This window comes from Bombina bombina, chromosome 4, assembly GCF_027579735.1.
Source record: "Bombina bombina isolate aBomBom1 chromosome 4, aBomBom1.pri, whole genome shotgun sequence".
Classification (NCBI taxonomy): domain Eukaryota; kingdom Metazoa; phylum Chordata; class Amphibia; order Anura; family Bombinatoridae; genus Bombina; species Bombina bombina.
In genome coordinates this window covers 535,419,044-535,491,132 of record NC_069502.1, presented here as the reverse complement: position 1 = coordinate 535,491,132, position 72,089 = coordinate 535,419,044, and the positions used below count along the sequence as shown (strand labels likewise).

At 38.1% G+C, this 72,089-nt stretch overlaps 1 protein-coding gene and 1 long non-coding RNA gene across 2 annotated transcripts; one reads left to right on the top strand and one right to left on the bottom strand.

The window, feature by feature from the left end:
* The first annotated feature begins 24,088 nt into the window (after positions 1-24,088).
* Positions 24,089-27,157, top strand: LOC128655470 (uncharacterized). The gene is made up of 3 exons (XR_008401814.1): positions 24,089-24,104; positions 24,267-24,579; positions 27,115-27,157. It is a non-coding gene; the product is annotated as an uncharacterized LOC128655470 (long non-coding RNA).
* A 6,830-nt stretch (positions 27,158-33,987) lies between these two features.
* On the bottom strand, positions 33,988-62,395 carry LOC128655469 (interleukin-1 receptor-associated kinase 1-binding protein 1 homolog). The gene is made up of 4 exons (XM_053709081.1): positions 62,046-62,395; positions 34,944-35,009; positions 34,537-34,667; positions 33,988-34,431 (listed from the first exon to the last, which is right to left on the bottom strand). The coding sequence occupies exons 1-4, from the start codon at positions 62,328-62,330 to the stop codon at positions 34,164-34,166; spliced, it is 750 nt and encodes a 249-aa protein (XP_053565056.1). The 5' UTR covers positions 62,331-62,395; the 3' UTR covers positions 33,988-34,163.
* Positions 62,396-72,089: the final 9,694 nt, after the last annotated feature.

The following is a 72,089-nucleotide window of genomic DNA, read 5'->3' as shown; positions in this document are numbered from 1 at the left end:
GTAAAGACTCATCTAGCTGTAATTCCGGGAGGTCTTACCAGCCAGCTGCAACCTCTCGACGTTTCTATCAACAAACCATTTAAGGTCTTTATGCGAGAAGAGTGGAACAAATGGATGGCTGCTGGTAATCATGATCTGACACCTACTGGACAAATGAAGAGGCCCTCTATCACTCAAGTTTGTGAATGGGTGAAAACATCATGGCACTCAGTGAAGGAGGAAATTGTTGTACAGTCATTCAAAAAATCTGGCATTAGCAATGCTTTGGATGGAACCGAAGATGATTTCTTAGCTGAAGATGAAGAAAGTGATGTTTGTGATCTCAGCTTCTTAAATTCTGACTCTAGCAATTCAGAGTTTTTGGGGTACACAGACTAGAAGAGTACTTGAAAGCTTAAAGTCTCTCTTCATTTGTTAATGACACTGATGATGGTTCTTTTTTCACTGTTGACTGTTCTGTTATAGTTTTCTGTTATAGTTTATTAAATAGTTTACTACACCATTTGATTCAGAATACTTTTTTTCTTGTTTTCCTCCTCTAAAAACTAGGTGCGTCTTATGGTCAGGTGCGTCTTATGGTGCGAAAAATACGGTATATATTTGTTTTTTGTTAAGTTGCCTAATAATTATGCACAGTAATAGTCACCTGAACACACAGATATCCCCCTAAAATAGCTATAACTAAAAACAAACTAAAAACTACTTCCAAAACTATTCAGCTTTGATATTAATGAGTTTTTTAGGTTCATTGAGAACATGGTTGTTGTTCAATAATAAAATTAATCCTCAAAAATACAACTTGCCTAATAATTCTGCACTCCCTGTATTCCCACACATGATGACTACATCATTATGAAAGAAATTCATTTTTAATGGTAAGTTAGATTTTGAATTTTCTGTCTTGTGATGGAGAGATATTGCACACAATGTTTGCTGGCTTTTTTTTTTAGCATTGTAATGTATATTTCTCCCCTTTACACTGCATATCTAGATAAACAGCTCTAAAAAGGACACAAGACCTGATTTGTTTTTTTATTCAGATAGAGCATACAATTTTAAACAACTTTCCACTTTACTTCTATTATCTAATTTGCTTAGTTCTCTTGGCATCCTCTTGTTGAAAAGTATACCTAGGTAGGCTTAGGAGCTGGAGCTAGCTGATGATTGGTGGCTGCACATACTGTATATGCCGCTTGTCATTGGCTAACTGTGTTCAGCTAGCTCCCAGTAGTGCATTGCTGCTCCATCAATAAAGGATAATAATATTATTTAGAAGTAAATTGGAAGTTGTTTAAAAATGTATGCTCTATCTGAATCATAAAAGAAAAAAATGGGGTTTTGTGTCTCTTTTATTATAAAATTTGACCCTAAACATTTTTTGATGGTCCTTGCAATAGTGACGAGACTTCTTAGTTTATATTGCCAGAGCAGAGAGATTTACACCATCAGGCCCTTCAAGTCCTAATGCTACATCTCTTGTTTCTCAGACCCCAATGATCAAAAGTGCTGTGAGGCGGTGATATTTTCAAAAGGGACCCAATGCGATATCGAGAACGCTGTCGAAATAATAAATAGTGCTAACATTACTGTAAAAAGGTAGACTTGAAGAGGGCGTTTTACTATACATCGCAATGGTGCATATGCTGGCGAAATATTCCAAGCAGCATCGGCACCGACATTGGCAATATAAAGTAAAGGTTCCCTTTTAAATATATCACACCGAGCCTAATAACTATACCTATGTACCCCTAAACTGCTATAACCCACCACCGCAAACTATCCCTACACTACTTAACTCCTAAACCGCCAGTAGCCCACTGCAATAAACTTCCTAACCTGTTAACCCCTAAACTGCCAATAGCCTACCACAAAAAACTTCCAAACCTATTAACCCGCCAATATCCAAACACCCCCTACACTACTTAACCCCTATACCGCCAATAGTCTACCGCAATAACTCCTACACTACTTACCCCCTATACAGCCAATAGCCCACTGCAATAACCCCTACAATACTTAATCCCTATACTGCCACAAACCACCAACGCAAACTACTCCTACACTATTTAACTACCTAACTCCTAACCTCCCACCTCTAAGCTAAAAACCCCTAAGTTACAAAAAAAAAAACACTACAGTTACAAAAAATAACAAAACCTAACATTTCAGAAAGAAACTACTCTACCGAAAATAAAAACCCACTGTTATGCCTATTCTAAAATTAAGGCTCCCTTTAAAATATAAAAATTAACCTAAAATAAAAAACTAAACTAACACTAAAAGTTATTATAACAAGGGCTTTTTGTAAGGCAATGTCCTAAAGTGACATAGCTCTTTGTCAAATAAATACTACAATCCTATTCTACAACAAAAGCACTCCTCCCCAACAAAGCCTAATCCTAAAAAAAGATTGCCCGGAAAAGGGCATTTGGTTGTGCATTGCTCTAGAAGGGAATTTGGTAGGGCAGTGCCCACAGCTCTTTTGCTGCCCAAGAAATAAAGCACTAATCTAACAAAAGATTGCCTTGAAAATGGTATTTGGTTGGGCATTGCCCTTAGAAGGGCATTTGGTAGGACAGTGCCCACAACTCATTTGCTGCCCAAAAAATAAAACCCTAATATAAAAAAATTGCCATGAAAAGGGCATTTGATAGGGCATTGTTCTAAAATGTTTCAGCTCTTTTAAGAAAATAAATCCTAAACTAAAAATAACTTAAAAGGAAAAAACCCTAAGCTTAAAAAATAAAAAAGCCCACTACAAAAAAATCCTAAATGAAAACCCCAAAGTTTGTACTCACCAACTTGACTCTTGAGGTGCTCCTCTTCTTTCTTTATAGTGGCGGTCCTCGGGGGCAGTCCTCTTCTTCCATCTTCTCTGTTCTTTCATCTTCTGTCTTCCATCCGATCCTCTTCCATCTGGTCTATCTTCATGCAGTCCCTGCCGCACACTGAAGCTTGAATTTGATGTTCCTCCTTATATAGGGGTGCCCTTGCATTTCTAATGGCTGATTTTTCAATTCTTATTCCAGTAAACTTTGATTGGGTTACATCGCCAGCAGTGCAATATATTCCAATCTGTGAAATACAGGTTATGAGTAGGGTGTCAGCCATGTTTGTCCTGACACCTTTTCAATGGCAAGACTTTACAGCATTGCTTTCCAAACTGCGTGTCGGGACACACTAGTGTGTCGGCAGCAGTGTGTAGGTGTGTCCCTGCTTCAGCACAATTTTTTTTTAATTTAATTTTTTTTTTTATTGTTTTTTGGTTTCCGACTTTCTGCCTGCCTGCTACGCATATCACATGGTTGACACGTGATTGATACCTAGTGGGTCACAGATCATCTTAACCTATTGACGCAGCTCAGTGGGAACTGAAACTATTCCCATTGGCGGAACATTGGCTCCTGACTGCAGGTGTAGTCTCCTTAATCGGCTCGTGACTGCACGTATAGTCAGTGAGTGGAACAGCAGTGTGTTTGCAGCACAGGCAGTAGTCAGACGGACTCACAGAGCTGAGGGCGGCAGCTTAATTGCTGAGCTGAAGTCAGAAGTCAAAGTGTTTTTTTTTTTTTGCAGCTAGCTCCCAGTAGTGCATTGCTGCTTCTGCTCTTGATAACAAATTGATAGGAGGAAATAGGACACGCTGAAACTGGAAGTAACCAAAATACTGGGTTTATTGGGTTAGTCCATAGGTATACATGTACAGGTCAAAATCAGGAAAAGCCTGACGCGTTTCTCGCATGCGTACATGGATAGGATAGGAAGTGGAAGCTTAAAAGTGCTTGATGATGAAATGTGAGTGTCTTTATCTAATATTCCACCAAATATTCAGAAACTATGTTCATCCCATCAACCTCATACATCCCATTAAAATAGTAAGTAGCTATTGGTATTCTTAAACTTTTTTTTAATTCTTGCACATACATACTGTTATTTGTATATACATTTTGTTATTATATAATATATGTATGTGTCGGTATCTCTTAAAACAAGTTAATTTAACCTCCTGTTTGCTAGTACAACTGAATTACTGTGTTGCAAAATGATGTAGGTCTAAAAAGTGTGTCACCAACATGAAAAGTTTGGAAAGCTCTGCTTTACAGTGTGAGGCAGGTAGTGTAAGTGTAGTTACAGTTAGGTCACACAGGCATTATTTGAAGTGTTGCTACACAGAAATGTGTTTGGTTTCCTTGAGTGCACTGTCTGTGCTGTTTAGGAATATGCCCCCCATCCCCACAGAAAGTACCACCCCCTTTTTTAGAAAATTTTGACAGATCTGTCGATGCTTTGAATAAGAGTCTGGTGATGTAAAACTAGCTGTCATGGAGAGTAATCATGAAAAATATTTGGGAGCTTTTTTAAGCATTATATTATAATAAATGTGTCTTCTTCACATCCCCGCAGAGTTAGATAAAGGGGAGAGTTTTAGATCCTCTGGCCCTAAGACACAGTTTTAGCACATATTGGGAGGAATGTCTTGTACATTGTTTTGTTTTTGGCTACATGACAGCTGTCTCATATCTAAGATATCAAATGTGGGGGGAACCAGAAATAATTCAGCTACTTCAGCAACCAGAATCCTTTTTTTACCTGGACCATTTTAATAGCAGTAAATGTACCTTGTTTCCAAGTAATTAGGCATATTATCTCAGTGAATGTCAACTGCTTTCAACAGGATAGCAGTTACCCAAGGTACTCTTTCTGCATTTTGTTTTTGTAGAATATTTAGGAATGCCAGACTTGGTGGCAGTGAGCAAGTTCCAGTTTTTTTTCTACATATGAATCGTTGGGCACTGATACCGTTGTTATAAGTGGGATGAGTTTCCTATAATATCACTAAATCCAAGACAAGTTTGTAAAAAACAACAACATTTTAATGTGATTGCAGTGATTCTGTTCTTGTGCTGGAGACCTTGCTTCCCCTTATTTAGAATGTTTGCACTTTAAACGTTAATGGATGATTCTTGGTTTTTTTTGGGTTCTACATCAGCTGACTTATCTGCATCACAAATCTAAGGAGTTACAATCAATGATCTGCATACTGAGTGATCATGTCTGTGACAGTTGATTCTCAAGATGAAGTCATTTGGAGTATGCTGAATGCAAAAACATTCTCTACTTCTACAATATATTACGTATAATGTTTGGGATAAGTTTTCCTTTTGGATAGCAAAACATTATTTCTCTACAAGCATTTAAGTATCTTAAATGACTGTTTCCTTTAGTACCTAATCTCTAGTACACTGAAGATTTAACTTTTTGTCAGTCAGAGCGATTTCCAGTATCAGATGAGTTTATGATCCTATAATCATCCTTTTTTTTTCAGGCCATGGCTCATATTCCTATGGGACGTGCTTCTTGTTCTAGATGCACTTATGGCTTCACCCTTTCAACCATTTTGCTAAATTGAATGATGGTATTTAATCCTATTACATCTCAATTGCAAGCACTGTCTATTGGGATATATTTGGTATTCTACAAAGTAGTTCTTCATACGGTTCTTGACTATTTACTGAAGGTTCTTTTGGATTTGTATTCAGTTATTAGTCAAGAAAAGCAATTTGTAAATAACAAACCTTTGTACATGCTGGATCTTGATCAGTGAGATGTTTGCAAATCTGTTTGAAGAAAAAAAAAGATTTCAAATTGAGAAGTCTCACATATTGCTATGTATGAGCCTGAATGTGTAACAGGCACCAGAAGCTTCGGACCTTGCTCTTTATTTCTCACAACCATAGTTTCTTTAAGGGATAAGACACCAAATACATTTATTTCATCTACCTAAATAGAGAGGAAGGGGCTTTAGGGCTTCCAATTTGTCTCAATATAGAATGGCAATCATGTTACAGAGAATTGTCAAATGGTGCGACAACTCAGAGCATAAGGTTTGGGTTAATCTTTATGGAGATATTCTTTGTCAAAGCAATTTCAGTGTATTAGCATGGATCCCACCTAATCAAAGAACTGAAGCAATCAAGGACTACCCTTTACTATCTGAAGTTTTTTTCCCTTTGAAATAAACTTCATAAAAACAGTTCAATGTGTCTCCCCATGCTTTTCACATAGGACACATGATGTACATAACCCTGATATAACCAGCTGACATGGAGAATGTCAACAACATATATGTGTGAATGCACCTTTCAGAGACAAGAGCTGGACAAATAAGTTCTCGCCTCATGGTTTGTACACACACAGATTTCCTATTATACCCACACATGTACTCATAAAAAAAAACTATCACACCCTCTCACCACACAGTTTGAACATTTCTGTGTAATGAACATCCCACCTCAGCATACTATTTATTAGAAAACAAAGATAGTGGATATAGAGAGATCCACGAAAAGGATGCAAGTATAGCACTCTGTGCCGACTGAAATGCAAAGAAATTTCCGGTTTAAATTTTAAAATGAACTTTTATTATGATAAGTTAAAACAAAGTAACGAAAACACACACAAATGGTTTAAAAACAATGTGAGGCTGGTCCGAATACAGAATTAGATGTGGCGATTTGAGATAATTATGTTATCGTGCCTTTATTTGTATAACATCAAAATCACCATACATCTATTGGTGAGTATCAGAGCTTCTACCCTCTATAGTATCAGTAAGTAACCTGGTGGATTCTATGGACTGTTTAGTGTGGGTTTGAATAATTCTCTATTGGTTTCACCATATAACACATTTAATGGTGGCTTATACATGGGAATGAGCAGAAGATCACAATAGGACTGATGGATAGTTTCCAGTTCCAAGTGTCTGTGTTTGAAGTGATGTTTAGTACATCCACATCACAATATTAATCATACTATATTAATATTATTTATAAACTCCTTCAACCACAGGGTAAAAATTCACTTACAACCTTTACTCACAGATGACAGTTGGACCTAGAAGCAAATATAGATCTTCAGACTTCACTAGACCTCTTGCATATTAGCCCATATACAAGAGATGCATTTTAAATTTCTATCTCATTGTTATCTAACACCTTCTAGAATCAAACAGATATACAAACAAATGGAAAGTGTTGGGGGGTATTGAGGAGGGATCTATTCTCCATGAGTGGTGGACCTGCCCCAAACTGCAGTCCTATTGTTCTGAAGTAACAAAGATGACAACCAATACCCTTGGTATCCGGATTCCTGCAACACCAGAAATCCCTTTTGTTTAACTTTCTACCCAAGATTAAGGCTAAAGCTATAAAACAGTTCTAATAACCAGGTGGAAGTTTCCCAAGGGGCCAATGCACGAAACCTGGAAAATACAGGTGGACTCCCTACTAAACTACTGAAATGATACGATTACATAAAGACCAGCATTATACACCCACGACATTAAGCTTGACCCACTACACCTTTCCTCTTTAGAATACCAAAACATCACTTAGGTTATGCAATTAATTTCTCACCATAACCTTTCTGTTGCCCCTTCTCTCTCAAACCCTCCCTCCCCCTCTTTTTTTTCTCCTTTTTATCTCCCCCACCCCTCCAAATGATTCTATTTTTACATGTGATTTATAATCCTTGCATGTTAATCAATAGAATCATTTTATGACACATTACACATTAGGAAACTTTGTTTTCAGTTCTTCATAGTTTATTTTCACTAGATATGGATGTATATGTACTTCCAGCACTTGCTATCTCATAGTGTCACTAGTGTCTTATACTTAGCAGCTTATCGTCCCCCAAAAATCTTGTATATGGTTAAAGAGCTCACTCACTCTAGCCTAATAGATGTATATAAAAAAAAAAAAAAAACTAAACCACCTTGCAAACTTCTTGTGAAGCTCACACATGAACTAGAGTTATAACTGTGCAATGACTGTTTTATATGGCCATTTTGACTCTGCTATAACTAGGCTATTAGGGAGATTTTCTTTTCTCCCCCCTGACAGATTTATTTCTCTCATTGGTAATGGACATTATCATATATATACAGATGTCTTCTACATAGTCTTACCCTTGGTATCTAGCCTTATGAGGACATCATTACTGTTTGATAAAAAAGTTATTAGTTAATATATGTTTTGTTCTGTTAGAGTGCTTATACATTAGGGCACAAGTTTAGACTGGGATAAGCATATTGAATTTTAGTGGCACTGTCAATCTTTGTCTCTCTCGCTTTAAATTTGTTTATTGGTACTGTGCTAATTTTGTTTCCTGTTGTTAATGCTTATTATGTCTTTCACATGTACTGAGGTTTATACATATACAGCTCTTTGGTACCCCTTCTTTGATTTTCTTCTAGATCAATCTTTTAACTCAGATCTCCTCTAAAGCGTAATAGGCATTACAAATGATATTTAATCAACTTAGGTAAAGTTAAGTAAATAATTGCTTGTGTTACACACCTATTTATGCAACCGGCCTACCTGTTGTCTGGGCATAGGGCCCGTGTCTGGACGGCAGGGTTTAAAGATCTCAAGTATGTAGAAATATCATATTCCCTATTTACATTATAATGCCTAATCAATTGCCCTGCTTATTACTTTGGAGTTATGTTTATTTTTCTCTAATTGGATAAGTATTTCAACCTGACAGTAGAAGATTTAATTGCTGAAGACATATATATACATACATAGCTATATCTGTAAGTGAGAAAGGTTTTACCATTTAACTTATAGCTCCCTACGCCTCTTAAGAGGTAAGGTATCCCATTACTAGAGTCTAACAAGTTCCTTAAGAGCTTAAAAGTAATACATTTACATAGGGAGATTGGGAAGTTCATACTTTCTAGTAGTATTTGGCCCAATGTGTAAGCATGATATTTAAACATTTTCTCACTACTCTCTGTATCTGGCTTACTTGGTCTATTGCTTTACGCTTGGATCCTTAATGTTAAATCTTTATATAGCCTGAGCAATCTCACGTGCCGCCTATTATACGACACTGTTCCTGCACTCAGGGAAAAAAGAGAGGGAAGGGTAAGAGAGGAAAAGAGAAGGGAAAAGAAAAAACGAAGAAAAAACAGCAGAAGGGAGGTTTGTCTCCAACCTGGTATGTGTGACTGTGATGTAGCTGATGTGTTAGAGCTTGGTGGCATAGCGGCTAGAATGTATTTATCTGTTTTCCATTATCCCAAGTAGCTTTACCTCAAAGTCTGGGATATTAGTCTAGTGTAGGCTGGACCTGCACATTTGTTGTTTATACCGCCTGTCATGTTTACACATAACCTCCTCCCCCCCACACCCCATAATGTACCTAGTTCAGGAGTGCTAACTATGCGGCTTATCTAGCCTATGCCGCACTTCTATTAATCCTAATACTACCTACAAATAGAGTTAAAGTTTTTGAACCCAAACTTACTGTTTATTACTACACTATATCCTCCTAAATGCAACATACCCACATATTATATTATAATATCTATCTATAATATTTATAACTCTACCTATAACCAATATAAAAAATAAAAAAGAGGTTGGTTTGAGGCCCAAAAGTGGTCTCTCTTATTCTATATTAACCTTCGGTAGTTGTTTTATTTTGCTTATGTTTGAGGTTCTGGAGAGGCCTCTGGAGTTCATTAGAAGGTTCACGTTTAAATTGGCAAATCACACCTGTAATCTAGTGTTGGTCACTAATGCTTGTTCTCCTTCCTAGATTGTTTGTATACACTCAACATTGTAATGTATTTGACATTCTTTGTAATGACTAATTGTGCATACTGTATTTTCTTCTTTCATTGTGATTTGCTTTTTGAAACCTCAATAAAAATATAATTAAAAAAAAAAAAACAGAATTTATGTTTACCTGATAAATTTCTTTCTCCAACGGTGTGTCCGGTCCACGGCGTCATCCTTACTTGTGGGATATTCTCTTCCCCAACAGGAAATGGCAAAGAGCCCAGCAAAGCTGGTCACATGATCCCTCCTAGGCTCCGCCTACCCCAGTCATTCGACCGACGTTAAGGAGGAATATTTGCATAGGAGAAACCATATGGTACCGTGGTGACTGTAGTTAAAGAAAATAAAATATCAGACCTGATTAAAAAAACCAGGGCGGGCCGTGGACCGGACACACCGTTGGAGAAAGAAATTTATCAGGTAAACATAAATTCTGTTTTCTCCAACATAGGTGTGTCCGGTCCACGGCGTCATCCTTACTTGTGGGAACCAATACCAAAGCTTTAGGACACGGATGAAGGGAGGGAGCAAATCAGGTCACCTAAATGGAAGGCACCACGGCTTGCAAAACCTTTCTCCCAAAAATAGCCTCAGAAGAAGCAAAAGTATCAAACTTGTAAAATTTGGTAAAAGTGTGCAGTGAAGACCAAGTCGCTGCCCTACATATCTGATCAACAGAAGCCTCGTTCTTGAAGGCCCATGTGGAAGCCACAGCCCTAGTGGAATGAGCTGTGATTCTTTCGGGAGGCTGCCGTCCGGCAGTCTCGTAAGCCAATCTGATGATGCTTTTAATCCAAAAAGAGAGAGAGGTAGAAGTTGCTTTTTGACCTCTCCTTTTACCTGAATAAACAACAAACAAGGAAGATGTTTGTCTAAAATCCTTTGTAGCATCTAAATAGAATTTTAGAGCGCGAACAACAACCAAATTGTGCAACAAACGTTCCTTCTTTGAAACTGGTTTTGGACACAGAGAAGGTACGATAATCTCCTGGTTAATGTTTTTGTTAGAAACAACTTTTGGAAGAAAACCAGGTTTAGTACGTAAAACCACCTTATCTACATGGAACACCAGATAAGGAGGAGAACACTGCAGAGCAGATAATTCTGAGACTCTTCTAGCAGAAGAAATCGCAACTAAAAACAAAACTTTCCAAGATAATAACTTAATATCAACGGAATGTAAGGGTTCAAACGGAACCCCCTGAAGAACTGAAAGAACTAAATTGAGACTCCAAGGAGGAGTCAAAGGTTTGTAAACAGGCTTGATTCTAACCAGAGCCTGAACAAAGGCTTGAACATCTGGCACAGCTGCCAGCTTTTTGTGAAGTAATACCGACAAGGCAGAAATCTGTCCCTTCAGGGAACTTGCAGATAATCCTTTTTCCAATCCTTCTTGAAGGAAGGATAGAATCCTAGGAATCTTAACCTTGTCCCAAGGGAATCCTTTAGATTCACACCAACAGATATATTTTTTCCAAATTTTATGGTAAATCTTTCTAGTCACAGGCTTTCTGGCCTGAACAAGAGTATCGATAACCGAATCTGAGAATCCTCGCTTCGATAAAATCAAGCGTTCAATCTCCAAGCAGTCAGCTGGAGTGAAACCAGATTCGGATGTTCGAACGGACCCTGAACAAGAAGGTCTCGTCTCAAAGGTAGCTTCCAAGGTGGAGCCGATGACATATTCACCAGATCTGCATACCAAGTCCTGCGTGGCCACGCAGGAGCTATCAAGATCACCGACGCCCTCTCCTGCTTGATCCTGGCTATCAGCCTGGGGATGAGAGGAAATGGCGGGAACACATAAGCTAGTTTGAAGGTCCAAGGTGCTACTAGTGCATCCACTAGAGCCGCCTTGGGATCCCTGGATCTGGCCCCGTAGAATGGAACTTTGAAGTTCTGACGAGAGGCCATCAGATCCATGTCTGGAATGCCCCACAGGTGAGTGACTTGGGCAAAGATTTCCGGATGGAGTTCCCACTCCCCCGGATGCAATGTCTGCCGACTCAGAAAATCCGCTTCCCAATTTTCCACTCCTGGGATGTGGATAGCAGACAGGTGGCAGGAGTGAGACTCCGCCCAAAGAATAATTTTGGTTACTTCTTCCATCGCTAGGGAACTCCTTGTTCCCCCCTGAAGGTTGATGTACGCAACAGTCGTCATGTTGTCTGATTGAAACCGTATGAACCTGGTCCTCGCAAGCTGGGGCCAGGCCTGGAGAGCATTGAATATCGCTCTCAGTTCCAGAATATTTATCGGTAGAAGAGATTCTTCCCGAGACCAAAGACCCTGAGCTTTCAGGGATCCCCAGACCGCGCCCCAGCCTATCAGACTGGCGTCGGTCGTGACAATGACCCACTCTGGTCTGTGGAACATCATCCCTTGAGACAGATTGTCCAGGGACAGCCACCAACGGAGTGAGTCTCTGGTTCTCTGATTTACTTGTATCTTCGGAGACAAGTCTGTATAGTCCCCATTCCACTGACTGAGCATGCACAGTTGTAATGGTCTTAGATGAATGCGCGCAAAAGGAACTATGTCCATCGCCGCCACCATCAACCCGATCACTTCCATGCACTGAGCTATGGAAGGAAGAGGAACGGAATGAAGTATCCGACAAGAGTCCAGAAGCTTTGTTTTTCTGGCCTCTGTTAGAAAGATCCTCATTTCTAAGGAGTCTATAATTGTTCCCAAGAAGGGAACCCTTGTTGACGGGGATAGAGAACTCTTTTCCACGTTCACTTTCCAGCCGTGAGATCTGAGAAAGGCCAGGACAATGTCCGTGTGAGCCTTTGCTTGAGGAAGGGACGACGCTTGAATCAGAATGTCGTCCAGGTAAGGTACTACTGCAATGCCCCTTGGTCTTAGCACCGCTAGAAGGGACCCTAGTACCTTTGTGAAAATCCTTGGAGCAGTGGCTAATCCGAAAGGAAGCGCCACGAACTGGTAATGTTTGTCCAGGAATGCAAACCTTAGGAACCGATGATGTTCCTTGTGGATAGGAATATGTAGATACGCATCCTTTAAATCCACCGTGGTCATGAATTGACCTTCCTGGATGGAAGGAAGGATAGTTCGAATGGTTTCCATCTTGAACGATGGGACCTTGAGAAATTTGTTTAAGATCTTGAGATCTAGGATTGGTCTGAACGTTCCCTCTTTTTTGGGAACTATGAACAGATTGGAGTAGAACCCCATCCCTTGTTCTCTTAATGGAACAGGATGAATCACTCCCATTTTTAACAGGTCTTCTACACAATGTAAGAACGCCTGTCTTTTTATGTGGTCTGAAGACAACTGCGACCTGTGGAACCTCCCCCTTGGGGGAAGTCCCTTGAATTCCAGAAGATAACCCTGGGAGACTATTTCTAGCGCCCAAGGATCCAGAACATCTCTTGCCCAAGCCTGAGCGAAGAGAGAGAGTCTGCCCCCCACCAGATCCGGTCCCGGATCGGGGGCCAATATTTCATGCTGTCTTGGTAGCAGTGGCAGGTTTCTTGGCCTGCTTTCCCTTGTTCCAGCCTTGCATTGGTCTCCAAGCTGGCTTGGCCTGAGAAGTATTACCCTCTTGCTTAGAGGACGTAGCACCTTGGGCTGGTCCGTTTTTACGAAAGGGACGAAAATTAGGTCTATTTTTTGCCTTGAAGGGCCGATCCTGAGGAAGGGCGTGGCCCTTACCCCCAGTGATATCAGAGATAATCTCTTTCAAGTCAGGACCAAACAGCGTTTTCCCCTTGAAAGGAATGTTTAGTAGCTTGTTCTTGGAAGACGCATCAGCCGACCAAGATTTCAACCAAAGCGCTCTGCGCGCCACAATAGCAAACCCAGAGTTCTTAGCCGCTAACTTAGCCAATTGCAAAGAGGCGTCTAGAGTGAAAGAATTAGCCAATTTGAGAGCATTGATTCTGTCCATAATCTCCTCATAAGGAGGAGAGTCACTATCGAGCACCTTAAGCAGTTCATCAAACCAGAAAAATGCGGCAGTAGTGACAGGGACAATGCATGAAATGGGTTGTAGAAGGTAACCCTGCTGAACAAACATCTTTTTAAGCAAACCTTCTAATTTTTTATCCATAGGATCTTTGAAAGCACAACTATCCTCTATGGGAATAGTGGTGCGTTTGTTTAAAGTAGAAACCGCTCCCTCGACCTTGGGGACTGACTGCCATAAGTCCTTTCTGGGGTCGACCATAGGAAACAATTTTTTAAATATGGGGGGAGGGACGAAAGGAATACCGGGCCTTTCCCATTCTTTATTAACAATGTCCGCCACCCGCTTGGGTATAGGAAAAGCTTATGGGAGCCCCGGCACCTCTAGGAACTTGTCCATTTTACATAGTTTCTCTGGGATGACTAAATTTTCACAATCATCCAGAGTGGATAATACCTCCTTAAGCAAAATGCGGAGATGTTCCAATTTAAATTTAAATGTAATCACATCAGATTCAGCCTGCTGAGAAATGTTCCCTAAATCAGTAATTTCTCCCTCAGACAAAACCTCCCTGGCCCCCTCAGATTGGGTTAGGGGCCCTTCAGAGATATTAATATCAGCGTCGTCATGCTCTTCAGTAACTAAAACAGAGCAGCCACGCTTACGCTGACAAGGGTTAATTTTGGCTAAAATGTTTTTGACAGAATTATCCATTACAGCCGTTAATTGTTGCATAGTAAGGAGTATTGGCGCGCTAGATGTACTAGGGGCCTCCTGAGTGGGCAAGACTCGTGTAGACGAAGGAGGGAATGATGCAGTACCATGCTTACTCCCCTCACTTGAGGAATCATCTTGGGCATCATTGTCATTATCACATAAATCACATTTATTTAAATGAATAGGAATTCTGGCTTCCCCACATTCAGAACACAGTCTATCTGGTAGTTCAGACATGTTAAACAGGCATAAACTTGATCAGAAAGTACAAAAAACGTTTTAAAATAAAACCGTTACTGTCACTTTAAATTTTAAACTGAACACACTTTATTACTGCAATTGCGAAAAAACATGAAGGAATTGTTCAAAATTCACCAAATTTTCACCACAGCGTCTTAAAGCCTTGAAAATATTGCACACCAATTTTGGAAGCTTTAACCCTTAAAATAACGGAACCGGAGCCGTTTTAAGCTTTAAACCCCTTTACAGTCCCTGGTATCTGCTTTGCTGAGACCCAACCAAACCCAAAGGGGAATACGATACCAAATGACGCCTTCAGAAGTCTTTTATAAGTATCAGAGCTCCTCTCACATGCGACTGCATGCCATGCCTCTCAAAAACAAGTGCGCAACACCGGCGCGAAAATGAGACTCTGCCTATGCTTTGGGAAAGCCCCTAAAGAAGAAGGTGTCTAAAACAGTGCCTGCCGATATTATTATATCAAAATACCCAGATAAAATGATTCATCAAGGCTAAATATGTGTTAATAATCAATCGATTTAGCCCAGAAAAAGTCTACAGTTTAAATAAGCCCTTGTGAAGCCCTTATTTACAATCGTAATAAACATGGCTTACCGGATCCCATAGGGAAAATGACAGCTTCCAGCATTACATCGTCTTGTTAGAATGTGTCATACCTCAAGCAGCAAGGGACTGCAAACTGTTCCCCCAACTGAAGTTAATTGCTCTCAACAGTCCTGTGTGGAACAGCCATGGATTTTAGTTACGGTTGCTAAAATCATTTTCCTCATACAAACAGAATTCTTCATCTCTTTTCTGTTTCTGAGTAAATAGTACGTACCAGCACTATTTGAAAATAACAAACTCTTGATTGAATAATGAAAAACTACAGTTAAACACTAAAAAACTCTAAGCCATCTCCGTGGAGATGTTGCCTGTACAACGGCAAAGAGAATGACTGGGGTAGGCGGAGCCTAGGAGGGATCATGTGACCAGCTTTGCTGGGCTCTTTGCCATTTCCTGTTGGGGAAGAGAATATCCCACAAGTAAGGATGACGCCGTGGACCGGACACACCTATGTTGGAGAAAAGTATTTAAATTTATTTGTTTTCCACATCACCTCTATATTTCTTTAGACGGTGTTCATTATATTTGATTTCAACCACTAAATACAAAAATTTTAAATATGAGTTTGATAATTCTGTACAACATGCTCACCAAACAGCGTACTGCATAGACTATATTATTATGTGACTTTGCTGCCCACGTGTTATCTTTAACCATTCTGTATCTTACACTATTGTATTATGCTAAGTCTTATAAGGCTCATAGCTTATATAAAATAGTTTATTTAAACAACGATTTTAAACAGCTTTCCAATATGCTTAGATTATCAATTCCGCTTCATTCCCTTGGAATCCTTTGTTAAAGGAGCAGTAATGCACTACTGGGAACTAACTGAACTCATCGGGTGAGCCAATGACAAGAGGCAGACACCAGTCAGCAGCTAGCTCCCAGTAATGTATTGCGTTTTCTCAGCCTACTTGGGTATGTTTTTCAACAAAGTATAGCAAGAGTACAAAGCAAATAGGTAAATTATAGTATAATGAAAAGCGGTTTAAAATGGCATGCAATATCTGAATCATGAAAGATTATTTTTTTATTTTACTGTCCCTTTAAGACATTTTTGGTTTTGAATTCTACCAGTTCAGTGACATAACAAAAGAGTGCCAAATAGGGTCTGAATTTCAAGTGACATGGCATAGCAGTGACAAAAATTTGCATGATGGTCTTAAAAAGGCAGGAAGTAAGGGAGCCAGATAGTCTTAAAGGGGGTGGGTTAAGGGGTCTGGTAGTCTTATAGGTGCATGGGGTAGTCTTAAAGGGGCAGGATGTCAGGTAGTCTTTAAGAGATAGTGGGTCAGAAAGCCTTAAAGGGACACTGAACCCAATTTTTTTTCTTTTTTGATTCAGATAAAGCAGGCAATTTCAAGCAACTTTCTAATTTACTCCTACTATCAAATTTTCTTCATTCTCTTGGTATCTTTATTTGAAAAGCAAGAATGTAAGTTTAGATGCCGGACCATTTTTGGTGAACAACCTGGGTTGTCCTTGCTGATTGGACAGCACCAATAAACAAGTGCTGTCAATGGTTCTGAACTAACAATTGGTTGGCTCCTTAGCTTAGATGCCTTCTTTTTCAAATAAAGATAGCAAGAGAACGAAAAAAAATTGAGAATAGGAGTAAATTAGAAAGTTGCTTAAAATTGCATGCTCTATATGAATCACAAAATAAAAAAAATTGGCTTCAGTGTCCCTTTAAAGAGGAAAGGGATACATTAATCTTAAAAACATAGGGGGTAGGCTGCTTGAAGTCTTATAGTGGTAGGCTGTAAATAGTCTTAAAGGGACAGAGGTTAGAGGGGGTAAGAGTATCAGGGGGTTGATCCGATATAGATCGTAGTTTGCGGCGCAAGCGAGGGAACCCGCATCGCCCGCAGTTTCAGCTCGCAACTCGAGCTATCCCATATACGGCGCCGTCAGATGCTAACGTGCCGTAAGTCTGACAAACCAGCGATGTCCAGAAATCTGCGCAAGTACAAATTTCTGGCGTCGCCAGTGACTTGCGGCACGTTAGAAACTGCCGGCGCCTACAAAACCTGACTAAAGTCTAAATCACCCGCACTGTCTAACACGCCTCCCTAACATAGCCCGACACGTCTAACCCTCTATCCGCTATCCCCCCTCACTAGCCTAACAATAAAATATGTATTAACCCCTAAACCGCCGCTCCCGGAGCCCGCCGCTACCTAATAAAGTTATTAACCCCTAAACCGCCGCCAGCTATATTAAATCTATAACCCCCTAAAGTGAGCCCCTAACACCGCCGCCATCTACCTTACCTACCCCCTAAAGTGAGCCCCTATCCCGCCGCTATCTATTTTAAAATTATTAACCCCTAATCTAATCCCCCTACCCCGCCGCCATCTATATTAAATTATTTAACCCCTAAAATACTGAACTATCCCTACCACTAAACCTAAGTCTAACCCTACAAATAGCCCTGAAAAGTGCTTTTTGCGTGGCATTGCCCCAAAGTAACAGCTCTTTTGCCAGCCCTTAAAAGGGCTTTTGGCGGGGCTTTGTCACAAAGTAAACTGCTCTTTTGCCTACAATCTACATCCCCCTACACCGCGGCCACCTATAATAAATGTATTAACCCCTAATCTAATTCCCCTACACCGCCGCCAGCTATATTAACTATATTAACCCTAATTATATTAGGGTTAATATAGTTATTATATTATATATATTAACTATATTAACCCTAATTATATTAGGGTTAATATAGTTAATATCGTTATTATATTATATATATATTAAGTATAATAACCCTATCTAACCTAACATCCTAACTAAACTCTTATTAACATAAATCTAATATTAATATTATTAATTAAAATATTCCTATTTAAATCTAAATACTTACCTATAAAATAAACCCTAAGATAGCTACAATATAATTAATAATTACATTATAGCTATGTTAGGGTTTATATTTATTTTACAGGTAAATTGTTAATTATTTTAACTAGGTATAATAGCTATTAAATAGTTATTACCTATTTAATAGCTACCTAGTTAAAATAATTACCCAATTACCTGTAAAATATATCCTAACCTAAGTTACAAATACACCTACACTATCAATAAATTAAAGAAACTACAAATATCTATCTAAAAATACAAGTAAATAAACTAAACTAAAGTACAAAAAAAAAACAAACACTAAATTACAAAAAATAAAAAAGATTACAAGATTTTTAAGCTAATTACACCCATTCTAAGCCCCCTAATAAAATAATAAACCCCCAAAATAAAAAAAAATTCCCTACCCTATTCTAAATTAAAAAAAGTTCAAAGCTCTTTTACCTTACCAGCCCTTAAAAGGGCCTTTTGTGGGGGCATGCCCCAAAGAAAACTGCTCTTTTGCCTGCAAAAAAAAACCACAATACCACTCCCCAACATTACAACCCACCACCCACATACCCCTAATCTAACACAAACCCCCCTTAAATAAACCTAACACTACCCCCCTGAAGATCTCCCTACCTTGTATTCACCCCGCCGGGCAGAACTCCTCATCCGATCCGGGCGATGTCTTCCAGCAAGCGGCAGTGAAGTCTTCTTCCATCCGGGCGATGTCTTGAAGCAAGCGGCAGAGAGTCTTCTTCCATCGGCGATGTCTTCAAGCAAATCAGCATCTTCAATCTTCTTTGTTCGCTCCTCCGCCGCGGAGCATCCATCCGGCACGGCGACTTCCCGACGAATGAGGTTCCTTTAAATGACGTCATCCAAGATGGCGTCCGTTGAATTCCGATTGGCTGATAGGATTCTATCAGCCAATCGGAATTAAGGTAGAAAAATCTACCTTAATCTGTCGTCGTGCCGGAAGGATGCTCCGCGGCGGAGGAGCGAACAAAGAAGATTGAAGATGCCGATTTGCTTGAAGACATCGCCGATGGAAGAAGACTCTCTGCCGCTTGCTTCAAGACATCGCCCGGATGGAAGAAGACTTCACTGCCGCTTGCTGGAAGACATCGCCCGGATCGGATGAGGAGTTCTTCCCGGCGGGGTGAATACAAGGTAGGGAGATCTTCAGGAGGGGTAGTGTTAGGTTTATTTAAGGGGGGTTTGGGTTAGATTAGGGGTATGTGGGTGGTGGGTTGTAATGTTGGGGGGGGGGGTGGTATTGTTTTTTTTTTTGCCGGCAAAAGAGCAGTTTTCTTTGGGGCATGCCCCCACAAAAGGCCCTGGTAAGGTAAAAGAGCTTTGAACTTTTTTTTAATTTAGAATAGGGTAGGGAATTTTTTTTATTTTGGGGGTTTATTATTTTATTAGGGGGCTTAGAATAGGTGTAATTAGCTTAAAAATCTTGTAATCTTTTTTTTATTTTTTGTAATTTAGTGTTTGTTTTTTTTTGTAATTTAGTTTAGTTTATTTAACTGTATTTTTAGATAGATATTTGTAGTTTTTTTAATTTATTGATAGTGTAGGTGTATTTGTAACTTAGGTTAGGATTTATTTTACAGGTAATTGGGTAATTATTTTAAGTAGGTAGCTATTAAATAGTTATATACCTAGTTAAAATAATTAACAATTTACCTGTAAAATAAATATAAACCCTAACATAGCTATAATGTAATTATTAATTATATTGTAGCTATCTTAGGGTTTATTTTATAGGTAAGTATTTAGATTTAAATAGGAATATTTTAGTTTATAATATGAATTAGATTTATTTAATAAGAATTTAGTTAGGGGTGTTAGGGTTAGATAGAGTTAATATAGTTAATATAAATACTATAGTAACTATATTAACCCTAATATAATTAGGGTTAATATAGTTAATATATATAATGTAATAACTATATTAACTATAATATACTTAGGGTTAATATAGATAATATAGCTGGCGGCGGGGTAGGTAGATTAAATTAGGGGTTAATAATTTTAATATAGATGGTGGCGGTGTAAGGGGTTCACATTAGGGGATAGATCAGTTAGATGGTGGCGGTTTTAGGGGTTCACATTAGGGGATAGATCAGTTAGATGGTGGCGGTTTTAGGGGCTCACAGTAGGGGGTTAGTTTATGTAGATGGCGGCGGTTTAGGGGTTAAATACTTTATTAGGGATTGCGGCGGGGGATCACGGTTGACAGGGAGATAGACATTGCGCATGCGTTAGATGTTAGGTTTATTTTAGCAGCCAGGTTAGGGAGTTACGGGGCTCCAATAGTCAGCGTAAGGCTTCTTACGGCTGCTTTTTGTGGCGAGATGAAATTGGAGTAAGATTTCTCCATTTTCGCCACGTAAGTCCTTACGCTGTATATTGGATACCAAATTGCGCGGGTTTGGTATACCTGCCTATGGCCCAAAAAACTACGGGCGACGGCAGAAATATACGCGCGTAACTTCTAGGTTACGCCGTAAATGTGATACCAAACCCGCGCAAATATTGGCGTCGCCAGCTTTTGCGGGCGACGATATTTATCGGACCGACCCCCAGGTTTTCTTAATGATCAGGGTAGAATTCAGACAGACTTAACAGGAGCAAATGGTCAAGTAGTCTTAAAGGAAAAGGGGTTAGATGGCCATATTAGTCAAAAAATGATATGCTTTAATTCATTAGAGCATGTAATTTTAAGACTATTGACCCTACACTACTGTGTATTTTACTTCCGCAAAGAGGTTAAGTGCATGGTAGATCAGATTTACAGCTCGCACTGCTGATTAGATCAATGGCGGTTTCCAAGGTGCACTTTTTTGCAGGGGCTAAACACACTGTGGTGTGGGGTTGGTAGTTTTTAGACTATTATGCCACTATATGTAGGTCAGGTCATTTTAAAACGGGGACGTAGTAGAGGTAGACCGTTCTAAAGAGGCAAGGTAGTCTTAAAAGGGCAGGGGGTAGACTGAAAGTGTTAAAGGGAAAGAGGATAGGGGTCAAGTATTTTTATAGGGATACTCTTAAAGGGACAGGGGGTAGATATTCTTAAATGGGTAGACTGTAGATAATCTTAAAGGGGTGGGTTAAAGGCTGGTAGATAGTCTTTAAGGATAAGTTAGTCTTAAAGAGGCATGGGGGTACATTTATCATTAAAAAAAAAAAAAAATCAGGAGGCAGCTGGTAGATAGTCTCAATGGGATGCAGTAAGGTGTCAAGAGGCCTTAAAGGGAAATTAAACCATTTTTTTCTTTTATGATTCAGATAGAACAAACAATTTTAAACAACATTCACACTTCTATTATCAAATTTGCATAATTCTCTTGGTATCATTTGTTGAAGCAGCAGCAATGCACTACTGGGTACTAGCTGAACACATCTTGTCAGCCAATGACAAGAGGCATATGTGTGCACCACCAATCAGCAGCTAGATCCCAGTAGTGCATTGCTGCCACTAAACCTATCAAGGATAACAAGATAATTAAACAAATTAGATACTAGATGTACATTGGAAAGTTGCTTAAAATTGTATGTTCTGTTTGAATCATGCCCCTTTAACAAGCAGGTGGTTATGGTGTCAGTAAGCCTTAACCCCTTCACTACTGGGGATTTCAGAAAAAAACGTGTCCAAAGTACACTCTGATTAAACAGGAATAAAGCTTTTGATTTACTTATAAAAACTATCTATGGGGGCGTGTCCGGGCTTAGGCTGAAGATGGCCGCAAAACTGGGAGCTCTGGCAGATTAAATTACATTCTGCCATGTAATTAATATATTCGGATGCCATCCAGCATAAAATCTTGAATCACCAGAAAGGGAATAGTTTGCTGGCTAAGGCAATACTTTTATTGTGCAACCTCAGACTGGATTGCTGCAGTTTATTCTTGGCGGAATTCCTCAGCACCCCCCCCCCCCCTGGGGAACCGGGTATGTGGAGATATTTGCAAATCTCCTTCTATACTACACAGAGACTAATTTGCTACTTTCAGGACGGCTACTAACTTATAATAATGCCCGATAACTCCTGCTACTATGGAAGAGCTGGGGGCTGTTTTCCAATCCCTCATGGAGGATCTCGAGCGTAAAACATGCTCCAGGCTGGACAGGCTTATATACCTTTGCTGCAACACGGCGAGGAGAAGTGAGGTTCTACTGTCTGTCGGCAACGGAGCCGATGCTACACTGGCTCTGCGGGACAACAATGACATATGCCTGGAGCAGCCTCCCTGTCGGGAGATGGGGTGGCCGCAAGGTAACGAAGACCAGAAAGAAAACCCGGGAGATGTTTATGACCCAGAGGGCTCGTCCACGTTTCACAATTGCACTCTTCATGGCTGCTGCATGGTTGTGCAGGGGAGAGCTGCCGGCTCCCGTGTGTACAATTCTGTCGCATCTGAGCACGACTCTACAGACCTGGTGGCTCCGCTAATAATTGTTGAAATGACAGCCTCTCTGAATTTCCGGGTTCGCAGGAGAACGTACTGGCCAGGGACCTACAAGAACCCATATGGAACGGTCACCTACTATCCACTAGATTTGCCCAGAAGCTTCCGTAGGGTCTTCCTATATCAGTGTGTCGGCATTGGATATACCTTTTATAATGGGACCTTCTCTGTGGTGCATGGTAGATGGCAGATGTGTTCCTGCAGAACCGGCATCGGGTAGATATGACTATACTATAGGGACTTGAAAGGATGTACTATAAGTGCATGAATTTGATGACAGCTTACTGCCCGATGTGCACACTTTATGATTTTCTCCCTGACTTTAGTTTTCGGTACATTTAATATATTTATTCTGTCAGCAGTCTTAAACCTGCTTCCGGACTCCCTGGAGGAAAGAATTCGACGGAGGGGAATGTGACCCCTATTCTGGCGAATGGAGCCGTCTAATGTTGGGGGCGGAGCCAAGTAACGGTTACTTGGTGCTTGGGCGGGAATATTCCAGTCCTCTGTAGCTTATACAAACGCAAGGGAAAATTTTGTACCTTGCGTTTGGATAGGCCTTAGAGAATGGAATTACTATTGGAAGAGGTGAACAGGATGGCGGCAGCACGCGGGACAGCATGGCTCCGGGATTATTTGGCGGCGGCCAATCTCCCGGGAGCCACTTCAGAAGGGACCAGTGACGGCAGGTCGCGGAGGCGGTCTAGGCCTCCGGTTCGCTTGTCACCAGAAATCGGGAACAGCGGTGTCGGTGCCCCCCGGCGGGGGGGAGGGTCCAAAGCTGTGGCGGTTGAACAGAGGAGAAGTCGTGAAAGGCCGGTACGGAGGTCGTTGGAAGGAGTGCAATCTGAGGAGGCGGCTAACCGGACCGGTTCTACGGCAGGTAGGACAATTGAAGGGAGTGGGCTGGGCCTTGATCATATGGGTGAAATGTCGTTGTCAGGGCAGAATTTAGGAACATCAGGAGTATTTGAATTGGTTAGGGATCCTTTAACCATTCGCACTTGTCAGGAGAGGTCTGCGGCAAAGGACTTAAATCCTGTTGCCTCACATGAAATGCGGGAGCTGGTTGAAGGGGATAGTGAAGGCACAATATTAGCTTTGGAGAGGGATAAAGTGGGGGCTGCAAAAAAGGCTGTTTTTAAAGGTTTGGATGTTAATGAAGGGGTTATAGGGAGTATTAAGGAGAGTCAGTCTGTACAGGGAGTTTCTAGGAGGGGGTTAAAAAGTGTGAGGAAGTCAGTAAAAGGTAATAGATCAGGTAAGGTTCAAATTGAAGCGGGCTGTGGGGTGGGGAGAGGTAGTGTGGGGCAATTAAACAGTGAAGGAAAAAGTTATAATGTAAAAGGGGTTTGCATGAGGGGAAAGGGTAAAAGCAATTTGAGGGGGGGAAAGCAATCTGGTAAAGGTAAGGGAAAAAAGGAAAATAGGGGAATTGATGTATTGTGTTTATCTCCTGCAGGTTTAGTTCAGGAAGGAAGGGCCCAGGTGGGCGGTGGGACAGATATTTCTGTTGTTCCGTCAGGGCATGACATGGAGGGAGATGCATTGTGTTTTGATTATACATACAGTGATTTGGATATGGAAGATCCCGGGGAAGGCACCTCAGCGGGACTGGTGGTTCAACGGCAGGTAGGGGACCTGGCCACTTTGGAACAGTTAATAAGGGCTTTATCACCAGGTTTGATGGGGAAACAAGGTGTGGGAGACTCAGTGGCTATGTCTGGGGTAGCGAGTGTTAGGAGTGATAGGGAGGGATGTCATAATAGGCCTTTCACTGTCTCCTCTCCACAGATACGGCCTCACGGTAGGGATACCCGTGAGCGCCACAGTCCTAGGAGGTCTGGTGATGTACGGCGTCGTGGTAGATCCCGGTCGCCTAAAGAGAGAGTGCGGCATCGTCAGGAAAGGCGTTCTCCTACATGGGGAAGGTTGGAAAGAACTGCGGAAAGGAATGGGAGGAGGAGAAGATCTAGGTCATCTTCGCACAGACGGAGGGCGCAGAGGACTCGGGAACATGTAATTAGGCCTCAACCAGCGGTGATTGGAGCAGAACAGGCGAGGGAATCTGGAGCAGCTCAGCCAGCTACGGCGCCCAGGCCCACAGGTGAGGGTGCTACAAGAATTGTGAGTGTGCATGGTAGTGAGCATGTTGGAGGAAATGCGCAGCAGGCTTTGGTGAGCGGTTTAAAGGATTTATTGGCAAAATTTGAGAAGCAACCGGAAGCTCAGGGAGGGAATGTTGCGTTAGCATGGAGTGGGGGTTCGGGAAGTGGGGCTCCTGTACCAGGAGTGGTTTCAGAGACGGGAAGTGTGGTTCTTGCTGCAGTAGGGGTGTCGGGTTCGGGTGACAGCGGTCAAGTAATTGAAGGGACCAAAGGGCAGAAAAAAGACATGATTTCTTCGGGGGACATCGTGAAAGTTCCAGAGAGCGCGATGAGAAGACCATGCTTATGCTCAATCGGTCCACTGGGGATTCATTTGACGCAAGATATAAAAGAAAAAATATGGAAACGGGAATATTTAGAGCTGTTTTCATTATTACCACTTGAACAGATGATGGAGATCAAGGAGGACACAAAGGATAAGGAGAAAAAAGAAGAGGATGAACGCAAGAAACGTTACCGTAAAATACCCAAAACACTTTCAAATTGGTCGAGAGCATTTTGTATTTTAGCGGCTGTAATTGGTGAAAAATTTTCAGATCAGTGTTCAGCTCTTTTTTGCTATTATGACGAGATATCAGGGGCTTACCGCACTTACGGGGGATTGGCGTGGTGGCGGTATGATGAACAATTTCGTCAGCGCCTGGCTGTAAGACCGGAGATGCGTTGGGATGACCGGGATATGGGGATATGGTTAGAGTTGATGACTCCGATGCGTGGGTCCTTTCGTGGTTTCGGGGGAGGAAATGCTGGGGGTAACAGCCCATCCGGGGGAGTCTCTGGAGGAGGTGCGGCAGTGGCCATTAGGAAAGGATTGTGCTTTCAGTACAATGAAGGAGTATGTAAGTTCGGTACCGGATGCAAATACAAGCATGCTTGTTCCGGTTGTGAGGGAACCCACCCTTGGACCAAATGTTTCAAGAAAGGTGGCAGTGGAAAGGCAGGAGAGGTTGCTTTTAAGGGCCAAGACCCCGGTGAAGGTAAGAAGGATGGTTCCTTGGCTAGAGCGTTACGCTAAGGTGAGGGGGAAAGAGAGGGATGCGGAGTTGTTATTAACGGGGTTCAGTTCTGGTTTTTGGATTCCTTTTGAGGAAGGGGTGGCTTGTCAAATTTCGGGGAATTTAAAGTCTGCTAAAGAATTTCCGGAGGTTGTCCGAGGTAAATTGGTCAAGGAAGTTGCATTGGGTAGAATGGCAGGGCCTTTCAGTCACCCGCCATTTAAGAATTTGAGGGTTTCTCCACTGGGGGTGGTCCCCAAAAAAGTGGCTGGTCAGTTTCGTCTGATCCACCATCTGTCTTTCCCGAAAGGTTCGTCGGTAAATGACGGTATTGATCCTGATGAGTCTGCAGTTAGGTATGCATCATTTGATCAGGCGGTTAGATTGGTGTCGGCAGCGGGTGTGGGTGCTTTGTTGGGGAAGGTGGACGTGGAAGCAGCCTTTCGGCTTTTACCTGTACATCCGGTTTGTCATCACTTATTGGGCTGTTATTTTGATGGGGCCTTTTACGTGGACTTGTGTCTGCCAATGGGTTGTTCCATATCATGTGCGTATTTTGAAAAGTTTAGCACTTTTGTGGAATGGGTCGTTAGGCAAGTTTCAGGTTTGAAGTCAGTGGTGCATTACCTTGACGACTTCCTTTTTGTAGGCAAGGCAGGGGTTGAAGATTGTGCGCAACTGATGGAACACTTCTTTAATGTGGCATCTGATTTTGGCATTCCTATAGCTCATGAAAAGACTGAAGGCCCTCAGACAGTTTTGAGTTTTTTGGGCATTGAAATTGATTCTGTAAGTATGGAATGCCGTTTGCCTTTGGACAAGGTGTTTGACTTAAAAAATTGCATTCAGAGCTGTTTTAAAAAGAAAAAACTCATGCTTAAAGAAGTTCAATCCCTAGTAGGCAAGCTAAATTTTGCCTGCAGGATTATTCCGGTTGGGAGAGTTTTCTGTAGGAAGTTGTCTTTAGCGACAGTTGGTGTGAAGAACCCATCCCATTGGATTCGGTTGGGTAAGGAGCTAAAAGAGGATTTAAAAATCTGGTTGGTTTTTCTGGAAAAATTTAATGGCTGCGAGATAATGCAAGGTTTGGCAGTCTCGAATTATGATCTTCATTTGTATACTGATGCAGCTGGCTCCGTGGGGTATGGCGCCTTTTTTCAGGGGCATTGGTCTGCAGGTTTATGGCCGGTGGAGTGGAAACAAGCTGGCCTCAATAAGAATTTGGTCTTTCTTGAATTGTTCCCGTTGGTGGTCGCAGTAAAAGTGTGGAAAGATCTGCTTAGGAACAAAAAGGTGGTTTTCCACACAGATAACTTGGGAGTTGTATTCGCAATTAATAGACTTACATCTAGCTCGTTGCCTGTGGTGCGACTTTTGAGGTTGTTTGTGTTGGACTGTATGCAAATGAATGTTTTATTTCGTGCTGTTCATGTTCCAGGTTACCAGAATGTCATTGCTGATGCTCTTTCTCGCTTTCAGTGGGAAAGGTTCTGGGAAGTGGCTCCAGATGCGGAGAAGGAGGGTGTTGGATGTCCGCCAGAGCTGTGGGATCTGAAATCCTGGATCTAATCCGTTTTGCCAGGGGAGCACTAGCTCAAGGTACCTGGGTGGCATATATATCTGTGTGGAGGCATTGGTTTCAATATGTGTCTGGAAGAAGAATGAGGTCTGCCAATGAGGGGTGGGATAGTGATTTCTTAGCATGGGTGGGTGAATGGGGAAGTTCGGGATGGTCTAAGTCAAAAGTTCAAAAGTCTATTGCAGCTATGAGTTTCCTTTTTAAGTTGTTGAGAATGCAGGATTTGACAAAGTTGTTTGTCATTCGGTTGGCTGTAAGAGGTTTATGTAAAGGTCAGGTGTGTAATGATAGGAGACGTCCGGTGGTATTTGATACCTTAAGACAGATATTAGGTTCTCTAAGAGTTGTATGTTCATCTAAGTTTGAATTTCTTTTATTTCGGGCTGCTTTTGTGTTGGCCTTTTTTGGTGCTTTTCGTATATCAGAATTAGTTGGAGCTAATAGGCATGATTTAGGAGGTTTGTGGGCACGAGATGTATCTATCAAGGATAAGGTGTTGTGGGTGTGGTTGAGGAAATCGAAGACGGATCAAAAAGGGGTGGGGAGGTGGATCCAGATTAATGAGACTAAAGGGAGTTGTTGTCCAGTGTTGGTATTGGAGGCCTTTTTGGAGGTGCGCCCAGTTGGTTTTTTGCCTTTATTTGTGCATCAAGATGGTTCAAGTCTCTCGCGCTTTCAGTTTTTGGCTGTGTTTAGAAAGGTGTTGTCAAGTTTGGGCTATGTGGCTGAGGAGTTTGGTACTCATTCTTTTCGAATTGGGGCGGCGACGGAGGCGGCCAATTTAGGTTTGGGTGAGAGTGTGATTAAGAGAATTGGTGGCTGGAAGTCTGGTTGTTTTAAGTCTTATGTCAGGCCTGATATGAGAGTTTAGGTTTTTATTTTGTCTTGACAGGTCCAGTACATTGTTGGATTGTGGGGCATTCTTACATTTATTGGGCCCGGAAGGCAGCGGCAAGTACAGATCAGGGAACACAGCTGAAGATGAATGAGGAGACAGTGAACTTGAGGTGGTTTGGGACTAGAGGATTGAGGTGGGACCAATTGTTAAAAAAGATTGTTGATTATGCTAGGCTATTTCGGCCTCCAGCGATTCTAATTGTACATGCAGGTGGGAACGATTTAGGTTTTCTATCACAGAAGGATTTGCTGGACAGAATTAAGAGGGATTTGGTTAGGTTGCGGGAGTTGTTCCCTGATATGGTAATAGTATGGTCTGACATTGAACCCAGGTCAGTCTGGAGAGCAGCATGGGATGTGAAGAAGCTGGAGGCCTCTAGAAAAAAGGTGAATAGATCAATTAGTAGTTTTGTTTGTAGGATTGGGGGGTTTGGCATTCGCCATGTTGAATTCGAAGGGGAGACTGGGCGTTGTTTCTTTTTAAAGGATGGTGTGCATTTGAATGAGGTGGGGCTCCACCTCTTTAACTTTAACATCAAAGAAGCAGTGTTAAAGGCCTTAGCCCGTGTGGGGTAGGCACGCAGTGGCGTGCTGTGGCGGGGTGATTTAGATCTGGAGGTTAAGTAAGCTGGTACCTCCCTAAAGAGGCGGGAGAGTTTTGGGGGGATGTACCTGGTTGTAAACCGGGGGAAGGTACATCTCGGTGCTCTTGCACCTTATGTTTTAAAGTTAGAAGTTTATGATTAATATAATTGTTAATTTTATGAGTTATTTAAAATTATTTAAATAAATGCGGGCTGCGGCCTTTACACCCATCCTTGTGTTGTATTGAATTATTTATTTAGATAAGGCATAATGTATAGCCTATATAGGGGTCAGGACTCCCTGGAGGAAAGAATTCGACGGAGGGGAATGTGACCCCTATTCTGGCGAATGGAGCCGTCTAATGTTGGGGGCGGAGCCAAGTAACGGTTACTTGGTGCTTGGGCGGGAATATTCCAGTCCTCTGTAGCTTATACAAACGCAAGGGAAAATTTCCCTCCCTCCCTCCCTGTTTGTTGAATTTGTCGCAGCAGGCTGGGGTTTTGTTGGTATGGCGGGGTGATTTAGATCTGGAGGTTAAGTAAGCTGGTACCTCCCTAAAGAGGCGGGAGAGTTTTGGGGGGATGTACCTGGTTGTAAACCGGGGGAAGGTACATCTCGGTGCTCTTGCACCTTATGTTTTAAAGTTAGAAGTTTATGATTAATATAATTGTTAATTTTATGAATGTTATTTAAAATTATTTAAATAAATGCGGGCTGCGGCCTTTACACCCATCCTTGTGTTGTATTGAATTATTTATTTAGATAAGGCATAATGTATAGCCTATATAGGGGTCACTTAATCCTACATTCTGGTGAACAGTAAGTCCCCATCTGAGACAATTTAAATATGTCCCCCCACTGATATGAGACTTGCTATCTATTATATGGCATTATTGTTTTTCTGAACTGAATCAGGGTACTGTTTCATTTGCCATAGATATATCTCTACTATTGCAATGGTATTAGCTACAGTTGGAGAGCAGAGTTTAGTGACTTACCTCAAAACTTCTCTATTAGGGAGCATTACAGTACACATTCAGATCCCTATTATATATCACAGTAGTCTTTAAAAATGGTTCCCGGTGGTATCACTGGGTCCAAACTTTGCCTACAGGACCTACACTCTTCTCAAGACCTTGAAAGGTCAGGACTTGGGACATATGTTTATAAGCCAGATATTCCTGTATTCAGGAACCTAGCCGATATATATTATGCACTAATTCACATCTTGTTTGGTAACACGTTAGCCCACAATATAACCACTGATTACAAGTTGTGAGTATATTTTACTATAAGTTCTCTATGGTACTGCACAGTTCATATGTTAATATTCTCTCATTATTTGGATAATAGATTTGAGGGGTATTCTGTATTTTTACTATTGTACTTTGACAAATTAAAGGGACATTAAACACTTTGAGATGGTAATATTAAATTGTATATATAAAAGAACTCTGCAATATACTTTCATTATTTATTTTGTCCTCTTTGCTGTAATTCCATTCTGAAATTGTGAGCTTTTCAGTTCCTGTTAGAAATGGAAGTGCAGAACACTGTTAAATCCAGCACAATAATTGGCTGCACACTCTAGTGACCTATTTAGAATGGTCCCTAATTGGCCACAGCAGAGAAGGTAACACAAGTTACAACATGGCAGCTCCCAGTGTTTTATAGACACTAAAGCTTTACACTTATTTTGTCACTTTTTAAACAACTAATGAAACTTTAAAAAATACATCTACATGTTAGTCATGGACTAATCTTTTCTTTGAATGCATCATTCTATCTAGCATGTATTTAGTGTTTAATGTCCCTTTAACATGTTTTCTGAAACCAATGGTGTTTATGTATATTGATGTACCATTGTATTTGCATATATGTAAGGGTTTGTTCCCCCAAAAATCTAGATGAGTATCTTATTGCTGTACTGTGACAGATGTATTTGCTTGTTGAAACCAATGATGCTATATTTTTTGTACAATTGCCTGAATTGTATGTTTTTTAAGTTTGGGTGAGCAAACTAGATGTTCTGTAACTTTTTAGGTACAGTTGTTAATATTATGTTAAGTATATGACTTATGAATGGCCTTTTAGGCCATCCTCCTATACAAAAGATAAAACTAGGTTCTACCTTTTGGATGGGACCCGAAAAGTGGCCCCTATTTATCATTGGCCTTCCATAAGTTGTAAGGCTGTGAAGGGTCCAAGAGTGGCCCTCATCCTTAGCCAGAAGGCATGTTATGTTGTACTGTATGATGTGATTACCATCCAATGTGACTACTGTTGTTGTTTGAATTCATATATTAATGTTTCACATTGCCAAATATTCTTTTATTCTCTGCTTGGTGAACCTTAATAAAAAAAAAAAAACTATCTATATTTTAAAAAGAACACAAACCAAGGTATTGATATAGGCCCATTCTGGTATTTTTGATGCCACTATTTGGCTGCGGGATACAATCATATAACAAAAATCGTTCACTTTTTTGTAAACTTTGAGTTTCTCATTAAAATGATTTGAACACAACTACTGCAGTCATATGGCAAGTGGTTATAGAAGCTTCCCTGGAATCCGCTTTGTTCAAAAATAGCAGACATGCATGGCTTTGCCATTGTATTTTTGCAATTAGCTGCATTCTAATTGCCAAAATGCAATGGCAACACTTTACTTGAAATTCCTTGCATTGAAGGGTTAATCAGTTAGCCTGTAAGGTTAATTTTTGATGTAGAATAGATATTACCCTCCCACCCACTGATCCCTCCCAAACAACTTTCTTCCCTCATCCCCTACTAGTCACCACCATATAAGGTACTGAAAGGGTGTTCTGCCAGTATGCAGTTTATTATTATTTTCCTCACAGTGGTCCCTCCTCAAGTTCCTCAACCCTCCCACCTCTCTGATCCGCCCCCAAACAGCTGTTAAACTCCCCCCTCCAAGTAGTGGTGCCATCTTGGTTACTGGCAGCTGTACACAGTTTATGGTTTTTTTTTTTATTTCACAATATTTTTTTCTGTAATGTAGTGGTGCCCCCTAACCCCACCTTGCCATCATTAATAAGGGTGCCCCCCTTTCTAATTCCCCTTTTACCTAGCTTAAAGGGATATGAAACCCATTTTTTTTCCCTTCATTAAGATATGCATGCAATTTTAAGCAACTTTCTAATGTACTCCTATGATCATTTTTTCTTCACTCTTTTGGTATCTTTATTTGATAAAGTGGAATGTAAGCTTAGGAGCCAGCTCATTTTTGGTTCAGCACCTGGGTAGCACTTGCTGATTGGTGGCTTAATGTAATAGGAGTACATTTGAAAGTTGCATGCTCTATCTGAATCATGAAAAAAAAAAAAAAAGGTTTCATATCCCTTTAAGCTTCTTAGCCCTCCTTCTCCCTTAAAAAAATAATAATAATTCTGTAGCGTAGGGCCCCTCCCACTCTGCGCCGCCGCCACCAGCAGATGATCATTATAGACGTTGACGAACTGGAGCACCAATCATGCTCCGTTATCATATGAAGACAGATGACTGAAGCTCAGGAACAGAAGCTCTTGGCTGTCACTGTACAGCCAAGGCTGCTATAGCTTCCTTAAAGGGATAGTAAACCCAATTTTTTTTCTTTCATGATTCAGATAGAAAGTTGCTTAAAATTGCATGCTCTAATTTACTCCTATTATCAATTTTTATTGGTTCTCTTGGTATCTTTTTTTTTTTTTTTTTTTAAAAAAGCAAAAATGTAAAGCTTAAGACCGGGACCATATTTGTTTCAGCACCCTGGGTAACGCTTGCTGATTGGTGGCTACATTTACCCACCAATCAACAAGAGCTACCCAGGTGCTGAACCAAAAATGGGCTGGCTTCTAAGCCTAACATTCCTGCTTTTCAACTAAAAATACCAAAAGAACGAAGAAAAATTGATAACTGGAGTAAATAAGAAAGTTGCTTAAAATTGCATACTCTATCTGAATCATGAAATAAAAAAATGGGGTTTACTATCCCTTTAAGCTGCAACAATATAGATTATATATACATACACACACACACACACGTCCCATTGGGTCAAAGGGGTCAGTGTCAGGAAATCATTTTAAAAGGACAAGGAGACAAGTAGGCTTAAAGGGACAGTCTACTCCAGAATGTATATTTTTTTAAAAAGATAGATAATTCCTTCATCACCTATTCCCCAGTTTTGCATAACCAACCCTGTTATTACACTTTTTTGATTACCTTGTATCTAAGCCTCTGCAGATTGCCCCCTTATCTCAGTTCTTTTGACAGTCATGCATTTTTTAGACGATCAGTGCCGATTCATAAATAACCCCACGGGAGTGAGCACAATGTTATGTACATGCCACACACAAACTAGTGCCGTCTAGCTGTGAAAAACTGTCAAAATGCACTGAGGTAAGAGGTGGCCTTCAAGGGCTTAAAAATTAGCATATGAGCATATCTTGGTTTAGCTTTCAGCAAAGAATACCAAAAGAACAAAGATAATTTGATGATAAAAGTGAACTGAAAAGTTGCTTGAAATTGCATACCCTATCTGAATCATAAAATTTAAATTTTCACTAGACTGTCCCTTTAATTAATCTGCACACAGACAGAGAGAGTTAAATCTACTCTAAATTACAGAATATCATACTTACTAGACCCATGGTATCTAACAACTATTGTATTGCCTCTTCACTCTCTTAAACGGAGTGTGACAATACTCTGTATATATGTATGCCAGTGTACAGCGTTCTCCACATGGGTAGGGACAGTGTAATACTTTTTACAATATTATAACATTTTGTTATTTATAAATGCTACTTAATCTATCCAAAGCACACATTAATTGCATACTTTAAAAAAACTGATTTAAAAGGGAAAGGAAACCCTAAAATGTTTTTGTGTGCGCAACAATTATAGAAAACTATAAATTGTAGCCAGGTGGTCAGTAAAATCAGCCGGGTGGTGCACCCACTTAATAGGGCCTGGGGAAAAGACTAGAGTACCTATAGTCAAACCTTATAAAACAATGCAGCACAGGAATGAGAAAATGTGTATGTATGCATGCGTGTTTGTATGTATGTATGTATGTATGTATGTATGTATGTATGTATATATATATATATATATATATATATGTGTATATGTGTATGTATGTATAACTACACTGCCAACACATTTTAAAAAACAAACCTTCAAGTTACTTCCAATGATCCATAGGCCTTCTATAAAAGGGATATTGTATTTAAAAAGGTATGAAAATATGTTTCCATGTATAAAAGGACTTTAAGGAAAAAGAAGCAGTATGCAATAAACTAGTTTGTTTAATAGAAAATGATGGATGAACATTATATATAAATATATACATATATGACAATTGGCTTACTATCTTAAGGAGTTGCAAATCTACAATAAAAAAAAAATGTTCCCCTGAATAAAAATAAAATAAAATTATTGGGTATGAAATATGTACATGTATACTCTATATTCCTTGGCACTTTTTTTTGTTCTTTTCTTTTCCCATGATCTCAAAAGTTGCAAATACTTTTGAAGTAGCATAAATGGTGCCACTTTTAATTCTCTGTTGAATTGATGTTGATAAAGCAGAATAGGAATCTCCTTGGTCTTGCAATTCTCTCAGTTCTTCTTCTCTTATCACTAATGCCCTTCCAAGGGACTGTCCAACTAAACGACAAACCTCCAGGGCTTTACGACGAGCATTACTTACTGCAGCAAGACAAACTTCACGCCTGGGGAAACAAAATAAAATATATATATTACTGGGAAATACAACAGCTAGAAAGTTTTGTCTGATTTAAAAAAAAAATAATATATATATATATATATATATATACCTTAATTTTTCCATACTCTCTGGAGTGTGATAGAACTTTGGAGAACAGATGCTTACTGAACTTTCCAATTTTTCAACCAGCAAATTACAAATGTTCTGGAGTTTTTGAAAATCACTGAATATAACACAGACCTAAAAGGAAAACAATATTGTAAAGGTGTATTTACCAACTACTTAGGAGTACCCTGTCAATTATTGTAGATGAGAATTACAATTTAGGTTTCAGGACATTATCTTCAAAAACACAAAATTGCTAAACCTAAATACTTCAGAAGTGTCCCAGGAACCTGCTCTCTTAAATTATTATCATCTGGTAAAGTATTTTGATTTAAACTAGACACACATTAGCTTGCTAAACAGCTTATATCAGTTTTTACAGGTTTTAGAGTATTAAAACAGCTTACATACCTCGGCTTCCATTTGGTATGCATTTGAGATCTTTTGGAATTCTTTAGATACAGTTATATTTTCTTCCTAGAGAAAATAATTATGTTGCACATTAACATTCACATTTTCAGGACATCATATTAACATTGGTCTCTGCACTTTAAAGCCTTGTTTTCAGTTTATTTATATTTTGAGACATGAAAAAAAAACACAACATATTATGTTCTAAGACTTTTTGTGTTCCATAAAACTTGTGCTATATCAGGGCTCAACAAACCCAGGAGCCAGGGAGACACTGGCTCCTAACTTTTTGACTTTTTCTCCATAGATCTTTATAAAAATACCACTGTCTGGCTCCTAAATATTCTTACTAGCTCAGTAATTTTAAACAGATTTTTTTACCCCTCGCTAGGGCTGCACGATTAATCGCTGCGATTTAAAAACCGCAAGAGTACGCAATTTTTTTCTAAAAAAAAATCCTCAGATGTGGCTGTACTGCATTGATTTGTATGCAATTTCTTGCAAACCAGTTCCATCTAGTGGTTGCTTTGAGCACACATTTGTAAAATGGCTGTTTTACTTTCACTTTCTGTTTGGAATCTCAGTAGTAGCCAATCAATCTATAGAAGTCTAAAAGCAGAGCACATGCAGGAGAGTGAAGAAGGAAAGTCATTTACTTATATTTCCCCCTAGGGACATCTGCAGTCTGAAACTTAGGGTATGTAATCATTATGGAACCTCCCACACAATATCCTGCTCTCTGACAAACAGCTCCAATACATAGCAGATGCAGTTAACCCAATGGCTGCCAAAAGGGCTAAAACTGCAGTCCCTTCTGCTAGCTAGCTGCTGGGTTAACTGCATCTACAATGTATTTGATATCAGCAAGGAACAGCATTTCTGAAAGGAGCAGCCCCCACCCCTACTGCTATATGCCTGTATTGTATTCCTGCACAGGAGCAGGGCTCATTATCAGTCAAGATAAAATATACACATATGTGGTTTGTATTTTTATGCTCCCAGAGTGTATTGGAAATTTTACTGAAAAATTAAGCTGTTCTAGTCATTTATAAGAAAATAGCGATTAAATCGCAATCGATTTTTTGGGTCCAAAATCGCGTTTATCGTTTTTGCCCATATCACCCAGCCCTACACCAATCAGCTATATAGCTTTGTAATAAAATTGAAAAGGTTTTTTATGAGGGATTTTTCTTTACTAAAATATACTGTTTGAGGATTTGCTTTATAGCAGTGATGGCAAACATCCTACTTGCAGATCAATAGTTTAGAAACCTTAAAAGAGACAGCTAAGTAGAAATTAAACTATGATGATCCAGATAAAGAATGCAATTTTTAAAAACATTCCAATTAATTTATGTTATCAAATTTGTTTTGTTCTCTATCTAGAGCTAACCTAGATATCCTCAGGAGCAGCAATGCACTACTGGGAACTAGATGGTGATTAGTGGATGCACATATATGACTCTTGTCATTGACTCACCAGATGTGTTCAGCTAGCTCCTAGTAGTACATTGCTGCGCTGAGGTTTACTCTTCAACAAAGGATGCCAAGAAAATAAAGCAAAATTAAGAATAGACGTAATTGAAAAGCTGTTTAAACTTGCATGCTCTATCTGAATAATGAAACTTGAATATATAGAGATGCATGTAAATAAATGTATGTCTATTAAAACACACACATAATATTTCATAAATATGTCCAGAGGCTCACGGTCAGATTAAGGTAACTTTGCAGGGTATACAAACATATCTTCATTTTCAGCTCATTGTAACAAATATATACAAAACAAGGCTTCTTTAAAAACATTTTACTGTTTTTAATGTAGTCTGTAATAAATACAGTACATGTCAAACCATAAAAAAGTCCTACGTTATATGGAGTACTGCAGCCTCCTCTTTTAAAAAGGGACACTGAACCCAAATTGTTTCTTTCATGATTCACATAGAGCATGACATAAGCAACTTTCTAATTTACTCCTATTATCAATTGTTCTGCGTTCTCTTGCTATCTTTATTTTAAAAGCAGGAATGTAAATATCAGCAGCCAGACCATTTTAGGTTCAGCACCATAGACAGCGCTTGCTTAATGGAGGCTTATATTTACCATCAATAAGCAAGCATAACCCAGGTTCTCAAACAAAAATGGGCCGGCTTTTGGCGCATTACATTCCACCTTTTTTAATAAAGATAGCAAGAGAATGAAGAAAAATTGTTAATAGGAGTACATTAGAAAGTTGCATGCTCTATCTGAATCATGAAAGAAAAAATGTGGGTTTAGTGTCCCTTTAAAAAAAAAGAAAAAAAAGAGAAGGAATTGGACTGCAGTGTAGGTAGTCCTCTATCGTCCAATCCAGGCCTTGAAATATAGTGTTCTTATTGACAATTTGCGCAATTTAAATTTTCCGGCAAATGTTTACATTAGATCTATGCACTGCCCCCCCTGGCATCAAGGGGTTAAAGGGACAGTCTACCATAGAATTTTTATTGTTTTAAAAGATAGATCATCCCTTTATTACCCATTCCCCAGTTTTGCATAACCATCACAGTTATATTAATATACTTTTTACCTCTGTGATTACCTTGTATCTAGGAACATTCTTCCAGCCCCCTGATCACATGACTGTGACTGTTTATTATCTATTGTCTTGCAGTTAGCATTGTTTTGTGCTAAATCTTAAATAACTTTCTGTGCCTGAACACAGTGTTATCTATATGGCCCACGTGTACTTTCTGTCTCTTTGTGTTGAAAAGAGATTTAAAAAGCATGTGATAAGAGGCAGCCCTCAAAGGTTAGAAATTAGCATATGAGCCTACCTATGTTTAGTTTAAACTAAGAATACCAAGAGAAAAAAGCAAATTTGATGATAAAAGTAAATTGGAAAGTTGATTAAAATTAAAAGTCCTATCTGAATAATGAAAGTTTAATTTATAGTAGATTGTCCTTATAAGTAATGTTGATATAGCTCACCCCATATACAAGTGCTCTACAACTCACAGATAGCATTACATGATTTGTCTCTTCTACGGGACATACTAAACTGCATATTGGGATGATGGGATGATGGGATGATTGGCTGCAATGCTAAACACTATCACTAGATGTCATTATACTTTTTACACACATTCATGGTAATGACTCTGCTTTAACTCAAAAACAGAATTTATGTTTACCTGATAAATTACTTTCTCCAACGGTGTGTCCGGTCCACGGCGTCATCCTTACTTGTGGGATATTCTCTTCCCCAACAGGAAATGGCAAAGAGCCCAGCAAAGCTGGTCACATGATCCCTCCTAGGCTCCGCCTACCCCAGTCATTCGACCGACGTTAAGGAGGAATATTTGCATAGGAGAAACCATATGATACCGTGGTGACTGTAGTTAAAGAAAATAAATTATCAGACCTGATTAAAAAACCAGGGCGGGCCGTGGACCGGACACACCGTTGGAGAAAGTAATTTATCAGGTAAACATAAATTCTGTTTTCTCCAACATAGGTGTGTCCGGTCCACGGCGTCATCCTTACTTGTGGGAACCAATACCAAAGCTTTAGGACACGGATGAAGGGAGGGAGCAAATCAGGTCACCTAAATGGAAGGCACCACGGCTTGCAAAACCTTTCTCCCAAAAATAGCCTCAGAAGAAGCAAAAGTATCAAACTTGTAAAATTTGGTAAAAGTGTGCAGTGAAGACCAAGTCGCTGCCCTACATATCTGATCAACAGAAGCCTCGTTCTTGAAGGCCCATGTGGAAGCCACAGCCCTAGTGGAATGAGCTGTGATTCTTTCAGGAGGCTGCCGTCCGGCAGTCTCGTAAGCCAATCTGATGATGCTTTTAATCCAAAAAGAGAGAGAGGTAGAAGTTGCTTTTTGACCTCTCCTTTTACCAGAATAAACAACAAACAAGGAAGATGTTTGTCTAATATCCTTTGTAGCATCTAAATAGAATTTTAGAGCGCGAACAACATCCAAATTGTGCAACAAATGTTCCTTCTTCGAAACTGGTTTCGGACACAAAGAAGGCACGACTATCTCCTGGTTAATGTTTTTGTTAGAAACAACTTTTGGAAGAAAACCAGGTTTAGTACGTAAAACCACCTTATCTGCATGGAACACCAGATAAGGAGGAGAACACTGCAGAGCAGATAATTCTGAAACTCTTCTAGCAGAAGAAATTGCAACCAAAAACAAAACTTTCCAAGATAATAACTTAATATCAACGGAATGTAAGGGTTCAAACGGAACCCCCTGAAGAACTGAAAGAACTAAGTTGAGACTCCAAGGAGGAGTCAAAGGTTTGTAAACAGGCTTGATTCTAACCAGAGCCTGAACAAAGGCTTGAACATCTGGCACAGCTGCCAGCTTTTTGTGAAGTAACACAGACAAGGCAGAAATCTGTCCCTTCAAGGAACTTGCAGATAATCCTTTCTCCAATCCTTCTTGAAGAAAGGATAGAATCTTAGGAATCTTTACCTTGTCCCAAGGGAATCCTTTAGATTCACACCAACAGATATATTTTTTCCATATTTTGTGGTAAATTTTTCTAGTTACAGGCTTTCTGGCCTGAACAAGAGTATCAATAACAGAATCTGAGAACCCTCGTTTTGATAAGATCAAGCGTTCAATCTCCAAGCAGTCAGCTGGAGTGAGACCAGATTCGGATGTTCGAACGGACCTTGAACAAGAAGGTCTCGTCTCAAAGGTAGCTTCCATGGTGGAGCCGATGACATATTCACCAGATCTGCATACCAAGTCCTGCGTGGCCACGCAGGAGCTATCAAGATCACCGACGCCCTCTCCTGATTGATCCTGGCTACCAGCCTGGGGATGAGAGGAAACGGCGGGAATACATAAGCTAGTTTGAAGGTCCAAGGTGCTACTAGTGCATCTACTAGAGTCGCCTTGGGATCCCTGGATCTGGACCCGTAGCAAGGAACCTTGAAGTTCTGACGAGAGGCCCTCAGATCCATGTCTGGAATGCCCCACAGTTGAGTAATTTGGGCAAAGATTTCCGGATGGAGTTCCCACTCCCCCGGATGTAATGTCTGACGACTCAGAAAATCCGCTTCCCAATTTTCCACTCCTGGGATGTGGATTGCAGACAGGTGGCAGGAGTGAGTCTCCGCCCATTGAATGATTTTGGTCACTTCTTCCATCGCCAGGGAACTCCTTGTTCCCCCCTGATGGTTGATGTACGCAACAGTCGTCATGTTGTCTGATTGAAACCGTATGAACTTGGCCTTTGCTAGCTGAGGCCAAGCCTTGGGAGCATTGAATATCGCTCTCAGTTCCAGAATATTTAATCGGTAGAAGAGATTCTTCCCGAGACCAAAGACCCTGAGCTTTCAGGGATCCCCAGACCGCGCCCCAGCCCATCAGACTGGCGTCGGTCGTGACAATGACCCACTCTGGTCTGCGGAAGGTCATCCCTTGTGACAGGTTGTCCAGGGACAGCCACCAACGGAGTGAGTCTCTGGTCCTCTGATTTACTTGTATCTTCGGAGACAAGTCTGTATAGTCCCCATTCCACTGACTGAGCATGCACAGTTGTAATGGTCTTAGATGAATGCGCGCAAAAGGAACTATGTCCATTGCCGCTACCATCAAACCTATTACTTCCATGCACTGCGCTATGGAAGGAAGAGGAACGGAATGAAGTGTTTGACAAGAGTTTAGAAGTTTTGTTTTTCTGGCCTCTGTCAGAAAAATCCTCATTTCTAAGGAGTCTATTATTGTTCCCAAGAAGGGAACCCTTGTCGACGGAGATAGAGAACTCTTTTCCACGTTCACTTTCCATCCGTGAGATCTGAGAAAGGCCAGGACTATGTCCGTGTGAGCCTTTGCTTGAGGAAGGGACGACGCTTGAATCAGAATGTCGTCCAAGTAAGGTACTACTGCAATGCCCCTTGGTCTTAGCACCGCTAGAAGGGACCCTAGTACCTTTGTGAAAATCCTTGGAGCAGTGGCTAATCCGAAAGGAAGCGCCACGAACTGGTAATGCTTGTCCAGGAATGCGAACCTTAGGAACCGATGATGTTCCTTGTGGATAGGAATATGTAGATACGCATCCTTTAAATCCACCGTGGTCATGAATTGACCTTCCTGGATGGAAGGAAGAATTGTTCGAATGGTTTCCATTTTGAACGATGGAACCTTGAGAAACTTGTTTAAGATCTTGAGATCTAAGATTGGTCTGAACGTTCCCTCTTTTTTGGGAACTATGAACAGATTGGAGTAGAACCCCATCCCTTGTTCTCCTAATGGAACAGGATGAATCACTCCCATTTTTAACAGGTCTTCTACACAATGTAAGAATGCCTGTCTCTTTATGTGGTCTGAAGACAATTGAGACCTGTGGAACCTCCCCCTTGGGGGAAGCCCCTTGAATGCCAGAAGATAACCTTGGGAGACTATTTCTAGTGCCCAAGGATCCAGAACATCTCTTGCCCAAGCCTGAGCGAAGAGAGAGAGTCTGCCCCCCACCAGATCCGGTCCCGGATCGGGGGCCAACATTTCATGCTGTCTTGGTAGCAGTGGCAGGTTTCTTGGCCTGCTTTCCCTTGTTCCAGCCTTGCATTGGTCTCCAGGCTGGCTTGGCTTGAGAAGTATTACCCTCTTGCTTAGAGGACGTAGCACTTGGGGCTGGTCCGTTTCTACGAAAGGGACGAAAATTAGGTTTATTTTTGGCCTTGAAAGACCTATCCTGAGGAAGGGCGTGGCCCTTACCCCCAGTGATATCAGAGATAATCTCTTTCAAGTCAGGGCCAAACAGCGTTTTCCCCTTGAAAGGAATGTTAAGGAGTTTGTTCTTGGAAGACGCATCCGCTGACCAAGATTTCAACCAAAGCGCTCTGCGCGCCACAATAGCAAACCCAGAATTCTTCGCCGCTAACCTAGCCAATTGCAAAGTGGCGTCTAGGGTGAAAGAATTAGCCAATTTGAGAGCACGGATTCTGTCCATAATCTCCTCATAAGGAGGAGAATCACTATCGATCGCCTTTACTAGCTCATCGAACCAGAAACACGCGGCTGTAGTGACAGGGACAATGCATGAAATTGGTTGTAGAAGGTAACCTTGCTGAACAAACATCTTTTTAAGCAAACCTTCTAATTTTTTATCCATAGGATCTTTGAAAGCACAACTATCTTCTATGGGTATAGTGGTGCGTTTGTTTAAAGTAGAAACCGCTCCCTCGACCTTGGGGACAGTCTGCCATAAGTCCTTTCTAGGGTCGACCATAGGAAACAATTTTTTAAATATGGGGGGAGGGACGAAAGGTATACCGGGCCTTTCCCATTCTTTATTTACAATGTCCGCCACCCGCTTGGGTATAGGAAAAGCTTCTGGGAGCCCCGGGACCTCTAGGAACTTGTCCATTTTACATAGTTTCTCTGGGATGATCAAATTCTCACAATCATCCAGAGTGGATAATACCTCCTTAAGCAGAGCGCGGAGATGTTCCAACTTAAATTTAAATGTAATCACATCGGGTTCAGCTTGTTGAGAAATTTTCCCTGAATCTGAAATTTCTCCCTCAGACAAAACCTCCCTGGCCCCCTCAGACTGGTGTAGGGGCATTTCAGAACCATTATCATCAGCGTCCTCATGCTCTTCAGTATCTAAAACAGAGCAGTCGCGCTTACGCTGATAAGTGGGCATTTTGGCTAAAATGTTTTTGATAGAATTATCCATTACAGCCGTTAATTGTTGCATAGTAAGGAGTATTGGCGCGCTAGATGTACTAGGGGCCTCCTGAGTGGGCAAGACTCGTGTAGACGAAGGAGGGAATGATGCAGTACCATGCTTACTCCCCTCACTTGAGGAATCATCTTGGGCATCATTTTCAGTGTCACATAAATCACATTTATTTAAATGAAAAGGAACCTTGGCTTCCCCACATTCAGAACACAGTCTATCTGGTAGTTCAGACATGTTAAACAGGCATAAAGTTGATAACAAAGTACAAAAAACGTTTTAAAATAAAACCGTTACTGTCACTTTAAATTTTAAACTGAACACACTTTATTACTGCAATTGCGAAAAAGTATGAAGGAATTGTTCAAAATTCACCAAAATTTCACCACAGTGTCTTAAAGCCTTAAAAGTATTGCACACCAAATTTGGAAGCTTTAACCCTTAAAATAACGGAACCGGAGCCGTTTTTAACTTTAACCCCTTTACAGTCCCTGGTATCTGCTTTGCTGAGACCCAACCAAGCCCAAAGGGGAATACGATACCAAATGAAGCCTTCAGAAAGTCTTTTCTATGCATCAGAGCTCCTCACACATGCGACTGCATGTCATGCTTCTCAAAAACAAGTGCGCAATACCGGCGCGAAAATGAGGCTCTGCCTATGATTAGGGAAAGCCCCTAGAGAATAAGGTGTCTAAAACAGTGCCTGCCGATATTATTTAACAAAAATACCCAGATTAAATGATTCCTCAAGGCTAAATATGTGTAATATATGAATCGATTTAGCCCAGAAAATGTCTACAGTCTTAATAAGCCCTTGTGAAGCCCTTATTTACTGTCTGAATAAAAATGGCTTACCGGATCCCATAGGGAAAATGACAGCTTCCAGCATTACATCGTCTTGTTAGAATGTGTCATACCTCAAGCAGCAAAAGACTGCTCACTGTTCCCCCAACTGAAGTTAATTCCTCTCAACAGTCCTGTGTGGAACAGCCATGGATTTTAGTAACGGTTGCTAAAATCATTTTCCTCATACAAACAGAAATCTTCATCTCTTTTCTGTTTCAGAGTAAATAGTACATACCAGCACTATTTTAAAATAACAAACTCTTGATTGAATAATAAAAACTACAGTTAAACACTAAAAAACTCTAAGCCATCTCCGTGGAGATGTTGCCTGTACAACGGCAAAGAGAATGACTGGGGTAGGCGGAGCCTAGGAGGGATCATGTGACCAGCTTTGCTGGGCTCTTTGCCATTTCCTGTTGGGGAAGAGAATATCCCACAAGTAAGGATGACGCCGTGGACCGGACACACCTATGTTGGAGAAATATGTTATTTTCTGCACTGCTTGATACTAAGTTGCAAACAGTAGTTGCAAATGTTTAACTATTCACTTGCTGACATATATACAGTTGTATAATGGAATCATATTAAATAATATAATAGAAAAATACTTTTGTAGGACTACATTACTAATTTAATATAGTACAAGTATGTGCAAAGCAACACCTTTTACCTGTTTTGATAGGAACCTGTGAATAGATGTTTTAAACATGGGTTACACATGCCAGGGAAAATTTTAATTTCTGATAAGAATATGGTTATAACTATTTTTATACATGGGGATTATGGGTGAAATATCACGGTTACACATGCAGAAGAACACATTTGACCTGTTTCTGATAGGAATATGGTTCTAATTATTTTTATACATGGGGATTATGGGTGAAATACCATAGTTACACATGCAGAAGAACACATTTGACCTGTTTCTGATAGGAATTTGGTTATAACTATTTTTCTAAATGGGGATTATGGGTGAAATATCATGGTTACACATGCAGAAGAACACATTTAACCTGTTTCTGATAGGAATATGGTTCTAATTATTTTTATACATGGGGATTATGGGTGAAATATCACGGTTACACATGCAGAAGAACACATTTGACCTGTTTCTGATAGGAATATGGTTCTAATTATTTTTATACATGGGGATTATGGGTGAAATACCATGGTTACACATGCAGAAGAACACATTTGACCTGTTTCTGATAGGAATTTGGTTATAACTATTTTTCTAAATGGGGATTATGGGTGAAATATCATGGTTACACATGCAGAAGAACACATTTAACCTGTTTCTGATAGGAATATGGTTATAATTATTTTTATACATGGGGATTATGGGTGAAATATCATGGTTACACATGCAGAAGAACACATTTAACCTGTTTCTGATAGGAATATGGTTATAATTATTTTTATACATGGGGATTATGGGTGAAATATCATGGTTACACATGCAGAGGAACACATTTGACCTGTTTCTGATAGGAATATGGTTATAATTATTTTTATACATGGGGATTATGGGTGAAATATCATGGTTACACATGCAGAAGAACACATTTAACCTGTTTCTGATAGGAATATGGTTATAATTATTTTTATACATGGGGATTATGGGTGAAATATCATGGTTACACATGCAGAGGAACACATTTGACATGTTTCTGATAGGAATATGGTTATAATTATTTTTATACATGGGGATTATGGGTGAACTATCATGGTTACACATGCAGTGGCACACATCTGACCTGTTTCTAATAGGAAAATGGTTATAATTATTTTTATACATGGGTATTATGGGTGAACTATCATGGTTACACATGCAGAAGAACACATTTGACCGGTTTCTGATAGGAATATGGTTCTAATTATTTTTCTACATGGGGATTATGGGTGAAATATCATGGTTACACTTGCAGAGGAACACATTTGACCTGTTTCTGATAAGAATATGGTTCTAATTATTTTTATACATGGGGATTATGGGTGAAATATCATGGTTACACATGCAGAAGAACACATTTGACCGGTTTCTTATAGGAATATGGTTCTAATTATTTTTATACATGGGGATTATGGGTGAAATATCATGGTTACACTTGCAGAGGAACACATTTGACCTGTTTCTGATAGGAATTTGGTTATAATTATTGTTATACATGGGGATTATGGGTGAAATATAATGGTTAGACATGCAGAGGAACACATTTGACCTGTTTCCGATAGGAATATGGTTCTAATTATTTTTCTACATGGGGATTATGAGTGAAATATCATGGTTACACAATTGCAGAAGAACACATTTGACTTGTTTCTGATAGGAAAATGGTTATAATTATTTTTATACATGGGGATTATGGGTGAACTATCATGGTTACACATGCAGAAGAACACATTTGCGGTTTCTGATAGGAATATGGTTCTAATTATTTTTATACATGGGGATTATGGGTGAAATACCATGGTTACACATGCAGAAGAACACATTTGACCTGTTTCTGATAGGAATTTGGTTATAACTATTTTTCTAAATGGGGATTATGGGTGAAATATCATGGTTACACATGCAGAGGAACACTTTTGACCTGTTTCTGATAGGAATATGGTTATAATTATTGTTATACATGGGGATTATGGGTGAAATATCATGCTAACACATGCAGAAGAACACATTTGACCTGTTTCTGATAGGAATATGGTTCTAATTATTTTTATACATGGGGATTATGGGTGAAATATCATGGTTACACATGCAGAGGAACACATTTGACCTGTTTCTGATAGGAATATGGTTCTAATTATTTGTATACATGGGGATTATGGGGGAAATATCATGGTTACACATGCAGAAGAACACATTTGATCTGTTTCTGATAGGAAAATGGTTATAATTATTTTTATACATGGGGATTATGGGTGAAATATCATGGTTACACATGCAGAAGAACACATTTGACCTGTTTATGATAGGAATATGGTTATAATTATTTTTATACATGGGGATTATGGGTGAAATATCATGGTTACACTTGCAGAGGAACACATTTGACCTGTTTCTGATAGGAATATGGTTATAATTATTTTTATATATGGTATTATGGGTGAAATATCATGGTTACACATGCAGAAGAACACATTTGACCTGTTTCTGATAGGAATTTGGTTATAATTATTGTTATACATGGGGATTATGGGTGAAATATAATGGTTAGACATGCAGAGGAACACATTTGACCTGTTTCTGATAGGAATATGGTTATAATTATTTTTCTACATGGGGATTATGGGTGAAATATCATGGTTACACTTGCAGAGGAACACATTTGACCTGTTTCTGATAGGAATATGGATATAATTATTTTTATACATGGGGATTATGGGTGAAATATCATGGTTACACATGCAGAAGAACACATTTGACTTGTTTCTGATAGGAAAATGGTTATAATTATTTTTATACATGGGGATTATGGGTGAACTATCATGGTTACACATGCAGAAGAACACATTTGCGGTTTCTGATAGGAATATGGTTCTAATTATTTTTATACATGGGGATTATGGGTGAAATACCATGGTTACACATGCAGAAGAACACATTTGACCTGTTTCTGATAGGAATTTGGTTATAACTATTTTTCTAAATGGGGATTATGGGTGAAATATCATGGTTACACATGCAGAGAAACACTTTTGACCTGTTTCTGATAGGAATATGGTTCTAATTATTTGTATACATGGGGATTATGGGTGAAATATCATGGTTACACATGCAGAAGAACACATTTAACCTGTTTCTGATAGGAAAATGGTTCTAATTATTTTTATACATGGGGATTATGGGTGAAATATCATGGTTACACATGCAGAAGAACACATTTGACCTGTTTCTGATAGGAATATGGTTCTAATTATTTTTATACATGGGGATTATGGGTGAAATATCATGCTAACACATGCAGAAGAACACATTTGACCTGTTTCTGATAGGAATATGGTTCTAATTATTTGTATACATGGGGATTATGGGTGAAATATCATGGTTACACATGCAGAGGAACACATTTGACCTGTTTCTGATAGGAATATGGTTCTAATTATTTGTATACATGGGGATTATGGGTGAAATATCATGGTTTCACATGCAGAAGAACACATTTGACCTGTTTCTGATAGGAATATGGTTCTAATTATTTTTTATACATGGGGATTATGGGTGAAATATCATGGTTACACATGCAGAGGAACACATTTTACCTGTTTCTGATAGGAATATGGTTCTAATTATTTTTATACATGGGGATTATGGGTGAAATATCATGGTTACACATGCAGAGGAACACATTTTACCTGTTTCTGATAGGAATATGGTTCTAATTATTTTTTATACATGGGGATTATGGGTGAAATATCATGGTTACACATGCAGAAGAACACATTTGACCTGTTTCTGATAGGAAAATTGTTATAATTATTTTTATACATGGGGATTATGGGTGAAATATCATGGTTTCACATGCAGAAGAACACATTTGACCTGTTTCTGATAGGAATATGGTTCTAATTATTTTTTATACATGGGGATTATGGGTGAAATATCATGGTTACACATGCAGAGGAACACATTTTACCTGTTTCTGATAGGAATATGGTTCTAATTATTTTTTATACATGGGGATTATGGGTGAAATATCAAGGTTACACATGCAGAAGAACACATTTGACCTGTTTCTGATAGGAAAATGGTTATAATTATTTTTATACATGGGGATTATGGGTGAAATATCATGGTTACACATGCAGAAGAACACATTTGACCTGTTTCTGATAGGAAAATGGTTATTTTTTATTTTTCTACATGGGGATTATGGGTGGAATATCATGGTTACACAAGCAGAAGAACACATTTGACCTGTTTCTGATAGGAATATGGTTCTAATTATTTTTATACATGGGGATTATGGGTGAAATACCATGGTTACACATGCTTAAGAACACATTTGACCTGTTTCTGATAGGAATTTGGTTATAACTATTTTTCTACATGGGGATTATGGGTGAAATATCATGGTTACACATGTAGAGGAACACATTTGACCTGTTTCTGATAGGAATATGGTTCTAATTATTTGTATACATGGGGATTATGGGTGAAATATCATGGTTACACATGCAGAAGAACACATTTGACCTGTTTCTGATAGGTATATGGTTCTAATTATTTTTTATACATGGGGATTATGGGTGAAATATCATGGTTACACATGCAGAGGAACACATTTCACCTTTTTCTGATAGGAATATGGTTCTAAATATTTTTTATACATGGGGATTATGGTTGAAATATCATGGTTACACATGCAGAGGAACACATTTGACCTGTTTCTGATAGGAAAATGGTTATAATTATTTTTATATATGGTATTATGGGTGAAATATCATGGTTACACATGCAGAAGAACACATTTGACCTGTTTCTGATAGGAATTTGGTTATAATTATTGTTATACATGGGGATTATGGGTGAAATATAATGGTTAGACATGCAGAGGAACACATTTGACCTGTTTCTGATAGGAATATGGTTATAATTATTTTTATACATGGGGATTATGGGTGAAATATCATGGTTACACATGCAGAAGAACACATTTGACTTGTTTCTGATAGGAAAATGGTTATAATTATTTTTATACATGGGGATTATGGGTGAACTATCATGGTTACACATGCAGAAGAACACATTTGCGGTTTCTGATAGGAATATGGTTCTAATTATTTTTATACATGGGGATTATGGGTGAAATACCATGGTTACACATGCAGAAGAACACATTTGACCTGTTTCTGATAGGAATTTGGTTATAACTATTTTTCTAAATGGGGATTATGGGTGAAATATCATGGTTACACATGCAGAGAAACACTTTTGACCTGTTTCTGATAGGAATATGGTTCTAATTATTTGTATACATGGGGATTATGGGTGAAATATCATGGTTACACATGCAGAAGAACACATTTAACCTGTTTCTGATAGGAAAATGGTTCTAATTATTTTTATACATGGGGATTATGGGTGAAATATCATGGTTACACATGCAGAAGAACACATTTGACCTGTTTCTGATAGGAATATGGTTCTAATTATTGTTATACATGGGGATTATGGGTGAAATATCATGCTAACACATGCAGAAGAACACATTTGACCTGTTTCTGATAGGAATATGGTTCTAATTATTTTTATACATGGGGATTATGGGTGAAATATCATGGTTACACATGCAGAGGAACACATTTGACCTGTTTCTGATAGGAATATGGTTCTAATTATTTGTATACATGGGGATTATGGGGGAAATATCATGGTTTCACATGCAGAAGAACACATTTGATCTGTTTCTGATAGGAATATGGTTCTAATTATTTTTTATACATGGGGATTATGGGTGAAATATCATGGTTACACATGCAGAGGAACACATTTTACCTGTTTCTGATAGGAATATGGTTCTAATTATTTTTATACATGGGGATTATGGGTGAAATATCATGGTTACACATGCAGAGGAACACATTTTACCTGTTTCTGATAGGAATATGGTTCTAATTATTTTTTATACATGGGGATTATGGGTGAAATATCAAGGTTACACATGCAGAAGAACACATTTGACCTGTTTCTGATAGGAAAATTGTTATAATTATTTTTATACATGGGGATTATGGGTGAAATATCATGGTTTCACATGCAGAAGAACACATTTGACCTGTTTCTGATAGGAATATGGTTCTAATTATTTTTTATACATGGGGATTATGGGTGAAATATCATGGTTACACATGCAGAGGAACACATTTTACCTGTTTCTGATAGGAATATGGTTCTAATTATTTTTTATACATGGGGATTATGGGTGAAATATCAAGGTTACACATGCAGAAGAACACATTTGACCTGTTTCTGATAGGAAAATGGTTATAATTATTTTTATACATGGGGATTATGGGTGAAATATCATGGTTACACATGCAGAAGAACACATTTGACCTGTTTCTGATAGGAAAATGGTTATAATTATTTTTCTACATGGGGATTATGGGTGAAATATCATGGTTACACATGCAGAAGAACACATTTGACCTGTTTCTGATAGGAAAATGGTTATTTTTTATTTTTCTACATGGGGATTATGGGTGGAATATCATGGTTACACAAGCAGAAGAACACATTTGACCTGTTTCTGATAGGAATATGGTTCTAATTATTTTTATACATGGGGATTATGGGTGAAATACCATGGTTACACATGCTTAAGAACACATTTGACCTGTTTCTGATAGGAATTTGGTTATAACTATTTTTCTACATGGGGATTATGGGTGAAATATCATGGTTACACATGTAGAGGAACACATTTGACCTGTTTCTGATAGGTATATGGTTCTAATTATTTTTTATACATGGGGATTATGGGTGAAATATCATGGTTACACATGCAGAGGAACACATTTCACCTTTTTCTGATAGGAATATGGTTCTAAATATTTTTTATACATGGGGATTATGGTTGAAATATCATGGTTACACATGCAGAGGAACACATTTGACCTGTTTCTGATAGGAAAATGGTTATAATTATTTTTATACATGGGGATTATGGGTGAAATGTCATGGTTACACATGCAGAAGAACACATTTGACCTGTTTCTGATAGGAATATGGTTCTAATTTTTTTTATAGATGGGGATTATGGGTGGAATATCATGGTTACACATGCAGAAGAACACATTTGACCCGTTTCTGATAGGAAAATGGTTATAATTATTTTTATACATGGGGATTATGGGTGAAATATCATGGTTACACATGCAGAAGAACACATTTGACCTTTTTCTGATAGGAAAATGGTTATAATTATTTTTCTACATGGGGATTATGGGTGAAATATCATGGTTACACATGCAGAAGAACACATTTGACCTGTTTCTGATAGGAAAATGGTTATTTTTATTTTTCTACATGGGGATTATGGGTGGAATATCATGGTTACACATGCAGAAGAACACATTTGACCTGTTTCTGATAGGAATATGGTTCTAATTATTTTTATACATGGGGATTATGGGTGAAATACCATGGTCACACATGCACGCTACGATTGGGTGGATAGAAGAGGGGTTTGGTTTATAAGGTGCTGTGAACGAGTCACTCGTCTTGTCAAATTCAGATTGCACATTGAGAAAGGCCGCTGCTTGTCCGAAACGCGTTTGTGCCTATCATAACAGTATGCTTATTTAAGCATAAGTGTTTTTAATTATTTTATTACTCACACCAAAATCCACTGCAAGGGACGTGTGCACACAGAATAGAAGCCATCCCTGTCACCTGAAGCCAGCGTATCCTGTTACTGGCCAGGAATACAGGGGGGTGGTGGAATCGGAATCTGTGTTCACTGTCTGGGTATATTGCAGGGCGATAATCACTGGTGTGAGTGTAGAGGTAATTGTGGGGATTTTTGTAATTGGTGAGAGTGTTTTGTTCATTCACACTCTTTTTAATCGTGGTTAAATAAATATTAAGTTTTAACTTAACTTTATACTTCTGAATAGTTGAATACTTCAACATATTTACTAATAATCATAGGAATGAGTGCTAATTAACCCCTTCTTGTCCAGTCTCTTCCCCTTATCCTTATTTAAGTAATTATACCAAGGGTTAGCACCAGGGAATATCATATCCCTTTTTCCTACTATATTATTTTTCACAGTGCCAGACTTAACTGTTTCTTTATAGATACACATGCTTAAGAACACATTTGACCTGTTTCTGATAGGAATTTGGTTATAACTATTTTTCTACATGGGAATTATGGGTGAAATATCATGGTTACACATGCAGAGGAACACATTTGACCTGTTTCTGATAGGAATATGGTTCTAATTATTTGTATACATGGGGATTATGGGTGAAATATCATGGTTACACATGCAGAAGAACACATTTGACCTGTTTCTGATAGGAATATGGTTCTAAATATTTTTCTACATGGGGATTATGGGTGAAATATCATGGTTACACATGCAGAAGAACACATTTGACCTGTTTCTGATAGGAATATGGTTCTAATTATTTTTCTACATGGGGATTATGGGTGAAATATCATGGTTACACATGCAGAAGAACACATTTGACCTGTTTCTGATAGGAATATGGTTCTAATTATTTGTATACATGGGGATTATGGGTGAAATATCATGGTTACACATGCAGAAGAACACATTTGACTTGTTTCTGATAAGAAAATGGTTATAATTATTTTTATACATGGGGATTATGGGGGAAATATCATGCTAACACATGCAGAAGAACATTGCTAGGTCCCAAACTAAATTCTTTCCAGAGAGTGAATGTCCAATATGAAGATTCTATTTTAAAACAATTATCCTTATATATCCCCCGATAAACGGTGAAATGATGAAGTGTGTAAAAAATAAAAACGTAGTGGTTTTCAAATCAAATTTCAAAAATTATTGTGAATATCCAAAAAATCCTGAAAAGATGATGTGATGAAGTGGGCGTGAATAATCAAAAATGTGTGTACACAAAAATGAAAAAAGAAAAAGGAAAAAATGTGAAAAAATAATCAAAATGAATATTTAGGATGTGTTAAAGTGAATAACACACTTATAAAGTGACCCTTATGTGAATACAAGATGTGAAGAGATGCTCCTAAAAAGTTATTCCTGTGTGTAAACGATGAAAAAATACAAAAATGGATGCTATGTCTCAGGGATCAATTCATTCAAAGATATACCTGTAATAAAACAAATATAACATAGTGCAAAACTGCTATTCAAACTTAGTCAGTAATTGAAAAGAAGCTTACCATATATGTCAACGCGTTCTATCCTATAGGTGTAGCTTAAATAGGTGCATGTATTTTCATACTAGCATAGATTAGGCACACCCCCACATAGAGTATATGTAGGCATTTGAAAGAGATAGGTCTTATTGTAATTGTGATTTTAAGTACTTCTGTTAATATAACCATGCACCCCCCCCCCCTTCCTCACCTGCCACTTTGCATTATTATTACTGATGGAGAGTTTCAAATATTGAAATATTTTAATATTCTAATTTTTACATATTTTAATTATGTTTACAATCAATGTTCATTATCCTAATGTTTTTATCATGTTTATCATTCGAAAAATGTAATTATATTTTAATTATGTTTACAATCGATGTTCATTATCCCAATGTTTTTATCATGTTTATCATTCCAATGTTTTTTAGCCCTGGGTCGTCTCCATATAGGAGGCTATATGACAATGTTTATCTTAATAGGTTTTTTGATATTTCTATAGGGTTTATATATGATTTTTATGACATTCCAGAAGACATTCTATACGTTTTTCCTAAATAGATGTCTCTATAGGGACAGTGATATTATTGCTTACATTTTAGGACCCTTTTAGATTGTTATACTTTTTAAATAAGAATCTTCTATTTTATTTTATTGTATTCCTTAATAGTGTCATATCCACTATAATATTTATTACTTTGATGTCTTCCCTAAGTAGAATACATTTTTCATTCACTCGTCTTTTCTGTCAAAGAAGGGCCTAACAAGCAGCCTTACAATTTTCAAAAATAGCTAGTTACCTTAGGATAGATTAAGCCTATTTTCAGATCAGGCATGGTAAATCTAAATATATGACTGAAAATTGTTCTAGTCATTCACTCTTATATTGGTTTCCATGGTGATAAATGACTGAACACACACTTCCGGTTTGCCGATTTTAGGCAAATATTATCTTTCAAATATAAATGAAACAAATAAAAATGAACATGTACTTTATTTGAAACATAGCATGAATTTACCATGAAACTAGGAACATATATACAAAAATAGAATAAACTCAATAGCACTTCCAGGTCATCAGGAACAGGAAGTAGAGGTTATGTTTTTACTTCCAGGTCATCAGGAACAGGAAGTACACTGGGACTTATTGGCCAGTAATAGCTATAAAAGGAGCTACCATGCTAATCCATCTATAGTCTTGATAAAGGCCCAGTTCTTAGGGCCGATACGCGTTGACATATATGGTAAGCTTCTTTTCAATTACTGACTAAGTTTGAATAGCAGTTTTGCACTATGTGATATTTGTTTTATTACAGGTATATCTTTGAATGAATTGATCCCTGAGACATAGGATCCATTTTTGTATTTTTTCATCGTTTACAAACAGGAATAACTTTTTAGGAGCATCTCTTCACATCTTGTATTCACATAAGGGTCACTTTATAAGTGTGTTATTCACTTTAAAACATCCTAAATATTCATTTTGATTATTTTTTCCTTTTTCTTTTTTCATTTTTGTGTACACACATTTTTGATTATTCACGCCCACTTCATCACATCATCTTTTCAGGATTTTTTGGATATTCACAATAATTTTTGAAATCTGATTTGAAAACCACTACATTTTTATTTTTTACACACTTCAACATGTCACCGTTTATCGAGGGATATATAAGGATAATTGTTTTAAAATAGAATCTTCATATTGGACATTCACTCTCTGGAAAGAATTTAAAGTTTGGGACCTACATATTTATGGACACCTACTCAATAAATTGATGTTTTTATATATTTATATTTTTTATCCAACCATCAACCAGCTTATCAGTTAACAGCTGTTTATTGTAATTTATTTTGTGATTAAGATTGTATATTGTTGTGGTTTTTAACCACAATTGTATTGTTTTTTATATAAATATATGCATATTTTATTGTTAATTTTAAGTGGATCCACTTTTGTATCTTGTTTGTATATTTTAGCTATAAGTAGCCTATAAAATATTTTATATACCCCTATAGAATTTCAATATATTTTTATTTAAATAATCTTGTCACTACTAGTGTCTTAGCCTTTTAGGAGTCGCTCTGTGTTTTTATTTTTAGCAATGTTCTTCTGCATGTGTTAGCATGATATTTCCCCCATAATCCCCATGTATAAAAATAATTATAACCATTTTCTTATCAGAAACAAGTCAAATGTGTTCTTCTGCATGTGTAACCATGATATTTCACCCATAATCCCCATGTAGAAAAATAATTATAACCATATTCCTATCAGAAACAGGTCAAATGTGTTCTTCTGCATGTGTAACCATGATATTTCACCCATAATCCCCATGTATAAAAATAATTAGAACCATATTCCTATCAGAAACAGGTCAAATGTGTTCTTCTGCATGTGTAACCATGATATTTCACCCATAATCCCCATGTATACAAATAATTAGAACCATATTCCTATCAGAAACAGGTCAAATGTGTTCCTCTGCATGTGTAACCATGATATTTCACCCATAATTCCCATGTAGAAAAATAGTTATAACCAAATTCCTATCAGAAACAGGTCAAATGTGTTCTTAAGCATTTGTATCTATAAAGAAACAGTTAAGTCTGGCACTGTGAAAAATAATATAGTAGGAAAAAGGGATATGATATTCCCTGGTGCTAACCCTTGGTATAATTACTTAAATAAGGATAAGGGGAAGAGACTGGACAAGAAGGGGTTAATTAGCACTCATTCCTATGATTATTAGTAAATATGTTGAAGTATTCAACTATTCAGAAGTATAAAGTTAAGTTAAAACTTAATATTTATTTAACCACAATTAAAAAGAGTGTGAATGAACAAAAGACTCTCACCAATTACAAAAATCCCCACAATTACCTCTACACTCACACCAGTGATTATCGCCCTGCAATATACCCAGACAGTGAACACAGATTCCGATTCCACCACCCCCCTGTATTCCTGGCCAGTAACAGGATACGCTGGCTTCAGGTGACAGGGATGGCTTCTATTCTGTGTGCACACGTCCCTTGCAGTGGATTTTGATGTGAGTAATAAAATAATTAAAAACACTTATGCTTAAATAAGCATACTGTTATGATAGGCACAAACGCGTTTCGGACAAGCAGCGGCCTTTCTCAATGTGCAATCTGAATTTGACAAGACGAGTGACTCGTTCACAGCACCTTATAAACCAAACCCCTCTATCCACCCAATCGTAGCGTGCATGTGTGACCATGGTATTTCACCCATAATCCCCATGTATAAAAATAATTAGAACCATATTCCTATCAGAAACAGGTCAAATGTGTTCTTCTGCATGTGTAACCATGATATTCCACCCATAATCCCCGTGTAGAAAAATAAAAATAACCATTTTCCTATCAGAAACAGGTCAAATGTGTTCTTCTGCATGTGTAACCATGATATTTCACCCATAATCCCCATGTAGAAAAATAATTATAACCATTTTCCTATCAGAAAAAGGTCAAATGTGTTCTTCTGCATGTGTAACCATGATATTTCACCCATAATCCCCATGTATAAAAATAATTATAACCATTTTCCTATCAGAAACAGGTCAAATGTGTTCTTCTGCATGTGTAACCATGATATTCCACCCATAATCCCCATGTATAAAAATAATTATAACCATTTTCCTATCAGAAACAGGTCAAATGTGTTCCTCTGCATGTGTAACCATGATATTTCAACCATAATCCCCATGTATAAAAAATAATTAGAACCATATTCCTATCAGAAAAAGGTAAAATGTGTTCCTCTGCATGTGTAACCATGATATTTCACCCATAATCCCCATGTATAAAAATAATTAGAACCATATTCCTATCAGAAACAGGTCAAATGTGTTCTTCTGCATGTGCAACCATGATATTTCACCCATAATCCCCATGTATACAAATAATTAGAACCATATTCCTATCAGAAACAGGTCAAATGTGTTCCTCTGCATGTGTAACCATGATATTTCACCCATAATCCCCATGTATACAAATAATTAGAACCATATTCCTATCAGAAACAGGTCAAATGTGTTCTTAAGCATGTGTAACCATGGTATTTCACCCATAATCCCCATGTATAAAAAATAATTAGAACCATATTCCTATCAGAAACAGGTAAAATGTGTTCCTCTGCATGTGTAACCATGATATTTCACCCATAATCCCCATGTATAAAAATAATTAGAACCATATTCCTATCAGAAACAGGTAAAATGTGTTCCTCTGCATGTGTAACCATGATATTTCATCCATAATCCCCATGTATAAAAAATAATTAGAACCATATTCCTATCAGAAACAGGTCAAATGTTTTCTTCTGCATGTGAAACCATGATATTTCACCCATAATCCCCATGTATAAAATAATTATAACAATTTTCCTATCAGAAAGAGGTCAAATGTGTTCTTCTGCATGTGCAACCATGATATTTCACCCATAATCCCCATGTATACAAATAATTAGAACCATATTCCTATCAGAAACAGGTCAAATGTGTTCTTCTGCATGTGAAACCATGATATTTCACCCATAATCCCCATGTATAAAATAATTATAACAATTTTCCTATCAGAAAGAGGTCAAATGTGTTCTTCTGCATGTGCAACCATGATATTTCCCCCATAATCCCCATGTATACAAATAATTAGAACCATATTCCTATCAGAAACAGGTCAAATGTGTTCATCTGCATGTGTAACCATGATATTTCACCCATAATCCCCATGTAGAAAAATAGTTATAGCCAAATTCCTATCAGAAACAGGTCAAATGTGTTCTGAAGCATGTGTAACCATGGTATTTCACCCATAATCCCCATGTATAAAAATAATTAGAACCATATTCCTATCAGAAACAGGTCAAATGTGTTCTTCTGCATGTGAAACCATGATAGTTCACCCATAATACCCATGTATAAAAATAATTATAACCATTTTCCTATCAGAAACAGGTCAAATGTGTTCTTCTGCATGTGTAACCATGATATTTCACCCATAATCCCCAAGTATAAAAAATAATTAGAACCATATTCCTATCAGAAACAGGTAAAATGTGTTCCTCTGCATGTGTAACCATGATATTTCACCCATAATCCCCATGTATAAAAATAATTAGAACCATATTCCTATCAGAAACAGGTAAAATGTGTTCCTCTGCATGTGTAACCATGATATTTCACCCATAATCCCCATGTAGAAAAATAGTTATAACCAAATTCCTATCAGAAACAGGTCAAATGTGTTCTGAAGCATGTGTAACCATGGTATTTCACCCATAATCCCCATGTATAAAAATAATTAGAACCATATTCCTATCAGAAACAGGTCAAATGTGTTCTTCTGCATGTGTAACCCTGATAGTTCACCCATAATACCCATGTATAAAAATAATTATAACCATTTTCCTATCAGAAACAGGTCAAATGTGTTCTTCTGCATGTGTAACCATGATATTTCACCCATAATTGCCATATATAAAAATAATTACATCCATATTCCTATCAGAAACAGGTCAAATGTGTTCCTCTGTATGTGTAACCATGATATTTCACCCATAATCCCCATGTAGAAAAATAGTTATAACCAAATTCCTATCAGAAACAGGTCAAATGTCTTCTTCTGCATGTGTAACCATGATATTTCACCCATAATCCCCATGTATAAAAATAATTATAACCATTTTCCTATCAGAAACAAGTCAAATGTGTTCTTCTGCATGTGTAACCATGATATTTCACCAATAATCCTCATGTATACAAATAATTAGAACCATATTCCTATCAGAACCAGGTCAAATGTGTTCTTCTCCATGTGTAACCATGATATTTCACCCATAATCCCCATGTAGAAAAATAATTATAACCATTTTCCTATCAGAAACAGGTCAAATGTGTTCTTCTGCATGTGTAACCATGATATTTCACCCATAATCCCCATGTAGAAAAATAGTTATAACCATATTCATATCAGAAACAGGTCAAATGTGTTCCTCTGCATGTGTAACCATGATATTTCACCCATAATCCCCATATATAAAAATAATTATAACCATATTCCTATCAGAAACAGGTCAAATGTGTTCTTCTGCATGTGTAACCACAATATTTCACCCATAATCCCCATGTATAAAAATAATTAGAACTATATTCCTATCAGAAACAGGTCAAATGTGTTCTTCTGCATGTGTAACTATGATATTTCACCCATAATCCCCATGTATAAAAATAATTAGAACTATATTCCTATCAGAAACAGGTCAAATGTGTTCCTCTGCATGTGTAACCATGATATTTCACCCACAATCCCCATGTAGAAAAATAGTTATAACCAAATTCCTATCAGAAACAGGTCAAATGTGTTCTTAAGCATGTGTAACCATGGTATTTCACCCATAATCCCCAAGTATAAAAAATAATTAGAACCATATTCCTATCAGAAACAGGTAAAATGTGTTCCTCTGCATGTGTAACCATATTTTACCCATAATTCCCATGTATAAGAATAATTAAAACCATATTCCTATCAGAAACAGGTCAAATGTGTTCTTCTGCATGTGAAACCATGATATTTCACCCATAATCCCCATCTATACAAATAATTAGAACCATATTCCTATCAGAAACAGGTCAAATGTGTTCCTCTGCATGTGTAACCATGATATTTCACCCATAATCCCCATGTAGAAAAATAGTTATAACCAAATTCCTACCAGAAACAGGTCAAATGTGTTCTTAAGCATGTGTAACCATGGTATTTCCCCCATAATCCCCATGTATAAAAATAATTAGAACCATATTCCTATCAGAACCAGGTCAAATGTGTTCTTCTGCATGTGTAACCATGATATTCCACCCATAATCCCCATGTATAAAAATAATTATAACCATTTTCCTATCAGAAACAGGTAAAATGTGTTCTTCTGCATGTGTAACCATGATATTTCACCCATAATCCCCATGTAGAAAAATAGTAATAACCATATTCATATCAGAAACAGGTCAAATGTGTTCTTCTGCATGTGTAACCATGATAGTTCACCCATAATCCCCATTTATAAAAATAATTATAACCATATTCCTATCAGAAACAGGTCAAATGTGTTCCTCTGCATGTGTAACCATGATATTTCACCCATAATCGCCATATATAAAAATAATTATAACCATTTTCTTATCAGAAACAGGTCAAATGTGTTCCTCTGCATGTGTAACCATGATATTTCACCCATAATCGCCATATATAAAAATAATTATATCCATATTCCTATCAGAAACAAGTCAAATGTGTTCCTCTGTATGTGTAACCGTGATATTTCACCCATAATCCCCATGTAAAAAAATAGTTATAACCAAATTCCTATCAGAAACAGGTCAAATGTGTTCTTCTGCATGTGTAACCATGATATTTCACCCATAATCCCCATGTAAAAAAATAGTTATAACCAAATTCCTATCAGAAACAGGTCAAATGTGTTCTTCTGCATGTGTAACCATGATATTTCACCCATAATCCCCATGTATAAAAATAATTATAACCATTTTCCTATCAGAAACAGGTCAAATGTGTTCTTCTGCATGTGAAACCATGATATTTCACCCATAATCCCCATGTACAAAAATAGTTATAAACATATTCTTATCAGAAATTAAAATTTTCCTTGGCATGTGTAACCCATAATCCCCATGTTTAAAACATCTATTCACAGGTTCCTATCAAAACAGTTTAAATGTGTTGCTTTGCACATACATGTACTATATTAAATTAGTAATGTAGTCCTACAAAAGTATTTTTCTATTATATTATTTAATATGATTCCATTATACAACTGTATATATGTCAGCAAGTGAATAAACATTTGCAACTACTGTTTGCAATTTAGTATCAAGCAGTGCAGAAAAGAACATATTTTGAGTTACAGCAGAGTCATTACCATGAATGTGTGTAAAAAGTATAATGACATCTAGTGATAGTGTTTAGCATTGCAGCCAATCATCCCATCATCCCAATATGCAGTTTAGTATGTCCCTCTTCTACACACGCAGAAATTAGACCCTCCTTGACAGACCTAGTTTTGGTCAGTGATTGTATCACTAACAAATGCACTCATTACTGCTAGCCCACTAAATATATCTGCTTAAACGACATGAAACACAAATATTTTTCCGCAGCTAGTTCCCAGTAGTGTATTGCTGCTCCTGACCCTACCTAGGTATGCTTTTCAACAAAGGATATCGCAGAATTATGCAAGTTACTAGAATACAAGTCAAATGGCAAGTTGTTCAAAAAGTATATGCTCTATCTGAATCATTAAAGGCTATTTTAACTTTACTGTCCCTTTAAATGATGTTTTGTATTAGAATGTCCTTTTAACTGGAAAAAAACCGTTAGGATTTTAGATGCACTAGAAGAAGTCTAGAACCTATGACACCTCTTTTCTGTTCTCTCAAGTAATGAAATCTAACGCTATAGACACGTCACTCACTCTAGCTATATATAAATATAAACTAAACGGACGATATTTATCTTTAAAAACTTTTACTGAAAAAAAACACACAAAAATATGTTATATCAACATACTAGGTGGCATCACGGTGCACACAGCTTGTACGTGATTTAAATTCCCCCAGACCATAAAACCCTTAGCTACCCCTCACCGTGATTCCACTGTGCCGCAAGCTTTGAAGGATGTACTCCAGCCTCCTCTGCACACTGCTTTTGACTTCGGCAGCTGACTCCTTGTTGCTCACCAGTCGCATACATACAGAGGCTCTGTCTGGGTCAGCGCTTAGCTCCGCAGTCCCTGTCACATGCACCTCTCGCCTTGCCCTCTGTCCGATTAGAAGCCCGGGCTTATTCTCCCGCTCCTCTAACGTTTGATCACAACTGTCCGGTAGCTGAAGAGATGCAAATAAACGTGAGGCAGGTTGTACAGTAGCCATGGCGGAAACGTTTCTATAGCAACGAAGCCATATGACAGACGCTTTCTGCACTAGCTATACAATGTACGTACAGCGTGATGACGTAACACATAAGGTACCGTCTATAAAGCCTGACAACGTTGACGTGGTTTGCCTAATGTGACGTAGTTCCGGTTGGCTGCTGGCCTGTCTGCTGAAGAGAGCCAAATTTCTGTCTGAATCAATGTGAGCGTCCTAGATAGATTTCCGATCTGTTTACAGGCAATTTGCTAACGGTAGTGCCCGATTATTCAAGCAGCCAGTACCTATATTAAATTGTTTCTAAACATACTTGTGCAGTCCTTATTAACAGTCAAAGCATTTAATTCATGTACTTACCGTCGTGAAATTCGTATATGAATTATAAACGTTTTAATATATGGTAAAAACTAGGGATGTTAAACTTAAGGTTACAAATACCAAACAATAAACTCTGTAGGTGGGCTAATTAGGCCTCCCTATCAAATAGATATTCCATTTAAAAATATATCCTAAATGCAAATAGGACAAAATAAAACAAAAATAACAGGAGAGCTTGTACATCTTAAAACCTAAACTAAATCAATGTGAAAAAATCATATAAAGAAATATTTATTCAAAACATATATGTTCTAAGTGAGAATATAGATATACATTTTTGAACTGGTATCCACAATAAAAGTTTAAAAACCTTTAAAGGGACACTCAACACTCGACATAACATAATCCTATATAAAAAAATTAAAACCGAATATCCACCTGCAACGTACCCCCTTTCTCTTACTTGCTTCCTTAACCTCTTAATCTTGTACGATACCTTCTAGTTTCTTGTGTTAATATGGCTGCCTAACTCCCCCCACCGTTACGTAGGGACCTTCTTTTTGAAAGGATCAGCCAATCATGATCCATTCCTCGGACTGAAAATGAAAGCGCGTTCACGGACCGCAATAGAAGACTCCTACAGCTCTTGTAATTACGATCGCGCTCGGTAATAAATGCGCATGCGCGATGACGTAGGAAGAGCGTCATCTGAAAATAACATGAACGTGCCTGAAGGGGATGAGTGATGGGGAAGAAGCATGAATGGGAGGAGTTAGGCGGCCATATTTAGTTAGTACGGTAAGCTATAACGATGAGGATTACTTGGACGTTATATATAGAAACAAGGCAGGGATGTGGTGCAGGCGGATTTTGGATTCTGTTTACACAACATGAAATTATGTTATAGCGGGTGTTGAATGTCCCTTTAAATAGGAAACATATTCTAACGTAAATCAGGCAGTTAAACGGATGATACCTATAGTTGGCCAACCAAAAGATTAAAATATACCACCTATACAAATAGAAGATTAAAAACAAGATAATAATACAAATCTGTTACAATGAACAACTCTATAAAGAATCATAATTGTGTCTAATCTCTGTGATGATAAAAAGTTAAATGGACAGTCAACCCAAAATGGTTTCTTACTCATACATATAGATTTGCAAACGATTATTATTTTTATATGTAGCCCAATTTTCCACAATATTTCGTTAGCATGTAAAACTACTTACTATTTTCGTCTCTGCTGTTCTAAAATGTCGGCCTGCCCCCTCCCCTATTTCATCACCAGTTTATGATCGCATTAACTTTTCGATCCTACACGTACCCGGAGTTTGCGCATGCGCAATGCGCCGATTTTAGTCAAGGGGGTACTTTTTAATCCGGAACTGAAAGTAACCTCTCAGTACACAGCGTTTCATATGTGAGACGTATGGTTGAGCTTTCCTTGATCGTTCGGTCAGACTCAGTCCCAGCCAGAGCTGTTTCCAGATTGGATTATAAACACAAAGTATATGGTATGTCAATTGTCCAAAATACTAAATTCCGATTTTATTTTTAGTAATAATCTTTATTTTCAGTATTTAATATGACCTTAACTTAATTCATGCAACTGTCCTGGACTTATAAGTTGCAGCATTATTGCCTCTTAACCCTTCAATGTCTGGAACCTTCTTCTCACCACATTCTATTTGAGTTTTACGAGAATTTTAGAAATCTTACTGCATTTTATACTTTTCATGCAAACTAAACATAACTTGGCAGGATTGTTGAGATTGTTCAAGCCCCCTTTTTTTTTTGCTTTTATACGTTTTCCATAACCTGTTTTCCATCTTATTTTTCACAACTAGTTTTATTTAAATACATATTAAATACTGCAAATAAAGATTATTACTAAAAATAAAATCAGAATTTAGTATTTTAGACAATTGACATACCATATACTTTGTGTTTATAGTCCAATTTGGGAACAGGTCTAGCTGGGACTGAGTCTGACCGAGCGATCAAACACAATCGTACGTCTCACATATGAAACCGCTGTGTAGTGAGCGGTTACTTTCAGTTCCGGATTTAAAAGTACCCCCTTGACTAAAATCGGCGCATTGCACATGCGCAAAATCCGAGAACGTGTAGGATCGAAAAGTTAATGCAATCACAGACTGGTGATGAACTAGGGAAGGGGGCTGGCGGACATTTTAGAACAGCAGAGACAAAAATAGTAAGTCTTTTTACATGCTAACGAAATATTGTGGAAAATTGGGCTACGTTTAAAAATAATAATAATTTGCAACTCTATATGTATGAGTTAGAACCCATTTTGGGTTGATTGTTCCTTTAATTCATAAGGGGATATTTCTTCAGAGTACTCACTGCAATGGTTATATCCTCTTCATTGTAACAGATTTGTATTTATTATCTTGTTTTTAATCTTCTATTTGTATATATGGTATATTTTATTATTTTGGTTGGCCAACTATAGGTATAGGTATCATCCGTTTAATTGCTTGATTTACTTTAGCATATTTTTCCTATTTAAAAGGTCTTTAAACTTTCATTGTGGATACCAGTTCCAAAATTTATATCTATATTCTCACTTAGAACATATATATGTTTTAAATAAATATTTATTTATATGAATATTTAACATTAAGATTTATTTTAGGTTTTTAGCTGTACAAGCTCTCCCTGTTATTATTGTTTTATTTTGTTAAACTTATGGTCAAGTATGGTTCTTGGAGAGGACAATGTCTCTAATTCAACAGTTAGGATATGTAAACTGGTGCAACCCAAAAAAATGATAAAAATTAACCTTTTATTAAAGAAACATTTAGTGAGTGAAAGCACACTGAACAAACCAACGGCTAGATTACGAGTTTTGCATTATGCGTGAAAAAGCCTCATAATGCTGCTTTTTCCCTACCGCTGGTATTACAAGTTTCCGTAACGCCACAAAAATCACCATCTACACTCAAATCCATAACATAAACCCAGACCCAGTAGTTAATCATATATCTATAACAAAACATCCACGAATGCAACTCAAAAACATTACACAAACTACACTTACACTCATACAAACACTCCACAATATTTATTTTTCAGATTAAAATTTTTCATGTCAAAATAGAACGGATTAAAGTTACGAGATCTCGGGTGTTTGAAAAAAAAGGCACACAAAAACATTTTACATTGACTTACATAGACAGACGGAACATACACTCATATAGCTACATCTGACTACAAATATTATCACATACATACACAAATCGATAGATACAAACAATATACAGCACATTACCTACACAAAACAGATTTTTATTATGAAATAAACATGATTTAGCTACTTTTTCACAGAAGGACATGACGTCACTCACTTTACGCTCAACACAAGTGTTGGATTTTATTTCTCGTCCATTGACTTCTATGGGGAAGACGTGCTCGTGCACGCGACCGGCAGATTTACTTAACGCATACAAAATGTGTAGGTTTTAAAACTCGTAATACCAGTGTTACAATTGTGGCACTAACTCATTCTTTCTTGCGCTAGTCCCGCTATGACAAATAGATCAAGAATTTACTATTTCCCTATGGAGTTGTGGCTTTTACTTGTGTGAAATTCACTCCAACATCAAATTCTTAAAAGAAATTACATTACATCAACTACAAATCACCATCACCAATACAAAATCGGTTTACAAAATTAAATCATATTTAAACGGACAGAAAAATATTTTTTACATTTCATTATTCACAAACAGTAGCCACTTTTAAACACGTCTCATTTACATCTATTATAGCATTTCATAGGCTCACCACATGATGATTGATGGATGCACATACATGCCTTTTGCCATTCACTCATACATGTGCATTGATATTCATGCAAAAAAACACATAGAAACAATGAACACATCTACATCATACAACTACATTGGAAGGTTGCTTAACATTGGATTCTCTCTCGGAATCACCAAAGATCAATTATGGATTTAGTGTCCTTTTAACATCACGATTCACTCATAATATTCCATTAGGAATTACGTACAATAATACCAGATCATTAGAAAATATTACAGCTAGGGATGCACCGAAATTTCGGCCGCAGAAAGTTTCGGCCGAAAATGGCATTTTTGGCTATTTCGGTTTTCGGTTTTTTAGCCTGTTATTTTCGGTAAAATTATTGTGTAGCATGTTTCAAATTTGATGCTAGCCTAGAGCTGCTGTTTAAGTTTATTACTTGACTTTATGTTCTGCATATAATGAGTTTTCTAGGACTATACTTTATTTGGATAATTAGTAAAAAAAAAAAACTGTTAAATATGATTCTGTTACATAGAACTAAATTAAGAATAATACAGTATATTGATATTTATAATTGTTTTAAGTAGGGATGCACCAAAACTTTGGTCGCAGAAACATTTTGGCCGAAAATGGCATTATTGTTTGCCTGGTTTTTTTTTTTTTTCTTGGTAAAATTATTGTGTAGCATATTATTGTTTTAAGATATTTTTGTCCAATTTTAGTGTGTTACTTTCAATAAAAATGTGGGATTTTTTTATTGGCTCTAATTATGCAAAAAAAAAAAACACTAAAATTTTTTTTTTTTTTAAAATACATTTTCGGTATCAGTTTCGGTTTTCGGCCAAGTGCATCCCGGATTTTCGGATTCGGTTTCGGTCCAGAATTTCCATTTCGGTGCATCACTAATTACAGCTGTCACTTTTTGGGAAGGAACAACAATGCTATACTGCTTTATATAAATCAGCATATGTGGGAGAGAATCACCATACATACATACATATATTTATATAACATGCATCACACAACAATAAAGCAAACATTTATCTTTTTAATCAGCACAAAAGAAGAATGTTGTAAAATACAACAACCAAATGAAGATTTGCAAACTAGACAGGCAGGTTGCTAATATGATGACGTCATTCGAAGCTTCAACCATACAGATTACAGCATTAGGACTGTACCGCCACTTTCATCAGTTTCTCACTCAATACTACATATACGTAAACAAGAGGGTTGGAAGATCTTCATTGTTATAACGATTTCAATGGGAAGCATAAAATATTAACATCTCGCCAATCACTTATATATAGAATATTATAGATGTCAGCCATTACTTTATCGTTTTGAAACAATATTGCAGCAACATTGATCGATCCGATTCTATGCCATGTCTATGCACATTATAAACAAGTATGCACTTTCATTCATGTTAGCGTGGACGTGTGCTTTTTACTATAAGATCGCGTTTAATAAGTATTTGTTACGCATATGAACAAAAATCACGAAGGTGCACTGTATATGTTACATTTTACACTTTCACATTACGATTCATTGGGAGTGAAATAAATTTAAGCAAACACCTAAAAAAAACGCCCACTTAGAAAGCATTTGTGCCGCTCACATACAATCAAGTGTATACAATCAGCAATCATTACGAACACGCTACCATTGGATATATTGCACTATAAATCCCCGAAACAACATGGCCAAAGCGTCCCTTGTGATCGACATTGTATCAAATCGCTTTTATGTTTTTGCATACCTTGTTACTCCTTGTGTGTTTGCTCTGCTGTTTGGCTTTGTGCTGCTTAGCTTGGCAAATATGGATGATCCGCAGTTAGTTGTTGCTGGTGCTGTTGCATGAGTTTTGTTCAACCGAATCAGGCGTGCTCGGCATCTCCAAGAGAGATAAAGGGCTCGTCTGGTTAGCGGTCCTCCTGTTCACAGGGTGAGGCCCACCTTGGATAACATGAGCGACTTCGAGGTTTATTTAAAGTATAGGCTCAATCGCGATCAGCTCATTAGCCTTTACGATGTTCTTAAACTTCATATGGAGCCACATAGACGTATGCAAAATGCAATCCCTGGTATGACAAAGATGCTAAGTTGCATACACGTCCTGGCCTCCGGAAGTTTTCAATCTGGAGAGGGGTACATGCTTGGGCTGTCTCAGGGTACCTTCTCTGTGGTTTTTGACAACTTTCTGAAAGCCATGGTACGAGTCAGTAAGCATTACATAGGATTCCCTCAAAATGATGGCGATTGGAGGTGCCTCCAATGAAAAATGTATTTTAATATAATAAATATTTATATCTTTGTAAAATTTGACATTTTGCTATGTTCATTATTTATAGGTGATTTGGGTTACATGAGCCGGCCTTGGCTCATTACGCCATTGCGTAACCCCACAGACGAGGCCCAGGAGCGCTACAATCGGGTGCACAAGCGGACTAGGGCTGTAGTGGAGAGGATGTTTGGGCTACTCAAAATGCGCTTAAGATGCCTGGATAGGTCTGGAGGAGCCCTCCAATACAGCCCTAGTAAGGTGGTGAAGATCGTTATAGCCTGCAGCGTCCTGCATAACATTGCTCAGTAGGCTGGGATGCTGCAGGCCGTCCAAGCGCCCCCAGACCTCCTCCAAGATGAGGAGGATGATCCTGTTCTAGAGGTGCCATTCCGGGACGAGGGGCTCAATGTCAGAGCAAACATCATCAACCGCCACTTCAGACGGTAAATATTAGAAGTTATATAGGATCATTGTGAATATGTGTGAATTTTAGGGAAATGAGAAGTAGAGAATTGTGCAAACATGTTAGGATTGTTTAACAAATGATTAGATCAAAATATAATTTAATATTATTCTTATCATAGGTAATTTATACATAAGATGATTCTGGCATTGGCTCCTGTAATGACTTTGCCACCTGATTTTCAAAGACAACATCAGATGGTAAGTATACACAATGTATGGACTGGGGGGGGTTTGCACAATGATCCATCATATGGCATACAATTTAAAATGTAGTATTTAGTTAACACATTACAAGATTTTTAGATAGTCATAAAGGGATACTCTAACAATACTATGTGATTCTAAGTCAGACATTAGAGGTTAGGTCTACACAACGTATGACTCCGCTTCACACTTGATTGATAGAACATAACACAAGATGCTACACACGCTTAGTAAGCTATTGATCTAAATAGTTTCAGAAATGGTTGGGGGGAGGAAGAACCAAGTCACACACTTTTATTAATGATTTGATTTACACTTTTACTTCCATTAGGGGGATGACTTCATCTACAGACTGAAAGTGAAGAATTCAAGACTGAAAGTGAAGAATTCAAGACTGAAAGTGAAGAATACCAGACTGAAATTAAAGAATCCCAGACAAAGTTAAGAATACCAGTGTAATCATGTCTGTGGCATCGTCTTTCAACTGTGCTGACTTTGAAAACCATACAAAGACAGGTTCACATTGTAAGTATCCACAATTTTATGGAACAAGAAAAATTAAAATAGTGTTGCGTATATGATAAAGATGACAATAACAAATCAACAAGGGCAAAAACAAATGCAAAATAATAAGGTTGTAGTGTCATCTACAATAACCTAATGCAATCACAATAAATGTTGCATCTATAGAATAGCATCTTGCTATTTCAACAAAAATAAAAAACAAACATATCAAGAAGCATTCAAGGAATGCAATCCACCACTATTCATTACTAAATATAATTCTAACCACCATATAATTACCAAAATTTTGAACAAACACTGGCCAGTCTTAGCAAACGACCCTACTCTTAGGAAAATAATAGGTAAGAAGCCCAAAGTGGTGTTCAGGAGAGCACCAACTTTAAAAACCGCCTTAGCTCCCAGCAAAGTTGTTAGGGACAAGCATATCAGCACCAATGTTGGGTCCACCAGCCCATTGGGGGTTGTTTTTCCCAAAAACACAACAATTTCGACAAATAAAATATCTAAATGTTGTAGGAAACGCTGCGGGATGTGTAGCTTCATATCCCACAGGGCCTCCACTTTTACATCACATACCACTGGTGAGATATTTAACATCAAGGGTTTTATGACATGTAAAACATCTTTCGTCATATACCTTTTGAGCTGCAAATGTGGGGTTCAATACAATGGACGGACATGTCGTAAGATCAAAAAAAGATGGGGTGAACATTCACATAATATTAAAAAGAGCTCCAAATCCCACAGTGTCTCCAGACATTGTCTGATTTATCATAAAAAAACAAAAAAATCCTATGAGATTTACACCAATAGAGGTAATCTCTAGATCATTCCTTAACGCCTTTCTGACGCTCAGAAAAAGAGAGACGTTCTGGATCAAAAAACTTCAAACACTCCAGCCAGATGGGCTCAATGAGAACCTTGACATGGCAGCCTTCTGATTATTTTTCTTGTAGGAGTCAGTTGATTCCCTAGAGGATTCTACAGACAATCTTATGATTCTATTATTTATTCGAGGTCATCACCTCATTTGCCTCAATGACTATAATCATTGGGATTAACCTATAATTCGGTATTAATTCCTAAGAGTGACATGCTTTATTGGTCTATCATTAGACTAACTCTCAAAGCCAGAGTATGACTGGGTTATGGCTTCTATACATATTATCCTTAAATTTGCTAAACAGTCATTAGTGGTGAGTACCCTGATTAACTGTTTTAGGGACCTTACATACATAGAACCACCCGATACAATTTTGACGGGTTGGGAAAGATATCATCATCACTGCTTAAATTCGCAAATGATTATAGATGTTTAATTTTTGGGTATGGATAATGGAGAACGAGAGATTGTATTGATTGGTGCAACTCTATATATATATTTTTGCACCACTCTAAGATATTCTATAGATGCAACGTTTATTGTGATTGCATTAGGTTATTGTAGATTACACTACAACCTTATTATTTTGCATTTGTTTTTGCCCTTGTCGATTTGTTATTGTCATCTTTATCATATACGCAACACTATTTTTAACTACTACTTAATGTCTAACATTATCATCTTGATTTAATACTGATATATTTATTTTCACTCCTGTATCTTCTTTACATCCACTCACACACTCACACTCACTATCAAGACACTTATACTTATTATTATTCATGCTTAATGGTCACACCAGAAAGACACATACTATTATTATTAATTTCTTTATAGGTTATACCATATTCTACATTGGGACTTTCACATTATCATTCCCTTATCTTTATCGTAACAACTAGACAAACATTATCACTGACACATATCATTGTCTATTTTTGTCTCTAACTTTAGTGACCTGTGCTCATTATCACTAAGAATCTGAATTCACTCTTCAGATCTGTTTGGATTTTACACTTAGATTCACTTATTAACAGTTGTGTTACACTATGTGTCACACAACTGTCTGCAGGACCAAAATGGCCACATTATACTCACTATGACACAAGATATATATATGTGATATATACTCATATATATATACTCACTACGACATGGGATATATATATGAGATTTTTAATATGGGATATATTAGTTAAGGTTGAATAATATTTACTTTATCACTAGCACACACCCCATCACCATTAAATAGTTAGATATAAAGGACATTGG

Excerpts from the sequence above, each read along its gene's own strand:
- LOC128655469 (XM_053709081.1), bottom strand. The coding sequence starts at position 62,330 with ATGGCTACTGTACAACCTGCCTCACGTTTATTTGCATCTCTTCAGCTA. Across the intron at positions 35,010-62,045 it reads TGCGGCACAGTGGAATCACG|GAAGAAAATATAACTGTATC; the intron begins GTGAGGGGTAGC and ends TATTTTCTCTAG. Across the intron at positions 34,432-34,536 it reads GAGAGTATGGAAAAATTAAG|GCGTGAAGTTTGTCTTGCTG; the intron begins GTATATATATAT and ends TTGTTTCCCCAG.